Raw genomic sequence first — 60948 nt, forward strand, 5'->3', positions numbered from 1 at the left:
AGGGAGGGATGGAGGGAGGGAGGGATGGATGGATGAATGGATGGATGGATGGATGGATGGATGGATGGATGGATGGATGGATGGATGGATGAATAAATAAATGGATGAATGAATAAATAAATGGATGGATAAGTTGGATGCAAATGGATGCATTTATTGATGTATGAATAACTGATCGGATGGATGAATAAATGGATGGCAATGAATGTATGGATGGGAATGAATGTATGGATGGGAATGGATGGATGGGAATGGATGGATGGAGTTACGCTCCTTTTCCATTATGTTTATATACCCAGGAGGTCGTCCTTACGCTGGCATGAATGGACTAGAAGTTGTAGAAATGATCAAAAATGGTAAACGATTATCCAAGCCTCCACATGTCTACAGCAAACTGTAAGTAACACTATCCCAAGCAAATTACCTGAATCATTTGAGTCATTCACCATTTTCATGCAGGTATTCCCTAATGCTTCAATGCTGGTCAAAGAATCCAAACCATCGTCCAGACTTTACATCTTTATGTAAACAAATTACACTCTTAGCCAAAGATCACCAGGTAAATATTTGCTAGTTTCTTATTTTTTGTAAAGATGTATAGATAAAGCACAGTCCAACTCAAGTAATGTACTCTTGTAATCTATAAAAAGCTAGGGAATGCATGTGAATTTGTATATCGCAAGAATTCAATCCAATCCTTTTTTAGCTCTAGTGGTCTTCCTGTGGTACGAATAGCAGGCAATTTCAAAACACTTTGTACCTTTGTACTTTACAGAGATATTTGAACTTAAAGGAATACGATCATCGACTGTATGTCAACGTCTCTTCTTTGGAGGAAAATAGCAAGAATATAATTTGCTTTCTTTAGAGGAAACAACCTTAGCTGAGAGACATTTCCAATGAATTTGGGAAACCACATGTCAAAGTCATCGAACGAAGCGCGCGAAATTCAATCAAATTGTAGTGTTGTAAATTGAGTTTTTGGAAATGTTTGGAAAAAAAATACTGTACAGTAACAAATAGAAATATAGATGAAATCTTATGATTTAGAATAAGATAATGTGAAATAAAGTGTAACTTCTCGAATATGTCTTTATAATACTTGTTATACTTGTGGAAGAACTTGTGGAATATTATTGAATCGAATACTGTATTTCATTTGAGACAAAGAGGCTGGGCTTGCAATATATTAAAACTAGTATATTTTACAATTAATTGACAGAATATAGATGGTAGAATCTTTGTTGAATTAGAATGAAGAGACTTACCTGTAGTAAATCTACTTGACTGTAGTTTTCTTGTTCGTCTTTGAGTTCGGCTTGCAAGTCATTAGCATATGATGTGGGCAGACGCGGCAATAAGCCTGAAGCGAGATGACGTTTTACCCCCGACTCTATACCATAATAGTTTTTAAAAGTCTTTCATATTAAAATTTTTTTGATTCCTTAGAGAATACAGGAACAAAAGTCATAATTAAAGAACAAAAGCAGTGTGAAAAGGATTATGGTCTAGAGACGGGGGTAAAACGTCATCTCGCTTCAGGCTTATTGCTGGCTTTCACTCAGCTGACAAAAGTTTTTGAATCTCATTATCTGCTCCAAATGATGGTCGACACTGACCACCATGTGCTGTCAACCAGAAAGAATCCTATTGAAAACTTGTGAGTCAGCTGATAAACATTCTGCACGAGACTGGAAATGAAGTGTAGTGAAAGCCAGCAATACATTTTAATGTATTTAAAGTGCAAAAACGATTACTGGGTTTCACATGACGTCATTTCCTATGTCGTATGCGGAATGTTCATCAGGTGAATTTATAGACCCCTTGCAGCACTTTGGAATGTAACTCAATCTGGAGGAAAAATAGCCTGCGTAGCCAGGCGTTCCTGAAGAAGGCGGGAGCCGGCTCCAGTCCTCTTCAGGAACGCCTGGCTACGCAGGCTAGAGGAAAAACAATAGGTTTCCTATTCTCAGAAGATTGAAATTCTTTTGTTTTGTCCCCCAGATCGAGTAGCTTTGACATCACATGCAAGGGGTCTATAGTTATATATTTTCACTATGAGAATTCGCCCACAAAGCCCTAGGCACGAAGGGATAAGATATGGGAAAAAATCGGTCCGAGGCTTCGCGAGTAGTATAGGGAATGGGGGTTCCAGCGCAATCTCAACACGGGGCAAGACCCGTGTCAAAAATCCACCTACGGACGACCCCCACTCCAAGTGTGGTTGAGGGCAACAGCGCACTTAAATATGTTAGTCTATATATGGAGTGCGAAGAATGTAAGAGAACTTTTAAGAAAGAAGCGGATTTGAAAAAGCATTTGAAAATGAAGACGAAGTGTATGAGCAGTTATGATTGTGGATGTGGTAAGAAGTTTGAGACTAAGGTTAAATTGTTTTGGCATTGTCAGGACTGTGAGTACGACTACGACGACCTAAAAAGTGCTTGGTATTAGGTATAAAATATTTCCTATTATATAGATGGAATCCCAAAGCAACTTCAGCACGGTGTCAATACCCGGTAACGGTGAGATTGACGTTAGACAGTTTTGGCGTCAGTCAGAAAGGAAGGTTAAAAGGACTCTCCGAAAAGGTATAGAAGAATTAGGAGCCCTGAAAGCGAGTATAATGGTAGAAGTAAGTTTGTCAAAAGACGAGGTAATGACGACAGCAATGTTGCGATCAAAGTCGTTAGTGATATTAGAATCCACGAATCTGGATAGGTCACTCAGTGAAGCCTTAGAAGCAATAATGGAGTCGCTGTCTAACTACACGAAAGAAGGATCGGGTTGGACAGTAGAGGAGGTTGAAGGAATAGAGATAAGTATGGCCAGGTACGTACCCATACGAGGGGGGAGTTACGTACCGCTACCAACGTGGGTAGAAAGGAAGAAGGCTATTGTAAACGTGAAGAATGAAGACAATCGATGCTTTATGTGGGCAATCAGGTCTGCACTGTATCCAGCAGAGAAGGATCCCTGTAGGACAAGTAAGTATCCCACAGACGATTTAGAGTGGGATGGTGTGGAATTTCCCATGCAGTTGATAGACATCCCCATATTTGAGGAAATAAACGATCTAGCAATTAACGTTTACGGAGTCAGAGAGCAGACGATAGTACCGTTAGTTCTGTCAAAAAGTAAAGGAGAGCGCGTACATTTATTCTACCACGGCGGACACTACTCATGGGTTAAACACATTAGCAGACTATTCTACAGACATACTAAGCACAAAGGCAAAAAGTACTTCTGTGACTGCTGCTTGCTGTCATTTACATCCTTAAATGCCCTAAAGAAACACGATGAGATCTGCCGCGGAGTCGAAGAAGTGGCGCAACGGATCCAGATACCCACCAACAAAGAGCTTTCATACGCAGACCATCAAAAGCAGATGCAAGTGCCTTACGTGATATATGCAGACTTCGAAGCGTTGATAACTAAGGAAGAGCAGAAAAGTGGTGCCACGAATAAGGTAGGATTACACGAGATCTGCTCCTTTGGTTACATAGTAGTCAGATCAGACGGTAAAGCAAACCCTCCTGTGATTTACCGAGGTAAGAACGCAGCTAATGAGTTTCTAGAAGCATTGCGAGAAGAGGAGGGGGAGATTAGAGAACAATTAAGACGTCCAAAGAAGATGGAATTTACCAAAGAGAACCAGGAGGCTTTTAACAAGGCAAAAAAATGCCACATTTGCCAACATACGCTTCTTCAGTTTGGAAGACGAGCCAAGAAAGCGTGGGATGAAGATGGAAAGTATCTAGGAGAAGCTCATTTTAAATGCGGGAAGTATGCTAAGAAAGGTGAGAAGCCGGGAAAGCCCTCCACGCACTGCATTCACTGCCACAAAGCATTTGTTGAGGATTTCTATGTGGATAAGGTTAGGGATCACTGCCACATCACTGGTAAATACAGAGGAGCGGCTCATTGGAAATGCAATATAAACTTCAAAGTAAATCCAGACATGGAGATTCCGGTGTTCTTTCACAACCTCCGCGGTTACGACTCCCATTTGCTACTACAAGGAACAGACGGCTCCGACGTCAAATGCATACCCAACAACAAAGAGCGCTACATGTCCGTAACTGTGGGCAAGCTGAAGTTCTTAGACTCGCAGCAGTTCATGGCGGACTCCTTAGCAAACTTAGTAAGGTATAACACGGAGTTCCCCATTTCCAGTCAATACGGCGCGGAAAGGAAAGGAGTCTACCCATACGAATACATGGATTCCTGGGAGCGATTCGAAGAACCCCTACCACCCAAAGAGAGATTCTACAGCACCCTAAACGAGTCCGGTATAAAGGACGAGGAGTACCAGCATGCGTTAGATGTGTGGGAAAAGTACTCCTGTGAGAACATGGGGGACTACCACGACATCTACCTAAGGTCTGACGTAGTGCTGCTTGCAGATGTTTTCCAAAGCTTCAGAAAGATGGCTATGGAATATTACGGATTGGATCCCGCTAATTTCTACACGGCTCCTGGGCTCAGCTGGAGTGCTTTGTTAAAGAAGACAAACGCGCAACTGGATCTCCTAACGGAATACGACATGTACCGCTTTATGGAAGACGGTATTCGTGGCGGCGTATGCGGACCCAGCCGACGTTACGCCCGCGCAAACAACCCCTTAGTAGAGCACGACCCAGAGAAACCAACCACATACATTTACTACCTGGATGCGAATAACCTTTATGGTTGGGCAATGTCACAATACCTACCTGTACGCGACTTCGAATGGGACAACATAAAGCCCATAGAGTTTTACCTAAACGTAGGTAAAGAAGACGACAAGGGTTACGTCTTAGAAGTGGATCTGGAGTACCCAGAGCGCCTGCACGACGAACACAATGAGTTCCCCTTAGCACCAGAAGCGATAGAGATACCATTTAAGCAGCTAAGTCCGCTGCAAAAGCAAATGTGCCCTGGTTACAAACCGTACAGGAAACTAACTATGAACCTGATGGATAAGAAGAAGTATGTGGTACATTACCGCAACCTGCAGTTCTACGTGCGACACGGAATGCGCGTAGAGAAGATCCACAGAGTCCTAAAATTCACGCAGGAACCCTGGATGCGCCCCTACATTGACTTTAACACGCAAAAGCGTACCGCAGCGAAAAATGACTTCGAGAAAAACCTCTTCAAACTGATGAACAACAGCGTGTTCGGAAAGACAATGGAGAACATCCGCAAGCGCGTAAGCGTAAAAATAGTCAGCACCAAAGAGGAAGCAGAAGCATACGTGTCACAGCCAGGCTTCGTTAGATACGTAGAAATGCTGAACTTCTACGTGATTCACATGAAAAGGGCAAACCTCTTACTAAACAAGCCCGTTTACACAGGCTTTACGGTGCTGGATCTATCGAAGCTGCTTATGTATGAGTTCTACTACGATAAGCTTAAGCCAAAGTACGGAGACCGCTGTCGCCTCCTGTACACAGACACCGACTCCCTAATTCTAGAAGTGCAAACGGAAGACGTTTACAAAGACTGCCTCCCCGATATAGACGAGTACGACACCAGCGGTTACCCGAAGGAGCACTTCCTTTACTCTGCGAAGAATAAGAAGGTAATTGGGAAGATGAAAGACGAAATGTTAGGAAAACCCATAGTAGAGTACGTGGGTCTGAAACCAAAGATGTACAGCGTGCTAAAGTTAGACGGCGTAGAAAAGAAAGCTAAAGGCGTAAAAAAGTACGTGGTTAAGAAGGACATTACGCACGAGTCCTACCTCAACGTATTACGAACACGCAAGGAACAGCGGCATAAGATGAACAGCCTGCGCAGCTATGGTCATCAGATACATAACGTCACGCAGGAGAAGGTGTCGCTGTCTGCATTTGACGGTAAGCGATGGATGTGTGATGACGGAGTGCATACGATAGCATTCGGACATCACACGATAAGCAGTTCTTCCATGACGAACCCACGTGTGGGGCCATCGTGAAGATAATACAAGATGGGCTGACCCTTCTTAGCTATTACGCTTCGGATCTGGTAAGTTTCCAAAGACCAATTAGGATCCGTAGCTCTTTTGGATCCTCCTTCTAATTCACCCGGTCCGTAGAGATATCGGACTGTGACATTACCTAATTTTTTTTCATGGGGGAAGACCGCCCTCGAACTTCTGACGAAGGACTTGTGTTCCACGTGTTTCTTTTTTATGGCATCCCTGGGTTTCATTCCCGTAGCCCTGGCCGCCTCGTTGTTCAAAGCCGCGACGACCTGGGGGAGCCTCTGAGTCCATTCCCTGTTGCGTTTGGAGGGATCTTCCAGCTCTTTCCAATACTGGTACCCAAAGAGGCGCTCGGCCAAGGTCTTGTTGAATCTTTCGACGATGCTCTGACCCCTGTGGTACTCTGCTTCGGCTCTCCTAATCTTAGTGCTGTGGTCTTTCATGGTCTTAGTAACCACGCCCATGAACTCTGTCCCCGCATCCACTTGCAGCAGCTTAGGCCATTTCAAGACGCGCTTATAAATCCTACCTAGGGCTTCTGCGACTTCCCCAGAATCCTTGCTGGTTATGGGTTCGGCGTCCTTGTATCTGCTTGCGATATCAACTACGGCCAAAGCGTACCTATAGGTCTTTCTTCTCACCTTGTCGTGCGGTAAGAAAAGCAAATCCGCCTGATGAACTTCATTGGGGGTATTTACGGTAAAGCTGGGCCTGGGAATGTACTTGGGCACGGGAAGATAAATCTGCCAGATGGTTTGCTTTTTCAACCAGTTCTTAGCCGTTTCATCTGATACCCTGGCCGCGGTCGCGAGTTTCTTAATAGCCGACGCTCCTTTCCAATAGCCTTCGGGTCCGTAGTAAATCCTTTTGAGTTTATCCTCCAGGCGGCCCATTATATGAATTCCAAAACAAGATTGATCTTTCGTCCGTTAAAATCCACCGTCTTTCCGTCCACCTTAATGGTGATGTTTATGCTTTCTACCAAATTAGACAAGTCATAGCTCAAAGAAATGGGAGTGTATTCTTCTTAGTCAAATGGATTACCTTTGGGTAGAAACTTGGACATAAGAGAAGACTTTTCTCCATTGTCGTAACTATGGACCAAGTCGCAATAGACTTCGTAAGAGGATGCGACTTTCCATTTCACAGGTATGGCTGTGTTGGTAATCGTCTTGCCTGAGGCACATAATAAAGATCCCAATGGGTCAGACTTTCCAAAAGTCATCGAATAATTTGACATATTATGTTTGAAGGTCATTTCGTGCGGCAATCCTGTGGTGAGCGTATAACCGTGTTTTGCTAATTCCTTAGCAAGGGTGATTGGTGTGTAATGTCCATCGGGCAGCAATACGCCTTGATAATTGCCGCCGCCTTTATGCTCAGTGATCAAGGCATTGACTAAATTATACCAAGAATTGTACAAAGAGCAACTAACCAGCCTAACCTTATGGGCTTTGATGGGGGGATTCAGATAAGTGGTAAAGTCATTCTTGTCGCTTTCCAAAAAGACGATCATTATATTCTAGGCGCCAAAGGCGCCACTAGAGGCTAAGCGCAGCTTAGACTAAGTACGCCAAAGCTACGCCTCCTGCCAGCCCTGCGACTCCTACAAAGACCAGCTCACTATTTTTTTGTTTCTTAGAAGGCTGATAGTAATTCTTAAACTGAGGCTTTCTTAACCTAAAGTCGGGGTGTGCTTGCGCATAGAGCTTAAAGGCGTAGTCTGTATTTTCAAAGTTCTTATCCGCCTGCATTTTGTCTTGGTAGTTCTTGTCCAACCAATCCCTGTAAGCTTGTCTTTTTTCATTCCAAGCTGCCACGTCCCGCTGATATTTCTCCAGCGCTAAATCATGCCTTTTCCTCTCAGCGGCCAAATCTCCGCTTTTGTCGCCTCTGACTAATCTATCCAAATACTGACCACCATAATTAGCTCCAGTGAATGCTAAAGCTGCAACGATTCCGCCTACGACCACGCTAGCCATTATATATTAGAAAATCACAGGGATTTTCGCGAGTTATGTCGTTGGCAGGTACTTTTCCTTCCGTAGGTAATCCTTTACCATGATAGCTCCGCCTACGGCAGCGGTCATCTTGGCAAAGTTAGCGAAGCTCTTGCTTGGGTCTTCAGTAAAGTCTTCTTTGAGCACTTTCTTACCAACCCAACCAATACCCGCAACAATGGAAGTAATAATAGCTGCTTCTTCAACAGTTTTTAACAACGCGGTCGACATTATATTACAGAGCGAGAAGGTTATTATTCCATTTCAGGGATCTTACTTTTTCTAACAGCCGGTTCCACGGGTGCGTGCACGGGCGCGTGATATGTTGGCGGTTCTACTTTTGGCTTCGTAGCCCGCCATTGTAAGTAAAGGCTGCCTGCTGCTATAGCAACTCCTAACGCGCCAATGACGTACCCAGGATTAATGAAGGATTCCTCTTCTTTTTCCTCCACCTTTTCTTCTTTTTTGGCTTTGTTCTTTTTATTCATCTCCGCGAGCTTCTTACCGGCAGCGACTCTGCCTGGAGATTTAGCCTTGGTAATCTTGGTATCTTCTACGGGAGCCTTTTCTGGTTGTTCTTCGGTGCCACTCATCTTATATTAAGGGACTTGAAGGACTTGACAAGTAACTTGGTTACGACTTGAGAACGACTTAATAATGACCTGACTAAGTACTTACGAATGACTTGACTAAGTACTTACGAATGACCTGACTAAGTACTTACGAATGACTTAACTAGGTACTTGAGGCGACTTGATCAGGTACCTCAGCAAGTGCCGCCTGGAAGACCTTTTCGACTTCTCTATCCTTCTTGAAGTCCTTCCAAGATGTTCCGAAGGAACCTAGTACCTCCTTCAAGTCGACATGCTGAGCTACGTGAAGTGCCGCAGAGGCGACTGCCATTAACTTACCGCACTTCAAAGACAACCACCCGCAGGTTATCTTAAGTTCTTGGGCGATGACATAGTCATCGCTTATGTCCTTCCGTAGTTGCTCCACGTCGTCTATGGGCAGTGCAAGTCCAAGCAATTTAGTCGCAAGTCGGATGGCGGAGTCTGCTACGGCGTCCGTGGTCTTACTTGCAAGGGCAGCCTCGTACCTCTTATGGAACTTCTTAACTTCCTCTTCTGACAACTTATTAACTTGCTCATGGGTAAGTTCCTTGCCTATCATTTCTTTACACTTCCCCGAAGACACAAGGATGTTAAGTTGTTCCTTGAGGTTACTTTCGTCTAACTGTGTGGGGACTTCATCTAAGAGCTGCTCAATGTCCATATACATTAGGAATCAAAGACTTTAAAGATCGCAGATCTTTATGGAATACGGAAACCTCAAAGAGAAGATCATTTTGGAATGTTGGTGCGTCTTTAAGTGGCGCATGTATTCGTGTAACTGTTCCTTGGATATCTCACCGCCGTAGTCGCTTAAGATGGTTTCCAGGTCAGACTTACTTGGAGTATAAAATACGACAAGTGAACCTATGTTTTCCCTGAAGGGTTTAGAGACACTGGTAAGCTGCTGGGAAAGCAACCAAACGCTGATATTGTCGTGTCTGCCGCTAAAGGCAAGCTTCACCAACTCCGAAGTGCGTCTTTTTACGTCGTCCCCACAGGCAATGTCATCCAATATGAGGAGCGTCTGCGTATCTTTAGGGAATTGCTTATGCCAAAACTTCAAATGGCTGGATAACTCATTAGGGTCTAAGATATCTACGAAGAAGTCGTCATCTTTCACTCCTATACCTTCCCAGGTGCGGTTATTCACGTAGGTGGGGCATAATAGCACTATGTAGTCGAAGCGGTATCTAAAGGGTCCTAATAGCTGCTCTACCACGAATTGGGTCTTTCCGCAGCCGGTGGGTCCTACTATCAGAGCATTGCAGGGAATATGGTTCGGATCCATTATATATACGATGGACCCAGTGGACGCAGTAAGAAGGATCGCCGGCGACGCAAAAGATAAAAGAGACACCATAGAAATGCAAAGGGAGGAGATAGACCGGTTAAAAGAGCGCGTGCAGGAATTGTACGATGAAATGTGCGGTCTGAAGCGCGCGGAAAGGTTTGGCGCGCTTTTGACGATGGCCGGTTGGGCAAAAGAAAGCGTGCAGGACTTTATTAAGTATCCCTTATAATTATTATATAATGAAGTGTAAGGATTGCGACAGGGAGTTCAGTAGCAAACAGGCTTTGCAGTATCACCAAAAAAAGAAGGTATGTTTTAAAGAGGTGGATAACGTCACCACCTGTGGCACTTGCAGCCGACAGTTTAGCAGTAAACAGGCGCTGCGATATCACGTGGAAGGAAGGGTGTGTTTGAAGTCTAAGGAAAGACGCTGTGCTGATTGCAATCGGCTCTTTAGCACGCCCCAAATGTTGCAATACCACCAAGAAAATAGGGTGTGTTTAAAGGATGTGTGTGCGCGCTGCGATGAAGGTCTCACGGACGCATGGCATCAACATAGATGTCGTGGTAATTATGATTTGGACGTCGTATGCGAGGAGCATGGTGATATCGCTGCGAGATGTTGCCCAGTGGAAACCATAAGGAAGTTAACTCTTCGTAAGAAAGAAATCGATAAGACGTTCGTGGAGTTCGACCGCGCCGAAGGTACGCGCTGGGAGAACGCAGAGTATTGGAGTGCGCCCTGTGACGCGTGTGGCGGCTTAAGGAAAGGAGATGATCATATCTGGCAGTGCTTGTGCCCGCAGCATTGTCCCCGCGGTTTTAAGGAGTACTTGGATCGTTTTGATGATTGGCATGCTCAAAACATGGAGGTAAGGAAAAGGCGTCCTTAGTTTGCGCAAAGAGTCTCAAAATGCACTCTTATATTTATTAATATTCTTTGATTGTTTATTAAGAAGAAAAGAAGATACATTAATAAATATAAGGACCCCTTTTGGAGAAGGTATGCAGAACTCAATAAGAAAAGAAGAAACATTAATAAAAATAAGGACCCCCTTTTAAAGGTATATGCTAGCCTACGCAGCTGCCTTTCTGGGAGGCATTCTAATTACCCTTTCAATATATGGACTGTATTACTTGCGAACTACCTGCCGACTGCATTACCCCTCGTAAGCCGCCGATACCCAAACCGCGTAAAAAATACACCTGCCTTCATTGCGACAGGGTATTCTCCGAAGGATCCTTTGTGGGGCATTGGTGCTCCGCGGATCCTAAAGCGCAGCGGACTTTAGCAGACGCACTTAACTACAAAGAGGAGATGGAGTGACTCTTCTTTCAATGTCAAACTTCCATCGGCCATTTACCTTACCATAGCTGCGTAAGTGGGTGAATTCCTCGCCCTGAATTACGTACCGCACGCAATCCGGCGCCCAAAGGGAATATTCCTTGCCTTCTAAGTCTTTGAGGACTAACCGTAAACGGTCGATGTCTTCGAAGACGACGTAATTTTTTATTTCGTATGCTTTACCGTGGGCAAGATCACGCCAGTGAGTCAAGCTGAGCTTCATTATACCTATGGAATATCTTTAAATGCGTTTTCAAAGTGGCGTAGGACTTAAACCGCTTCACGCAGCCCCTACAGGGAATACGAATGCCATCCGCGTAACCTATTAAGGCACGACAGATAACGTCGTAATCGTTGCTAACCATCGTTAGGTAACCATTTACGTCAAGCTGCGAGATTTTCTTAGATTGCTTCGCGGATAAGACGCCGTTTCCTTTTGGGGTTTTCAACTCGATACACAACCCGCGGTATTCCTTATGCGCATTTAGGATTAAGAGGTCGGGTTGACCGGCTTGGTAGCCTTTTCGCCAGCAGGTTATTCGCTTGCTGTCTGAATCTTGAAGCTCGCCAAGACCCGGCGCTATGATGAAATCGGGGTAAAACCTACGTATGTAGTCGACTACCTTCGCGTGTAGGTCGGCTTCATTTTCGATCTTAAATACTAACTTGTTTGGACCGTCGAAGCGCTTGTCCATCGCATACTTACCCGCTTTCCTTAGCGCGGGTAGGACTTCTTCAAAGACCCAATCACGAAACTCCACAGCTTTGGGTAGTTTGGAGCTAAATATCAGTTCGTACAGACCAGGTTCGGATATAAACACGGCATTTGGTTGCGTAGTAAAGGAGCGGTGATTCGCAGCCCCTTGTAGATCAGCCCATTTTTTCTGGTATTTCTCAGATACATGTGCTCTAATCGCATCTCTGGGGCGCTCATAGCCCAACGCCAAAGCCACTTCCTTTGCTTTGAAGTATAAAGTTTCGCCTTGCACTATGCATTGCAGTTTGGTGTCGTTGTTTTCAAATACGCGAAGCATCGTATATCTAAGAAATATTTTAACACTAATACGCAACGCTCTTTAGCTGATTCATTTCTACGCTCAGTTGCGCGTCAGAGACGACGAAGACGTAGCAGTTTATTTTATCACCGTCGCCCGCGGAGGCATTCTTGGTGCGTTTGATCTCCAATGTTATACCATCCTGCGTATTTACTAGACGTAAACCCTGGCCATGTAGGTCTTCGTCGTTAATGGTGCGCATGTCAATCCATAACGCGTACTTATCCTTAAAGAATTCCTCGGGGCTAATTTGGTCGCCAAACTTGCGCATGGCCTCTCTGTACACGTCTGCGGGCTTTATCCCCTGGGAGTAGACCTTGTTTGGGACTCCGTTGATATTCACGCCGACGTTAGTAATGTTGGGGTTATGAAAGGCCTCGCTGTCGCGCTTACCGGCCTCGTAGGGTTTGGCAAACACCAACATTAACCCCGTGAGACTTCTTCGGGGGAGGTTAATGCTTTGGTTGATAACCTCATCCGTCTTATCCAAGAAGCTAAACGTCTTATACATTACTACGTGGTCGTATAAGAATGCCTTTCCGGCGCTATATTCCATGCCAGCGCTACGGGCCAGCTCTTCGCTGTACACCGTTTCGTACTGTAATTCTAGATTAGTGATAGAGTATGGGGTTGTCGTGGTAAGTGCACTGCTTAGCCCACCAATGATGTTATTAGCATCTACTAAAGTTACTTCAAACTGCAGTTCGGCAAGCTGTCTTGGGTAATACACACCGTGATTCGTGATTACTTCAAAGTCCAGTGGTATGACATACTTACTACCACAGGCTGTCTTTATTCGCTTTGCGTCTGCTACTGCGGTTTCTCCACTGCCGTCAGTAGGTTGCGTTTTCGTAGGTGTGCGGACCTTACGTAGAATGACACTACCAATTCCTTGTTCTATCCTTTGCGCGCGGTCAAAGGCTGTCAACCATAGATCCTTATAGGTGGTATACAGATCGTACCTATTTAAGTCCAGCAAGGATTCCCCGGCGAACTTTACGCGCATCTTAGAAACGATGTTGCGGCCCACGTTGTTAACGATAACCCTTTCATCTGTGGGGCTTGACTGCACCGCTAGGTCAAACCTCAAAGCCAAGGTGCCAGGAACTAAGACTAGGTTATCCGTTAGGCGGGGCACGCCTACGTACAAGGTTTCCCCTGGCTTTGCGCTGCTGGGGGTAAAGGTGACCCGGTGAAAGGTGCGTTCTGCCTTCAGCCCGCCAACCTGCTTAGGTAATACGTTGGGATTTAACTTTGAGCTTATCATATATAATGGAAGTAGAAGGAACAGACCCCGACTTCGATCCCACCACTGAGGAAGGTCAGGCTGACATTAACGACGGTGATGAAGAACCGCTGCTTCCCACCCAACAAGTCGACGATTCCCTAAGGGATAGGATTGCAAAGGTCCTAAGACATCCCAAAGCACGCGAGTACACGTTTCCGCGTGAGCACATAGAGCTTCAAAACATGGGCGAGCCGGAAGCAGCCGCGCGGGAAACCGTAGAGTGGGCAACGCAAGAGCTAGAGCTGCGCTACGACAACTTTGATGCTGACGACGTAAAGCTCACGGAAAAGGGAAACAAAGTCCTCATAAGCGTCCAAGACCTAAGATTTCCTGACAAAGACCGCTGGACAAAACCGCAAAACCTCTTTGATGAGGAGGGCAACGTTAGGGGTGACGTCTTGAGATTAAGAGGCTTTCAGCGTGCTACTAGAAGCCTGTTAGAAAGGCTGCACAACTTAACCGAAAGGACCAACGCGGAAAAACGTGCCGCGGATCTGCAAAGGGAGTTAAGGGAAAAAGATGTAGAATATGCAAAGCAAGGTCAGCTACTTGCCGATGCTGAAAAAAAGTCCGCCCATCAAGATGAAAGAATAAAAGAAATAGGAAATCAGGTGGATCAGGCCCTGCGCGAATTAGACAAAGCACGGGAGGACTTAGGAGAAGCCCAAAGCTCTGGCGCCTCAGTGGAAGCGCTGCGGGAAACGTTGGAAGAAAGGGAGGAGGAATACATGAAGCAAAACCAGCGGCTTGCCGACGCGCATAGGAGGGAAGTCGAATTTAAAAATCAAGAAATAAGGGAGCTGGTAGACCAAAGAACCCAAATTCGACGTGAAAGAAATCAAACTCAAAGGGCTCTTAACCTCGCCCTGCAAGAGTTAGACTTAATTAAAGACGATACCGATAACCTGCAAACCACCATAGCCGGCTCTTTAGTGGAACGGCGACGGTTAATGGCTGAAATTAACACCAAGGAAGAACAAATCCGGCAAAGAGATCAGGCCATCGAAGACCTGGAGGGGCAAATAGAGCGGCAGCAAGAAGTAATCGAGGACCAAACTCGTACCGAAGAGGAAAGGGAAGCAGCTCAAAGGGAAGTAGAAACCCTTCAGGAAAGAGTCGCGGAATTACAGGCGCAAAAGGACTACCTGGAAAAAGAGCTGGGGCTTACCACCAAGGAAAAAATAAAAAGAGCTCTGGTGAAGTATGGTATTCCGCTGGCATTTGCGGTTGCTATTTTGAGCGTAGTAGGAGTCATCCTATCCACGCTTAAGGCTACAGGCGCGGGAGTAAAGAAATTAGGCAATGGACTAACGGACTTGGGAAAAAAGATGGCAGCCGGTCTTCCTGGGCTGCTGGGTAGCGTTCTTGGCCTGGCACTTAGGGCCGGCGGAGAACTGCTAAAGTTTGTGGGGAATAACATTTGGATATTAGTCGTAGCTATTGGAGTGGTACTCCTGAAGAAGATGAAGGGTTGATCTTATCCTTGTGTATTACTGGTGGCTTATCGTCGTCGGGCATCCGAGGCGTCCTCGACTGGGGATAAGTAAAGATAGTATTCACACCGCCCTGATAATGCGGAACTAGCGGCAGCACACTCATGGTGCTAATGGGCTTATGATTCCAAACAGCATTCGTTGGAGGATCTTTTGACGGGGCGGCATTTATCCGAAGGTAGGCAACGTCGTTGGGAAGAACCTGAAGCTTCGCATATTGACAATTGGCTATCATGTGAAAAGTTACCGGCGTTAAGTCTTCTGTGCTTAACGGTGGGGGCTCCGACGAGAAATGAGCTGGGTTCCTATTATTATCTTTTTTTCTGTAGGGTAGTAATGGGTGGTTATCCTCATCGACAATCCTAAACCCGACATTACACGAATACCCCGTCGAAATGCTAATGGTACACATGATCAATCCCAGGCCCCCAACCTTCACCCACAGCCCGGTGTCATGCCAATGCTGTTCTAAGTAGTCCTTCTCCTCCAAAAAATGTAGAAACCAATCTTCCTTCGCGTGTGGGTTCATATATTTAAAGACTAATCACCGTAAGAGTGCTAATGGTCTTATGATTATAAATAGTATCCCTTTGATTTTCTATGCTATTTACCGTAACCTTTCCCGTATCGTCTACTCTTATCTGCAGCTTTACCTTCCCATGGCAATCGGCGACCATATGAAAAGTCCAAACCGATAGATTTTCGGCGCTGGCTGGGTTGGGCTCTACGGAGAAATGCGCAGGCTCCCTGTTGTTTGTCTTATTTCTCATAGGCTGCAGTATACCCTTGTCATCCAGGAACCTAAAGCCCACGTTGGCGTGACTACTCGTGCCAATGCAAATACTACAAAGGATTAACTTTTTCCCTGAGTAGTTCAAATTCACGGACATGCCCGTGACATCAACCCAAGATGCCTGGGTATATTTTTTCTCACCTGTGTAAGTCGTATAGACACAATCTACTCCAGCTACGTAGGGGTTGTTCATCGCCATATATAATAGCTCAGACCAATGCTTGCGGTAGCCAAGCCGGCTTTTAATAAGTCATGGTCATATTCCTCACGTATCGCAGGCAGGACCTTCTTTGATGGTTTCTTAACTACGGGTAGCTTCGTTTCGTGTACCTTTTTTGGCTTCTCCACGAAGTGAGGAATGTTCCTAAGAGTGTCAGAGTTCACGTCATTCACCCCAAACTTCATATCCTTAGTAGCTCGTTGAAGTTTGTTGTTGTATCCTACTACAGAACCAGTATTTATAGATAAATTACTGGGCATTAACCAACAACCCGGGGCTACTGCGTAGTCCAGTCGGGCCTTAGAATTTTGTATAGCTAGTTGGTAACGCTGTACGCCCTTGCTAATGTCGCCCTCCAAGATCGAACTTTCGAATAAGATCAAGGCTTCGGCTCGCGTCTCTTCTGCGGCGCCGGTATTCCCCACTATGCTTGATCGGGTATTTACTTGGGCTCCAAGGATAGAATACACGTAAGCTTCTATGCTGCGGTTCAAACGGGCAAGGCCGGCTTTGGTTAGTCCTTTACCTTCTGGGGGTATGAAATTAAAGTATTGCTTCGTTTGCTCGTCGTTGGTAATCTTGATAATCAGTGGATTGGCCCCGGCATACTTACCACCCTCGTCTTTGAACAAAGGTCCATCGCGAACTTGCTTGGTATCTTTAACTGGACCCTCCAACCACCACCACTCATTCTTCAAACGATAGTGGGTTTCTGGGTGGGAAGCCATGGTCCATTGTAAATTCAACGCGTGGACTTCCTTATCACTTAGCACATGCCCGCCAATCCCCCAATAAGCCCAAATGTGCCCCAAACCATTGTTAGCACCCGCGGTACACCTGAAATCCTTCCCTACAACACCAAACTCCTTACAAAGCCTATCATACGCGGGAACGTTGTATTTATTATCTCTTGGATAAAACGTGGCATCTCCCGGCAGCGCAATAACACCCATCTCATGCAGTATTCGCCTCACCGTAAAGTGAAAGTGAAACATAAATATCGAATTCTTCATCAAGTTTGCGCTCACACCGCAGCCGCCAGTGGCACACCAAACCGCAAAGTTCAACTGCTGCGGCCAATAACGCATATTAGGACCACTTAACCATTCATGAGATTCCTTAGCGGTGGTATGAACAATGGGAACTTCTTTGAAGATATCTCGCACCTTTAACGGAAAGGAATGGTTGTTAGAGATCCGCATGTTCAACGTTAGGCCCAAGCTTGGGTGTTTATCGAATGACACCGCGGGTATCGGATAAGTACTGGTACCCAGCAATAATTCCTTTGACCAACCGGGTTCAACATGCGTTGTCGCTGGCGTTGGCTTATGCATTGGCGAATGCTTCAGTTGATCGTCTATTTGATTAACCAGCGTAGGCTTCAAATCCTCGTTGCTGTACATCCTGGAGCCGTTGAAGTAAATCCCATCAGGCCTCCTTTCGAACTTACTAGGGTCTGCATGTGGAAACATCTTCCTAAATGCTCTCCAATTCCAGTAATCTCGATTATCGTGATGTGGCTGCTCCTCAATATCATTCCCAAAAGCGTCGTACATTAGTATATATAATGGATGTTATACCATCAGCACCTAAGTTGTACCCAGATGTTCCCTATACTACACCTAACGAACTAAACGCCGAAAACTTTCGATTGAATAAAGCAAATTTAATCCTGGCTTACTTGGAAGGGCAAACAAAACACTATGAAAAAGTCCGAAAAAAGTACGTCAGAGCCCGGAGTACGCTACATAAGATTGCGATAACTTCAGGGTCCATATCTGTTGTGTTAACGGGCTCCGGCGTTGCTACTTCGCTTACTGGACCGGGAATAATCGTTGGAGTTCCTTTGGCCGGCGTTGGGGCAGCCTGTGGTATTATCTCGGCTGTTGCTACGGGTATTATGAAAAAGCTATCCACGAAAATATCCAAGCATGACACGACAATAGCTCTGTCTAGGGCTAAAGTAAATACTATTACCGACCTTGTCTCAAAGGCTTTGCGTGACAGAAAGATAGACGACGTAGAATTCTCGCTTATTCTGACCGAAGAAGACAAATACGAGAAACTAAAGTCGGACATAAGGAACAAAAAAACAGTCGTAAAAGATCTTTCCGAGGAATCTCGCAAAAAGATCTACCAGGAGGCAAAAGAAGAGCTTCAAAGAAAGCTTGCTCAGTAAACATCTGCTTTGAAAAAAGCAAAACAGGATTCTATTTACATATTGAACGCCGGCTGTCTGGTTCATATGCAAATTAGTTTCACAAAATATTACACAAAATATTACGCAGCCTGCATCGTTTTCACAAAATATTACACAAATGTGAAAAAACTTGTGTAAAATCATCTTCTCGGAAGCAAAACAGGATTCTATTTACATATTGAACGCCGGCTGTCTGGTTCATATGCAAATTAGTTTCACAAAATATTACACAGCCTGCATCGTTTTCACAAAATATTACACAAATGTGAAAAAACTTGTGTAAAATCATCTTCTCGGAATCCATTCTAACAGCGGGTGACTGGGGTCTATTTTATAAAATATTTCGTAAATTACGTCAGGATAATAAGGAATATCCTTATTCAGCCGACAAAACATCCACTCGGCTTTTGTCATATCAGAAACCTCAGGAATAGACTTACCGGTAATTTCAGACAAAAGATAGGGAATAGCTTTGTAATATTTCCCTAGCTTTAATTTTTTCAACGTTTTTCGTAGACTTTGTGGGGTTGGCTCTTCTAAATGGTCTATGATTTTCTTCTTTACTTCGTCGCTTAAATATACCGGATGTAAACCTTGGATATGACTCATCCAGTCCCTGAAGTATTTTATTCTCTTATATGGCGTTTTCTTACGACCTCCATTGGCGTAATACTGCTCTCTGGTAGCATTTGGTACGGCATTACGAATATTCTTACCACACTCGTAACACTGTGCTGACGTGTCGTCTTCTATTTGCATTTTCTTACCACAACACCAAAAGGGTTCTGGCTTAGGTACGATAACTTTAGGTCTTAGACAAATTATGCAAAAGTCGTTAACGAACTTCTTACATTCTTCGCACTCCATATATAGACTAACATATTTAAGTGCGCTGTTGCCCTCAACCACACTTGGAGTGGGGGTCGTCCGTAGGTGGATTTTTGACACGGGTCTTGCCCCGTGTTGAGATTGCGCTGGAACCCCCATTCCCTATACTACTTTCGCGAGCGACTAGCTTCGATGGTTTTTATGTGACTATGGTCATTCATCGCTGCGGGGAGAGGGGGTGGGAGTTTTTCCCTTGCTTCTCGTTTCCCGCAAAGGAGCTAAAATGTGCGAGTCCAGAGAGAACGGGAACGTTTATATAAGAAGCACAGGGTAAGAGAATGCATGCCACGAGAACCCCAGACTCATGCAAATAAGCGTTGATGTGAAAAATCTCGTTTTTTGGGCTTTTGTGCTCGAACATAGCCTTGGTAAAAAGTTGCTTTAAAAATGGATAGCGTGCATTGAATAGCTGAACGGAGGTCAATGGTGTGGATGTGTTAGGTATTGGACTAAGGTTCTGTAAAGGAATTTCGTCGTGATGTGTAATTGACTGAACTAGAAGCGAATTAGTGGCACATTTTGGGTTCAAGCGAGCTTTGGTGTACTCCACTAAGATACTCGCTCAATATTGATGCAAATGGCTTGAAACTTCACAGAGACCCAAAAGAAAACATAAGACGCAAGGTATAAGACCTTTATTTGTATGAATTTTTGAATTTTGTTTATTACTGTAATTTGACGATAAATAAACACTAATAGCCAGCTTGGGCTATCTGTGGGCCTTCCAGTTCTTTCTGTATTTACACTATACTACCATTACTTAAAAATTCCAGTTCTTTCTGTATTTACACTATACTACCATTACTTAAAAACCTTTTTTACACTCGCATTACTTTGACTCCGAAACACTCAGACACTCGTATGTCCATTAAAAGGTCAAATTTTAAAAATTAATTGCCCCAGAAGTCTTATACTTTACATTTTTCAATGGTCAGTAATGCAGCGTCATTAAACTACCCACAATGCACCCGATATACTTACATGCTTATATACCTTGGAAGGTCAGAGTTTATGCATATGTATATTACATATTTTCACTTTTTTATAAAAAAAAGGAATATATTATATCTATTTTATAATATCTAATAGATATCACAAAAGATACATACAGAATCTTTTAGACCTAAAAAGTGAAAACATACATACTGAATATATTTTTTCTTACTTCAAAACGTTGTGTCTTGCATCAAAGTACTAAGACTTTGATGCAAAAGAAGTGTTTTAGCTAACTTTTATAATATCTAATAGATATCACAAAAGATATATACAGAATCTTTTAGACCTAAAAAGTGAAAACATACATACTGAATATATTTTTTCTTACTTCAAAACATTGTGTCTTGCATCAAAGTACTAAGACTTTGATGCAAAAGAAGGTTTTAGCTAACTTTCCATCTACATAAAATCATAATTTAGGACGTTTTTTACATTGCGCTCAAATCATATTTTCGAGTTCTTTATGGATAAAACGCCTCGAAAAATATTATTTTGTGAGATATGCATTAATAATAGGTACAGATTTATTTATATTTTTACATTTTTGCATCTCATAAGCCGAAATTAACGAAATATGGTTACCAATTTGAATAATTGTTGTGGACTGACTAACCTTGTGTTCAAGTGGAAACATAAAAGCATTTTCACATGTATGAGAGGCTAGTTAGTCGCTAGTCAGTGCAGAACAATAGTTATTCAAATTGGTCACCATATTTCGATTGAGTGTATTAGGTATATACTTATTTCAATAAAGGTAGTCACCAAAAACCTACAAAGCAATGATCGCTTAGAATCAGGGGAAGCACAATTTCATATTAAACAAGTAAAGCTTTTGATACAAACTGGAGCTTGATGATACTCGAAGGAGATGAAGATGTAACGCGGTAAACTGTGTTGAAACATGTAAAATGTATCTACCCATAATCCTTGCCGGTCTCAGCTGTGTAGCTTTTCAGTTGACCAACTTTTTTGAAATAAGTATATGCATAGAAGAAATATAAAACGCGCGCACATGTCTCTGTGCTGTGAATATAATCACGCTTGGAGCTGTAGAGTACGAGAGAAGCAAGCTTAGGAACACGAGACGTAGCGGACGCATGCGCAGGCTGGGATAAAAAGACCCTTTTAAAGTTATCTTGGGTGCGAGGCTAACAGAAAAATACAAAAGAAAAGATACAAACTCATCTTTTAATCTCGCATCCAAGATAATTTTGAAAGTGGTTTATTATTATTACATGAAATATACGCATTATAAATATTTTTTAAAAAATGTTATTGCTGACGCATGCGCGGTTCAGTCTAGATAATGTTCGTTCGACTGACGTAACCATCTCGTACCCAGAGCCTGCGTTTCTTCTGTCCTGCGGCGAAGAACGAGGGCTCTGGCATAATCCACTTTTTGGCGCATGCGCAGCTTTTCGGAAATGAAATGTAATCAATGAAAATCAAGCTTTAAAACAGAGTTCTGCGTTTTCTTCCGATCAAAATAAAGTCTTTGAACGCAAGCGCTCTTATATCGGAAGTCCAAGAAATCCCGGTTTCAAAAAATGGATATATGCCAGAGCCCTTGTACTTCGCCGCAGGCCAGAAGAAACGCAGGCTCTGGGTACGAGATTGCTGACGTAATGAATGGACTACTTCGACGATTGCAAGACATCATGGGGCTTCCAAGAGGCAAATAAAGCTTTGTTACAGTAATGACGTCCACTGAAATTAACAGTTCACCACAAGAGAATATAACAAAAGATGAATTAAGACGACACATAGATCACCTTGACCCATAAAAGAAAGACAACCACACGAAACTCTAGATATCTTTTGTCATCTTTGTTTTGTTTTGCCACCTGACAAGATGGCCACTGTATCGTCGAAGTAGTCCATTGATTAAACGTCTACTCCTTACTCCACATTTCGCATATCACCTGATGCACGGTTAACATTGGCCGTTAGTCACTACATCCATTGATATTTCATCTCGTGGCTTATTTTCATTTTCTTCGTCATTATTGCAAGGCAGTTTATTATGCCTCTTTTTCGATTTGCGACGATAGATAAGCAAACCCAGCAAGACCGCGGAAGTAAAGAAGAAGAAAACAAGTAAAACTGATAAAATTATCACGACGGTACGACAATTGTCATCCCCGTTTGAATCTATAAGACGAAGGAAGCAAAAAATATCACATTCAATTAATACGACTAAGGAACTTGTGCACCAAAGTCTAGCACCGCAAATAACAAAAAGATTGGCAAAAAAAACTTCTGCCACATATATATACAGTAAATCACAAGAAAGTTGACCGAAACAAAATATACAATATTCAGATTTAACTACCAAGTGACCAACAAGTTTTTTGGCCCTTAACAGCTTATTAACACTTCAAAAACTCTTTCTGTTTCCTCTTCACTGGATAAAACATTTTATCCCAGACTTTTTAATGCAATAATTACTTGACAGTTAAATCTGAATATTTTAATTTATATATATATATCGTTTCGGTCAACATTATAGACATATATAGAGAGAATAAGAGAAAAATATCAAATGCCCTTGGCGGGAATCGAACCCACGTCTTCGGTATTCTAGTCCGATGTGTTAACCACTACACCACAAGGCAACAACCACGCTGGTAACGCAGCCGGAATATGAAATGTAGGGTACTCGTGAGGATCCCAGAGCGATATTTCATTACTCACGCCGAACGCATAATTTATTCCTACTATACTAGACATATTATATATATATATATCGAGAGAGAGAGAGAGAGAGAGAGAGAGAGAGAGAGAGAGAGAGAGAGAGAGAGAGAGAGAGAGAGAGAGCATACACATAACTGTCACGTGACTTTCGACGAACATCGAACATTGGAAGTTTTAGAGTAATAAGTGATATATACCTGAATTGGGAGGTTTTTCAGTTGAACATTCTGGACGTTCTGTATTCTTTGTTACAGTAGGCTTTCCAGTAGGCTTTCCAGTACCATTGTTGGTAGCTAAAAGATACAGGATGATTTAACTGATTCATACTTTACGAAGAATTCGAACATCATTACCCTACTTCATGTAAGAGATACTTTAAAAATAATATTTCTGCATTTAGATTATTACAATCGAGATTAGTACATGGGCAGCCAGACTTTGTTGTTGCTGCTATTGTTGCTGTTGTTATTGACATCTTACTACTTTTACAAATATTCAAACAGCATATTAGCACTAACCTGGGTTTAAATTTGTTGAATTATTGGATGAAAATCAAAGTTTTGGATGGTTTAGAGTGCAAACACTCTATCCATGAAACTCTACTACATAACTAGCACTAACTTGTACTAGCTAGCATTCATTCCACCACTAGATTCAATCAGTCATTCGTACGTAACATCTATCTATTCGGCATTCATTCAACCATTAATTCTATCACCCATTGGTACGTCCATCCATCTATTCACTCATCCATTCATTCATCCGTTCTTTCGTTCGTTCATTTATCTGTTTCGCATCCATCTATTCATTCATACACTCCTCTGTTCACTAATCTATTAATATCCATCTGTTTTATTTATTCATTAATCATTAATATCATTAATCATTAATCATTCATAAGCGAGTTCCCATGGAACACAAACCTTGACAATAATGGTAATCTATCCTTTTTCGATGATGGTCATTTTCACGTCCATCGGGGTACCTTACTTCGCAGCCAGCTATACTTTGGTTCAACTCCGGCCAAGGAGGGTCCATCTTGAAAAGCATATTATTACCATCCAGAAATGAACCATTCATTCTTGAAGCACAATTTTTCTTGTGGATATCATCAATACCTTCAGTAGCACATTCAGTTTTGTTTTTCTTCATATCATGTTCTTGTATCATTTTCTTATCGATGTACAAACGAACAGCATTTGCTTTGTTAATATCGCTAATATTACAAGGGATGGTCAAAGATTCACAATTGAAGGCAGGATCCCGGAATAGCTGGAACTGTAGTGGCTAGGAATAAATAAATGTCAAAAAGTGTCAGCCATTCCCATTTTTCATCGGATAATGTTGTAAAATTTTAGTTTTTGGTAATTCTGTGTTTTAGTATATTTATTCCGGATTCCGAATTTCGGCTTATCGACCAACTCCAGACAGCAATATTTGCAGTTAATAAAAAGTTTAATGACGTTATTACCAAAGATTTGTGCATATTAATGTAAACAGCAATTTTTTAAAATTTTTTCGGTAATTTCGTTACTATTATGATATAAATGCAATAATGGCCGCTATCTCATTATCATAAATTTTAAAATTCATATTTTCATACACACACACACACACCCACCCATACACCCACACACCTACACACCTACACACACACACACATACATATATACAACTTTATTTGTTTCAGCAGGTCTAAAAACTGGCAGCTATATAGCTGATGTGGACTTGCATATCTAACTAACTATTTAACTAACTATTTAAGATAAATAAAAAAATCTAATAATTAATCTATAATAGAATTATAAAATATTCAATTTCAAAGTGATATTCTACAAATATGACAATATCCTATGAAAAAGATATATATATATATATTAATAATAAAGAATAAATAAATGAGTAAATAAATACATAGAATTAAGTTAGTGAGAATATATTTCGAAAATTATGATTGATTTTATAATCAATAATATATATAACTATTATCTTCATTGTGATTAAAACAAGTTCCCTTAGAAAAAGTTACCTGGCCAATTATTTTCTTATTATTCTTTAAAACCTTTTTAAAAGTATTCAGATCTTTAATGTTTCTAGTACTCCTGTCCAGGCTATTCCATATGATTGGGCCTCGAAAGTCAAGACTATTTCTGCCCAGTTCATAGTTCTTAAATCTAATTTGTAATAAAACACCCTTTCTTTCAGTTGTAGTTGAAATTTTGTGACAATCTATGATCAGACTCTTTGATCCTAAAGACCTCTGTTGCTATTTTACGTTTATATAGATATCCTAGATTCTGCCACTTAGATAATTTCAGGATTTCCCAATCCATTACCTTAGTAGATATCTTATGGATGATTCTCGCAGACTTAATATGAAGATCTTCTAATCTTTTGAACATTGCAAGGGAACAATTTTCCCAAACCCCAATCCCATATGTAACACATGGTATTACTGTTTTAAAATATATATCCTCTAATAACTGGGATGGCAAATATCTTGTATTTCTTAAGGCACAAATTTGCTTGTTATATGATGTACAGACATTATCAATATGATCTCTCCATGTTAATCTGTCATCTATAGTTACACCTAGACATTTTGTTTTGTTCTTATATCCAATTATTGTAGTTCCAAATATGACGGGTAATAGGGGTCCAGTAAATCTGTTCCTTTTTATTATCATTGCATCAGATTTTCCAGAATGGACAGAAAGTTTGTTCATAGCAGTCCACTGATACACTTCCTCAGAGACAGCATTGAGATGACTGACTATATCATCGACACTATCTCCAACAACAAAGATAGTTGTGTCGTCTGCATACAGATGCATCTCTCCTTTTATGACAGCGTCACAAAAGTCATTTACATAATATATGGAGAATAGCTGAGGTCCCAAAAGTGACCCTTGTGGAACTCCATAGGTAATACAGCACACATATCAGACTGCACACCATCTATTTCAGTAAATTGACTTCTTCCGTTTATGTAATTACTTATCCAGATAAGGAGATCTCCACTGATACCACAGCTTTGCATCTTGTAAGACAGAATGTTATGGTCAATTCAGAATCAAATACTTTTCTGAAGTCAATAAAAATGGCACCAATGACTTTGTCAGTATCAATAAGCTTTTTCCAGGTTTCAGAAATATACAGTAGCAATGAGTCTGAAGACAAACCCTTCTTATATCCCCACTGGTTTTTTATGTAGTATTAGTTGTAAATGAGGATCAACTGATTCACAAATTACAGATTCTGTTATCTTACTGGGTAAACTCAACATGGACAGTGGTCTGTAATTTCCACAGTCTTGTTTATCTCCTCCCTTAAATACTGTTTTCACTTTGCCAGTTTTCCATTTTGTTGGGTATTTACAAGGTATTTACCATCTCTGTAGCTCTGAATACTTATAAGGAGGGACAACCAGTAGCATATCTCATTGGCAAACATTCTTAATTCTTTAGATGTTATACATTCATTAAACTTTACGTTAAAATTCTAGCTTAGAATAATTTAAACAGATCTCTAGAGTTGCAAATTTTAAGGTAGAAATATCAAATACTTTAGTTTTTCAAAGTTATGAGAATTTTAAAATGTGAAAAAACACCAGAACAAAGCTAGTCAGTCCTCAGTTGACTGAACACATAACTATACTACTGAACATAGAACTACTACAAGACACTCATTAAGTTACAACAATTGAAGTTTATATTATTCAATATTTACGCTGAAAATCAACAATTATACACAAAATCCCTATACATTTTCAGTACTATGTTTGTTTGGCTGCAGTAATTCGAAGATATAGTCAAATAGATATATTTCTCTCTATTCAGGAAGTCAATATGGATAAAAGCGCTTAAAAAAACATAAATATAATAAATACAAATATATTATAAAAATATAGTGAAGACTATGAAGAAGAACTGATAAATATGCATGGTCATCGATTGACTAGATGCACACTCGAAGCACATTCACTCATTCTACCTTGTTACCATGCTGAGAGATCCCATGAGATAGCAAGCGCATGCGTGCCAATCAGTGCAATGATCACGCCGATCAGTTTGGTTGTGTACGTGCTTTACAAGAGAAAAACTACACAATTTTACAATGTCTGAATCGAAGCTGAGACGCAGAATATTAGTCTATCAGCATCAGAACTTATACCTAACCTATTAGAACAAAATACCAAGAGATATGGGATGTCCAAGTAGTACTAAAGTATCTGGGGACACTGCATCCAGTTGAGACATTAACTTTGAAACAGCTTACTTACAAGCTTGTTATGTACGTTGTTGTTACTTATCACTGGCCAAAGGCTAGGGGCCAGACTATATCCTATTCATATGTTAGATGTTAAAAACGTGTTTGAGTCTCAGAACAAAATTACTTTTTGTTATTTCAGACCATGTAAAACAAAGCAAACCTGGGTTATCTAACCCTCAAGTTGTCTTAGAACCTTATGATAAGCCTTCTATTTGTGTTGTGACCACATTGAAAGAATACCTTAAAAGGACTGAAGCACTTAGAGGTAGTACCAATTCTAGGCTGTTTATAAGCTATGCAAGGGCCTTATAATAATATTAGTAGAGACACTATAACTATAGGTGGGTATGAAAAGTAATGTCTTTGGCTGGGATCAACATATCCACCTATTCTTCCCACAGCACTAGAGCAGCCTCTACGTCAGCAGCCAGTAGGGCTTCTGTAAACCTAGATGAGATCTTGAAAACTGTAGGATGGTCATCTGAATGTTGTTTTGCTCGATACTATATAAAAAGCCAATAATTAAGGCTTCTAACCTATGCAAAATCATTGTTGTCAGATATATACAGTAAGTTTTAATGTACAGTGCATCTTATTAACAATAAATTTTGCTTTATTGGGCTTCATGTCCGTGTTGCTTTGAAATCTCATGGGATCTCTCAGCATGGTAACGAGGTAGAATTTGAAAATTAAACGAGACTTACCTGGAAGTTGAAGTTTGATTGTAATTCTACCAAGTTACAGAATACTGAGAGATTACATGCCCATAACCCTAGCCCACCCATAATATAGTAACCTACAAGGTAACACGTACATTCAGTCTTCTAAAACTGATTGGCACGCATGTGCTTGCTATCTCATGTAATCTCTCAGCATTCTGTAACTTGGTAGAATTACAATCAAACTTCAACTTCCAGGTAAGTCTCGTTTAATTTTCAAATTATCAAGTGAAATAATTTTCAAATTATCAAGTGAAATATTTTGTAATACTCTTATAAAAATAGCTAAGTAACAGTGTACACTAAGCATTAAGTTAAGTAACAAATATTCTATCATGTCTAACTTGGAGATATTAGCATGTACTTGCTATCTTGTAATTCAAGTAGAAATAAAGTTATTGTATTGTATTGTATGTCGTGACTATTTGATTATAATCGACAAGAGCTCGAGCGGTAAAGTCCACGGTTCTTTGTGACAACGATACAATTAACGGGTCATTTTAAAACGTGCAAATTGTAATATAGCATCGCTTACCTTCGTTTGTATGAAAAGATAACAACCCACAGAGGAAACTGATGAGATACACATTGGATTTTAGTGACATTTTAGGGGCTTCTTCTTCAACACGACTTTTTCATTCATTTATAAACTACAAGTGGAAGTTGAGAATGATTTGACCTGAATATACTAAAGTATAAACAAGCTATTCTCACAGATCAGTAGAATATCTATCAGCAGGTTCTAATACCTTACATTTTCCGCTACATTTTCCATGCTTAAGTATTCTCGAGTCTATAAAACTTAGCCTGCCGGCCGGCACGTAGTTTCCCTCGCATCCGTTCTTAGTGTCGGTCGTCACGCAGAACGGCTCTGGAATGGTAGAGAATCTCTGATTGGCTGATTGCTCTACTAATCTTAGCTACTTTCTCATTGGTTGATTATTCAAACTTTCATTTTATTCAAAATATTGACACGATCGATATATAGTCTTCACGATATAGATATTATATAACGAAATATTTTGTTAAAGCTGGCGGTGATTGAAATTAACAATAGAAATGCATCTCTTACGATAAAGTGGCTTTAGATCGAAACAGATTGATTGCATTTTATAGAGAGAAGTATCCTTGGTAAGTTATAAAATGTTGTTATTGAAATCGAACTTTTCGGTTACCATGTTGCTGAAATCATGAAAACCACCCATAAGTGGTCTTCAAAAAGTACTTCAACTTAAAGTAATGATAGCAATTAAATAAACTCCACAAATCGGTTTATTTTTTCAAGTAAATTTACACACTCGATGTGGATAGCTTTCACCTTTGCCGGGACCGCATAAGTATTTTATTTCAAGACCATCTCAAAACACCCTAAATACTCCCAAAACAACTCGGAAAGCTTTATTAGTTATAAAACTTTTTTGGGGGGGGGGGGGGGGGGGGGGATTTAATTTTTTTAGATTTTATATGAAAAGCAATTTTCTCACTACTGATTTCCTACCTCTTCTGTGATTTCTTTGAAAAGGGATTAAGTTATTCCACAGGAAACCCGCTGTAAGTTACAAAGACCTGATAAACATATAGGCTGGAGTTAGGCTGGGAAACCTGTGACGAGAGACTGTGGAAGAGTGATCCCAAGATTTTTGGGCCCAGAAGCCATTTCGGCATCGTACCGTTACAATCTCCAAGCGTGGGGAGTGCAGCGGCCGAGCGAGAGACCGTGGACTCCGATTTTCGATATGAGGGGGCTCTGGGCACGAAAATGGGGAAAGATGGACTATGAAAAGTGGTCTAAAGAAGCTCAGTTGGAGCCTGTAGAGCCTGTTCGTAGTCTACAGTTAGAATGGATTTCTATAGTATGTAAAAAGTGACGAGATAGAAAGCAAGACTTTAGATCCGGAAGTGTTGCTTACCAACAGCACGCACATATATATAGTAACAACGTACCGTAACGTTGTATGAATACTTAGATAGCGATTCAGGGGCATAGCGAGAGGGACTACCGCCCCCTCAAAAAGTTTGAGTAAAAAGCAGTAAATTCTCTTTTTCCTTCTTGTTGGGCTACCTGTGGATTTGGCCGGAATTTTCGCTGTAGCGGTTACAACAGTTAAAGTAGTACGAGTATTTACATCTCCACCAAATCAACCTTAAAGCATTGACAGTTAGTCTTAGAATACCCTATCGGTTCAAAGTTCGTTTTTCATGGAAAGTGAAGGGAAGGGGGGTGGGGTGTGGTGTTGGGTTGGGCCAGGGGGATACGCCGAAATGCATCAGAAGTCCGGGATCCGAACTAAGAATATTTTTGGGGGAAAACGCCCAACGTTATAGGAAAAGGAACAAGAGAATATGAACTATCTTAGTTCATATTCTCTTGAAGGAACCTATCAAAAGAGTTCCCGAGAGCCTCTTTATCAGACTTATTTTTACCTCCGCAGCTTTAAAGCAATACGGTGCCTGGCTTTTTTTCATGCTCATTATCCTTCTATCTAAATTATGTATATGTATTATTATTATTATTATTATTATTATTATTATTATTATTATTATGGCAAGTTTTATTTGTCTGTATATATCATGTTTACATTGACCAGCGGACTAAGTCTAGGCTGGTTAAGTTCATCATTTTTTACAATCCTTTCTTCAGCTTATGCATATTCATAGAACTTCTTGACTATATTAACGTTCTTGCTTAAAATCCATTTCTGACATCGTTCTATAAGAAAGTTCACTTCCCTGTCTGTATTTGTAATTGTTCTTAGTTCTTTTCTTAGCTGTTCGTGATGTCCTGCGAGAAAGTCAAACACTATGTTAATCTGATTTACCCTTGCGCTTTTGCACTCTTTTTTGATGCCTGCACGTAGTTCCGTGTATTTTTCTTGTTTTTAAACAGTTCTCTCCGCAATCTTACCAACTTGACAAACTGTGCCTTCAAATAGTGTCCAAGCATTAGTTTCTTTATCTTCTACAACTATGTCGGGTTTATTGGCACTATTTTCTGGAGCTTTCTCAAGTTGAAAGGGTACATTCCAGTATATTTTTGCCTTTTCATTTTGAAGTACTGCTGATGGTAGATTTTGTTGGTGCCATGGCTTTCCATTGTCGCTTTCCTGAAGTTGTACTTTTCCAGCAAACAGTGGTATATCGGTCTCAGCATTCTGTCGTGTCTGGCTGTGTAAAGGCTTTGGGCGATCTTTGAGCAGCCACTCAGTACATGTGTTGTTGATTCTGTAGCCATATGGCACATTCTGCATTTGGTGTCTGTGATGGTCATCTGTGCTTTGCTTTGTTGGTATGTCTTTGTTGGCTGTAGACAATATCGAGAATGTTTTTCCATTTCTTCAGGATCTGGTCGGCTGTTGGTGAAATTTGTTTGTCTTGGAGTTGTTGGTTGGTGTAGGCTCCAAGCCATGTCTGCTGTTTTGTTTCTTTTATATACTTCTCCGTGATATTTGATCGCAGCAGCTCTTTTATTGATTTTGGTGAAGGCGAAGTTATTGTTTTGGTCTGGTTGGCAGGTGTAGGGTCTTTATTTGTAGGTATTTTAGTGCCTGTATAATCAAAGTCACACGTGATGTTATATTCTGCTGCGTACTTGGTGAGGTTATCGTTTTGGTCTGGTTGGCAGGTGTAGGGTCTTTACTTGTAGGTATGTTAGTGCCTGTATCATCAAACTCACACGTGATGTTATATTCTGCTGCGTACTTGGTGGCCTGTTTGAAAATTGACCTCCTACCTTGCGCGATTCTATTCATTTCAAGCGTTCTTGCATGCTTGGTCCTCTTGTCTTTGCTTCGTTAATATAGTTTGCCATTTTGATTGTTGTAAATTTGAAAGTGTCCTCAACGCTTTTCATGCCGCTTCCTCCTAGTTCTTCTGGGTAGAGTAGTTTAATGGATTCGTGATGGTGCATTCCTCCTTCTTTTCTGACTATCTCTCTTGTGCGTCGTTGTATGTCCTTCAGTTGGTTTATATTCCAGTCGCTTGTCCACATGTGGTACTGAAGACCAGATAGGGCAAAGGTCTTGGTCGCGTGTACTTTTCTTGGCAGGGATATGTTACTTGACCATATTACGGATAAGCGTTTCTGGTATTCCTTACTTGCTTCATTATAGACTTGTTCCTCTAGTTGCGTCGAGTTCTCATATTTACCGAGAAATTTGTAATAATCGTTAGTGTCTAGCACTTTGAGCTCTTCATTGTCAGATATTTTTACACTTTCTTCATTTATTTCTATTTTACCTCGTAAGATGTTGACTGTTGCGCACTTGTCCAAACCCCAGAAAAGTCCGATGTCTTCAAACATATTTTTTGTTGTCTTTGTTATTAATAGCGCCCTTTGAGCTGACTTGTGGTATGTCTTTAGATTTAGATTTAGATTTAGATGATGATGATAATGATGGTGAAGATGATGATGATGATTATTATTATTTATTAGTTATTGGTATTCTGCTGAAAAATGCTTTTGTTTAAGCTGTTACACGGGACGTTTCGCAACGACGATTTTTCGCGATACGACTCGTCGATTTTTAATACATGTTACACGAGTCAACGTTTTGCCCAACGTTCGTTCGAAAATCAACATCATGTTAAACGGGACGATTTATAGCGATTTCAAAAGCCGCCATTTTGTTTGTTGACATCGCCTCGCTTCTACGAGAGTATTGAACTGCATTTTGGGTATGCGTTGCGCGAAAAATCGTTGATGAAGCTGTTACACTTGCAAAAGATGTTTTTGTTTAAGAGCAACCACTCTGTGGGACGAGATGCCAGAAAGTCTAGCAGAAACATTCATGGGTGATTTTCATCGGTTGATTCTGATAATGACAGGTACGATACGCACGACGTGATACGGTCCGTATCAGGTTGTCAACATCAATGATATGCAAAGTGCGCACGGAATATTCGATATAATAGATCATTACATTAAAGATCCTGTCTCTTTCTTCTTTCTTTCTTTCTTCCTTCCTTCCCTCCTTCCTTCCTTCCTTTCTTTCTTTTCCTCTGCTCAACCTCCACTCGTTTCTGCCAATAACTGCTGCGTGACTTGAAAAGGGAAGATCAGTAACTTGTGGTTTCCAATGGTCCACCCCGTTAGGTGTTCTATACCCATTTCACATTTCAGTTTCTAGAATATTTCCACTTCGTATACAACCAACAATCCTTGCATAACTGAATCTTTTAGTGTTCGAGCACTAAAGTATAGTGTTATGAGAGAAAAAAATGAATGTTTTTACAGACTAATTAAGCAAGACATCAGTTTTCTAATTACCACTGCTTATCTCAAGGAAACAAGATAAAAATTATCAATCTCTAGTCCATTAGCTATATAAGAATATCGCTTTAATATTTCAACTCAGCTACCATCACGCACAAGTTTAGGTACAGCTTTTAACACTTTTTTCACGGCCGGGAATTTAAAAAAAGTAATTAGTCCTTAGTTAGTTAGAGGTTTCATTATCATGTCTACTTACATCCATCTTAAAATCACCGGTGATTTCCGTAATCTGATTGGCTCCCAGCAGTGCGATTTAATCACGAATCGCAACATTTTGAGTTTTAAATCGCACTCTTTTGATTAGCCAATGAAATTGAAGAAAAATAGAATTTGAAAAAACAGTATAGATATCAGAAAAGAAAAGTGAAAAACAGGCATCAGAAAGAAATTATAGGAAATTTTTTTTTTTGACTATAGTAAAGTTTAATCTTAAATGTATTATTATAGCAGGAGATTTCAATGGATTTAGCGCGGTTGTGCAATTTTGTAATAACTCGTTTGATTTCAGACAAAATTGCACTCACTCAGTTCAATTACCATTTTCAATTCAAGGTAAGTATTTTTTTCTATTGATAAGTTACGTTAATTTATTAAAAGAATAACATTTTCTACGCATTTGGGATTTTTGATTTAATCTTAAGATTAAGAGCATTTTTTCTTACTTTCCTTAGTTTTCACTCGACTATTAAAATAAAGTCCGTCGTATATATGTTTAGTAACATGAATTCGTTGCATTATCGTTTCAACTCCTTCTTACAAGTATGCGATGACATTTCCATCAGACATGAAGTCACAGTTTTACTCAATTTGTGATTTATAGATATTTTAAACAACTACCTTTTAGTATAATCTTTTCATTTTCCAAAACTAGTTTCGGTGATATCAAATCCTGCCTCTGATTTTATGGATATTCAAATTTTCTCGTCTTCTTTTAAAGCTTTTTTTCCCCACAAAATTGTTTATACAAAAACACGAATGCTAGCTAGAAGTTAGCAGAACTTTCGACAACTGAATTAAAGGACTTTCAATTCATTCATCTATCCTAATACGAATGAAAAACTTAGCTTCTTGATATTATTTATAGATTTACCTTTGACATTTCCCAATGCAAAGATTAGTAGAATGAAACTTATCACATGAAGAAATAAGTTTGCTTCCATGTTGAAGTGATTTCTGGAATTTTGGATCATATAATTAATTCATGGCCTCAGTGAAATTACGCTCGGAACTGACATCTGCCGCATGGTCACGTGACGAAAATAAATTTTGCATAGAATTTAGTAAAATGTGCTGAAAATCTTATTTTCTTAAAGTTCATAGAAAATTGAAAAAATGCCAAACATTTTTGAGCTTAAAATGTTTAAATTCAAGAAGGAGCACAAAACCAACATGGTAATATCGTTAATGAAAATGTTATATTTCTTTCAGTCTATGATAAGGAAGGTGGTGGGTTCGATTCCTATCTGGAACTCAGGAAAGTTTTTTCTGAATTTCCTGTCTCCTCACACATTTCCTTCATACTCATTCTTTTATTCTGTATTCTGTTATACAAAAAATACTTCTCTTCCTTGGCGCTGTCCGGTATCCTTGGATAATGGATTGCTAAATTAACAACCAGGTCCCATTATTCCCAAGGTCTTGAATATGCGGACCGAGGTCGGGTAATAATTCTGGCCCTCCATCGCTAAAGGATAGGTTGTATACATCCGTCGCCATGCATTATAAGTTAAGTATTAAGCTAACTTTAGATAAAATTATATTTATTTAATCCACTGGTTTTTCCTGAGATTCCATGTCAAGTTTGATCATCAGAAAATTGCGTTTAAAGTTGGCTTGCATACCTTGCAAGATTAGACAGATTACAGTTAACTGATGCCGTTAGTTTTAACATAGAGCCATTGCGACAATGTCGACAATTCTATTCGGCTAATTTACTTAGAGTCTTGTTAACCGCTTTCAAGGTTGCTTACCAGATTATCGTAAACGTTTTTAGTGAGTTAGGGGTTCAGAAATAATTCACTCGACTATTAAAATAAAGTCCGTCGTATATATGTTTAGTATCATGAATTCCTTGCATTATCGTTTCAACTCCTTCTTACAAGTATGCGATGACATTTCCATCAGACATGTAGTCACAGTTTTACTTGTTTTGTGATTTATAGATTTTTTAAACAACTACACTGATTTTAGTATATATTCATTTCCAAAACTAGTTTCGGTGATATCAAATTCTGTCTCTGATTTTAAGGTTACTCAAATTTTCTTGTCTTTTTTTAAAGCTTTTTGTTTTACAAAATTGTTTATAAGAAAAACGAATGCTAGCTAGAAGTTAGCAGAACTTTCGACAACTGAATTAAAGGACTTTCAGTTCATTCATCTATCCTAATACGAATGAAAAACTTAGCTTCTTGATATTTTTTATAGATTTACCTTTGACATTTCCCAATGCAAAGATTAGTAGAATGAAACTTATCACATGAAGAAATAAGTTTGCTTCCATGTTGAAGTGATTTCTGGAATTTTGGATCATATAATTTATTCATGGCCTCAGTGAAATTATGGTCGGAACTGACATCTGCCGCATGGTCGCGTGACAAAAATAAATTTTGCATAAAATTTAGTAAAATGTGTTGAAAATCTTATTTTCTTGAAGTTGATAGGAATTGAAAAAAATCCAAACATTTTTGAGCTCAAAATTGTAAGATTTAATAACCTATACAATAATTGGTGACTTTTATTTGCATATCTAATCATTTTCTCCTATTTGGGATTGCAGCACAATATCAGTAAAGACATGCATATTTTATTATTGTTTTTCATCTTACAGGTACGCTTCCAAACCAAATATCTAGATACAAGACTCCTCTTCCAGATTTCAGTTATGTAGGCACTCAAGATAGATGGTCGCCATAACTAATAGCATATAGATTTCGAATTTTGAGTTTTGGATTCTAACCAGATAAAAAAAAATTAAAGCAATCCAGTTACTTTGTGTTCTAATATGCTATTCTTCCAATATGTCAGTTAGTCACCTACGCAGCCGCTATGAATAATAATAATTATATATATATATATATTATATAGCGTCAATATCGCTATTGATGGGTTGCAAGCATTCCCAACAGAGTTAAAAGACAAAAACATGGCGGCCATTGTGGTATCGTTAACAATCAGAATGGATGCTAATGAGAAATCATTTGTTAAATGGTACCAACATGGCCGCGATGACGTAACGTGCAATCGAAGAATTTAAGTGTCGTCACGCAACGCTTGCTCCCCTATGCTACTTAGCGTTGCGTGACGACACTAATAGCGGCTGCGTAAGAGACTATATGTTAATGAGTGTGATGTCAAAGAAGGCATTACTAAATATACAGAAATTCAATTTTTTGGAGCAGTAATTAAAAATCCTGCATAAAACATCATTGTCTTACTCATGGTTTATAGAAAGGTTGATTCAAATTTGTTTTCTCATAGTAATAAGTGTTTGAGTTTAAAAATAATTAGAAAAGTATAAACCTTGATATCTCCATGCATCACTCAAATCATTTGAAAATATTTTACCATTCACTTAACCTTGGAGAAGGTGGGTCGGCTTGCCTCCAGTTTTTCCTCCTTACCTCATATTTTTAGATGACCTTGAATGTTGAGACTAGGTCATAGGTTTCCAGTTTTCAAATATGGAAGTACCCCGCATCAGAATGCATGCACAAGAAGCTGAGTGAAGCTTTTGTAGGCCAGAAATGTTTTTTTTTTTTCTTTCTTGGTCTGTCTATAAGGAAGGCAATAATTGAGAGGCTTATAGTTGGGTTGCTTGCTGAGTATGATCCAAACAGAGCTGAGGCAGTAGGGCGTACTGGTCATCTTCATTGATTTCATGAAAAAAATTCGTCCCGGATGGGGAAGTCTGTCTTGCTACTGAAGAACTTAAGCATGATTAAAATCAATGTAGTGATGTGTTCTAGAGTACTATTTCTAATAACATATTATAATGGGTTGTCTTTTTTTTGTTCTTTGGGTATTTCTTAACTCCTTTGGCCTCCACACACAAATCCTAAATCTCAAGCAAAAGAGTACTTGAAACTGAGGTATTAGAATGGATATATATACATGTAAATAAATAGTAGAAGAATCTTGTATTAGGTTAACCATGTATGTAAATATTCCAGCTTTAAAAAAAAAAGAATAGATCTAAGTTGTAACACTTATCATGTAACACTAAGCCACCATCTTCATTCCCACAAGTAGAAAAGCCTTTCTGCCCATTTAACTCCTGGAGTACTTTCAAAAATGCAAGGATTATTAATGCAGGGGGGAAATCTACCGTTCCAACAAACATGGCTGTGCCACAGAGGAGGATCCACTAGTATCCCAAGTTCCTTTGCACGCTTATTATTGTTTTCTTTGACTTTCACTAGTTGATATGAATCTTTTTGTAAAAATACTTCTACCACTAATATTACTAATACCAAGGTGTTAGTATTTGATGAAGACATGTTCAACTAATTTGACAAATAAAAGCAGCCAGCTGTAGGGTCTGTACTGAACCTGAAAGTACTCAAAAAGTATTCCATTATTTTGACAAGTACCTTTAAATTTCTTGAAGAATTTATAAATAGACATTGCTAAAGGCATGACTCTACTCTCTACACTCTACTTAAGTACAATTTTATCTGTTTAAATAAAAATATATTATATCTTATTTTATCTGTTTAAATAACAATATATTATATCTCATATTTCTCACTCACAATGCATTCTGGGATACTAGTGGATCCTCCTCTAGCTGCTACACAAGTTTTTTTTTTGTGGTGCAATATTTGCATTCCACTGGGAAAACTGCTGAAAAGGAGATTGTTTGATTGCTATTTATCTGAGTTGTGCAGTTTTTTCCATACTAATCGCATTATGCCCCAATAGAGTGCATATAATTCTTCTTCGTACATGTGGTCAATCTCTTACTTAGTAATTACAGACAGACAGACAGACAGAGGAAACTTACTTGTCCCAGATATTAGCATGTTTCTTCATCCTCTCATCATAAACAAGTCCTGCTCTGATGGAATACAACAAAGTGAACACAATAGAAAGTATATAATATATCTTTCTTTATAGTGGTTGTTTGCAAAAATATTCTAACCTTTTCTTGACTTGAGCAGGTTTTTCGTCACCAGTTTGACTAATATCCTGCAAAAAATACATTGATTAATAAAAAAGTATCTATTAATGAAAATTAAACTTTATATTTACTAAGTTGTTCAAAATTAGTAATTTTAAGGTTGAGGCGAAAAAATGGGTCAAGTTAGCAGCTTGTTATTACTTGGACTGGATAGATTAAATCTGTTAATTTCAGTGTATACCTTATCAGTACCAAGCATGTACAGAACGCACATATAAATAGTCTTCATGGTTGATACTTACAAGTTTTTCGAGCTTCGCTTCAAGTCCACTGCTGTCACAAGTACCACTCATTGTGAAACTAGTACTTTTGAAAACAGAAAGCAAAAAAAAAGGCATATATATAAGGGCACACTGCTATTTCACAGACTGAATTGGACTTTAGTGCATAAATAGCATTTTTGGTGGGGCAAGATGGGAATCCCGAAAAAAACATGATACATAATAGGGGATTTCAGGTAACGTTCTTAAAATATATAAATCAACCCTTACTGGACAAAAGTAAGCTTATATACCAGTAATAAACCTTTCCAGAATTCCCTTGGATGACCTGATATGAGACAATGGTTTGAAGTTGAGACTGAACTTGATTCTTTTATTTTTCAAGTTCAACATTGAGTTGAAACCATTGTTTCATGATCAGTCTAGCGAATTCGGGAAAGGTCTATATATGGACCAACCTTTTGATAAACAGAAAGCAAAAAAGGCATATGTTTTCTTGTGCTCTACGTCAGGGGACAGCTATTTCACAGATTGAATTTAAAAGATTGGGGGATCCAGAAAAAACTTGATAGGTTATAGGGAATTTCAGGTAATTGTTTATGAAATATGTAAATCAACTGGACAAGTATATACCAGTAATTTATGGGCCAATTCGTACATTAGAATATTGAGATCTTACATGTAATTTTTTACAAATATTGAACAATATCTGGCAGCTTAACAGACAACACAGGATACAAATCACTTCAAAATAAAGTATTTCTGGTCATTGTACATTTTTAAATAATCTTATTCCAGCAAGAATGTGAGCTTACAACACGCAAGCAATGCGGGTCATGAAAACTTTTAGTTTTTGGTTCGATAAACGTGAGAAAATATCTTAAACCAATTCTAAATTAATGGACCAATGCCTTGGGTTATGAAGCTTTAACACTGATATTTAAATAACACAGTATTAGATTCACCTAAGAAGATTTATTAATATTAACCGAAGGATTTTTTTAAATGTTCTTTTTTGAATGTTATCTTTAGATTGGTACTTGACTAAATGCTTGGCTGGTTGAATCAATACAAGAAGACCTTGAACGATATTTAATTTAAAACTTGTAGAAAGAATAATGAATAAATATCATGTCTAGCAAAGCTTACCTGTTTTGAAGCTGTTTTGAGAGTTAAAAAATCAAATATGTAGCGAGTTAGTAAATCTGGACAGAAAAAGACGAACCCGTCTCAACCCATGAGACCTGCCACCACAGGATACCCACAACACCAATAGATATCACGTGACTGTTCGTTTGGGTCAAAGGTTATGCTTTTTCAAGTCTTTTTTGTTTTTGTTTTTTGTCGTTGTCTTTATTTTATTTACTCTTTTTACCGGCTTTTGCCCCTTTCTTTGGTTGTTGCCCCCTGTTAAGTTGTTGTTTTGCTTAAAAAAGAAGAGGGGAGAAAAGGCCATGCAAGAAAATTGGAAACAAATTAGACAGATAAATATAATACAGTAAAGACATTTTGAGAAAAAAATTTTAATGGATTTTCAAGATCGACAGCTACGTTACAAAATCTCTCTTTTTTCTTGATGCCGGCAATTAAAGTGAGGCCGGGCAACTCCGCGAAACCCCACCCCTCAACTCCGCGAGTAGGGGTGTTCGGCGGTCGATTTTGAAAAAGACCCCTAAAAGGTATGCATAATTTAAAATCGTGTTGATTTCAACCCCTAATCATATCCTTTTTGTAATCACTACCAAATCCTGCAATCTGATTGGTTCAAAGGAGTGTGATTAATTTCCAAATCGCATCCTTAGGAGCGACTTTCTTTTTGAAAGAACCAATCACAGAACAGAATTCTTATATTCAGCCAATCAGAGAAGAGAATGATTAGCATTATTTATGAATATTTAATGATTTGCTGATAAATCGTTTATTTTATACCAGGAAAAACCTGATTGATTTACTTCTTCTTCTACATTAAATTGATTATTCTGCACACTTTATTGTGTCTTTTTCTTGTGTATGATTACAAAAAGGATATGATTAAGTGGTAATCGAACTTCGTGTCCTGCAATTTTGGACCAAAATCATACTTAACAAATTGCACTCCCGCTACGCGGTCTTGCAATTTCGTAATCACTCGTATGATTTTGGTTTCTTTAATATCTTGTTTCTTCTGTTCATGTTTGTTCAATGAAGAAAAATAAATAATAGATTATCCTAAACGGTACGGAGTTATGTTACGTAATTGACTTTTCAGCCGGAACCCCTAGGAGATTATTAACACACGAAATATTTTCTACCCGAAAAAGAGCTCTCTAAATCAATTAAAAAAACATTTACCTAATTATAATTTTTTAAAAGCATTCTCATAAAATATCGATATTTATTATATAATTACAAATGAAATATCTAATTTTCTCTATTTCGAAAAATTGATATCTTCACACGTGAAAATAAGATGTTATTTCCACGTGTGAAAATAACACCATTGCGATGACTATTCAAAAATTCACGGAAAGAATTGCCTGAAAAAGCCAAAACATACTTCATTGATAATCATATAATAAACAGAATATTACATAGAAGATAATATAGGTAAGTTGTAGTGCTTGGGAACGAGGTTATTCCGGGCGAAAGCCCTTGGAATTAAATTCGGAAAAATTAATTTCCGACCTCGCTGGGAATCGAACTACCGATGCTCTACCAGCTGAGCTAGAGGTCAGACTGAGAGCAGGCCGGGGTGAAATAGATGTTAGGTCGCGGTAATTATGATGCAAAGATGAGAGTATGTGGACCGCGTGGCACTAATGAAATAGTAGAAGATAATATAGGTAAGTTGTAGTGCTTGGGAACGAGGTTATTCCGGGCGAAAGCCCTTGGAATTAAATTCGGAAAAATTAATTTCCGACCTCGCTGGGAATCGAACCCACGACCTTCGGAATTGTACTACCGATGCTCTACCAGCTGAGCTAGAGGTCAGACTGAGAGCAGGCCGGGGTGAAATAGATGTTAGGTCGCGGTATTATATTATCTTCTACTATTTCATTAGTGCCACGCGGTCCACATACTCTCAGAATATTACATAGGTGTGCGGAGATACGAAATTTATCTTCTCGTGTTGAAAATCTGTCACTCGTTCGCTACGCTCACTTGTGAGAGATCTTTTCAACACTCGAAGATAATAGTCCAGTAGCAGAGTCCGGAAAATAGGGGTTTCGTTCAACTCACAGGTTAGAAAAGGTTTGACACCAGATTTTAATAGCAAAAGACCTCTTGAATAACCCAGAGCAGTTTTTAATGTTGAAATGTGGTATAGGTTCCGAATTAGGGGGTGTTTTTGTCATGCAATATCGGATATCAGCATGAAATCGAGGCTGGTCATATAATCAGCTTTGCCTTCTCTTTTTAATTGCAAAAATTGTTCAAAATAGGAAATAAAGTAAAGCAACGATGAAGTAGAGTCATGAAAGACACTATTTGTGGTAGGGGATGTCACGTGACCAAACACGTGACCTGTCTTGAGACAAAATTTGGCAAGGAAATAGAGAATTTTCAAGTTTTTAAGCATTATTAAAGTTACAGTTTAATTTCAACAGGGTTTTTTTACTGTGTCTGACTCTCTTAGCTAATAAACATCATTTCAGATACTGAAAATACCCCTTTTAATGTAAAACGGTGCCACGGCTTGGCTTTTATGAGAGTAATAGTGCCAACATGAAAACGAGGCTAATTGAATGGTTGGCGCTTTCTCCTCTATTTCTTAGTAAACTTTGACCAAAACAGTCTTTCAAGTTAGTCCTCAAAGACATGAAGTTGTAAAATTTATATCCACTATATTAATAACGATCACGTGGCTGAAGATCACGTGAAGTTAGTCTGAAACATTAAATCCATTGAAATATTACAAACACATTCAAAGTACAGATTGTTGAGGTTCAATCAGATTCATCTGAGGCACTTTCATCTGAGTCACTATCATCTGAATCACTTTCTTCTGAGTCACTATCATCTGAATCACTTTCATCTGAGTCACTTTTATCTGAATCACTTTCATCTGAGTCGCTGCTATATTGGCAAAATAGACCATTAGGATTTTTGCATGCCGACTCATCTGCCATGCAATCGGAGGCCTCTGTGCAAGCAAGACCAGTGTTGTTGCAAGAACAATTGGTGAGACATTCTGATTTTTTGCAGTGACAGGTGGTTAGTGCCAGCAGACATTTTGGTGCAGGCTCCTTTGTCATTAAAACTGGTTGTAGGACGCCACCTTCCATTTTCCACCCATGACCCTCTGGCTGAGGGAGACTCTGCATAGCAGTTAGACTGCGTCTCCAGACACATGCCTGATAGTTTGCACGCTGTATGTGTTGTTGCAAACTGTCTGAGGTCGGGGGAAGCTGCTCGTTCTTTTGCTTTTTCTGGCAGAAAATTAAATATCTCCTCTCATCTGCAATGCTTGGAGCCTTTTTCGAACATGGGTATAGGTCACAGATAAATGCCTCGCACTTTCCAGCAGTTGTCTCGTCAAGTATTGGGTCTTGTCCTAGTAGACTTAGGCTTTCCTGGTGAGCATTGCTTTGTTTCAGCATTTCAAAGCCTTCTTTTTCCCAACACCAACAAGAGCACTGTTGGAGTCACAGCCAGTAAGAGCATGAAGGGCTGGAAGTGCTTTACAGATGTCTGAGCCCAATGCTTGGTAGAGATCGTGCACTGGAATGAAACGTGTCTTATCTTTGACACCCGTCCTAAACCACAATTCCTCACAGCTTAGACGTCTGAAATGTGCAACTCCAATGACGAGCACATCAGTGTCGGGTGATTGTATGACAACCCTCCGTTCTGCTTGGGAAACATACTTGGCGTGCAGTAGTAACCGCGTGTCTGCCTCCTCGTGGTCTGATTTCAGATCTGTAATTTCTCTACAACAGCCTCTGGTGATCTGCACACACCTCTTTCCATCCTTGAATCCTCCTCCGATTACCATTTTCTTGTTGAAAGGTAACATCTCTTGCCCAAGCTTGCACAAAGAGTGAGTTAAGAAGTCACAGAGATTGATCTTGTTCTGTTGGTTGGTGATGTACTTTCCCCATTGCTTGGGTACGGGAGTGGAAGGGCCGCCTATCTGTACCTCAAGGGCAGTTGATGCTCCTCTCTTTGAGCGTTCTCCGGCTTTTATCGAAACTTCCAAGTATTGGTCAAAAACAATATGGACCTCTGTGCAGTTGCAGCTGTGAAGGTAAAGTGGTGCTGTAAAGATGCTGAAGTACTTTTGTGACAGATCACCAAATGTACTTGCTCCACCAGACTTGGCCATTTGCACTAATGCCATCCCATCAATGATATAAGTGGTCTGTAGGACTGATGGAGGAAGTCTTGGACGGATATTGATTTCTTTTTCCAAGATAGTCATCAGGACACTCTTAGTTGTCTTCCTCAAACTTCCATCATTATATGCAAGTGCGCACGGAATTGGTGAAAGCTCGTAGCAAAGGACCTCTTTCAAATTTATCTTACGGGCATTGGCAGCTATAAGTAGTCTTCCAAATAGGTCCCTGTCGGCGCTCACTGTGACTAATTTTTCATTAGTAGCTTTGACTTGCACTTTCTTAGATATGGAGCTGAAGGTCCTCACTTTAAGGCTTGGAACAGGGTCCCAAAAACTTATTGTGTTGGTGTTAATTCGTTCCTCAATGAAAGATTCCATTTGTTCTCTCCCTTTTTCAGTGCTACTGACAAGGATTTCTGCTACATCCGTGGACAAAACAACACCAGTGGCAAAGTTCACAAGAGCATCTGTATCTTCAAACGGGTTAGTCATTAAGCCTGAGTCGAAACAGCTTATCAGTTTCCTGACATCATCCTCATCCCTCTTTACTCGTTTGGGTGTTGCTTCCTTGTGTGTGCCTTGCTCGGTATTTTGGACTCCATACATGTTCTTTAGAGCTGTGGTCACTGACGCACGCTCATGAATAGACAAAAACCACCTTTCAAGTGCCGCTGGACTTTGGGATATTCCAACAATTCCTCCCAAAGACTTTGAATCAGCATTTATGGACTGTTCTAGAGCCATATCAGTCCATACTTGTGAAAATGGTTGACCGGAGCGACTAATAGAATGACCACCTGTAGAAAACTCCTGGTGGATGCTTTGTCTTGAGTTGATGCATGTCAGCAAGGTAAACGGGCAACCAGCGGGCATAGTTCGGTCTGTCCATTGCAAAGAAGTGAGGTGTCAAAGTTACGACAGTGGAAAGATGTAGCTCCCAGTTCCCAATCCTTTCTGCTTTGATAAATTGTAGAAGTGCGTTAACCGTAGAACCATACTGCTCCCAAAAGGAAAACATCCTGGATTTGGCTTTAGCTTCTGATATGAAGGCTTTAAACAAAGATGTTAGATTGGTCAGATCTGCTTCTAGGTCTTGAATCGTTTGGGATATGTTACCCTTGTTCTTTACGACATTGACTCCATCAGTAATCTTCTTTAGGGCGTCTTCTTCCTCAATGTGTCTGTCGACATGGGAGTTGTTATACCACTGAACAAATGCTCTCCACATCAGACGGAAGAAAGCCTCCATTAGCAACTTGTGGGCTCTGACTCCACGATTGTAGGACTTGCCCTTCATGATAACAGCAGTTGTTGTTCCAGCAGCATATACCCCAGATTCTATAAGGAGATCGTCAAGTCCTGAGTTAAGGTACTTTTTTCCGATCAATGATAAGAAATTCAGCGCAATGTGAAAACCTCCCATGCGAATAACAACATCAGAAAATTCATCAGGAAACCTCCATTGAATTTGTTTTGCCTTTATGTAGATAAGAAGATCAAAGGTGATGACAGTGTCTTCTTGGCCCAAGCTTGCGCTTATCATCTGGGCATGTTTGAGAACTGTGTATATAGTACTAAATTCAGTTGAGGCACCATCTATCATCGGGCAGTAGCCAATGTTAGTTTCTCCTGGCATGTCTGGGAATAGAATTGAATTAAAACCACTCCATCCTGGAACAGGCTGCTCTTCTGTTACTTCTCCATTTGATGGGTTTAGTCTTAGTAGTTTCCAGATACCTTCGGTGCGACTTGCTTCTCTGAAGGCCGTGTTCTCTCCTTTATACCATTCCTGATCGACCTCATTAATGTACGCTGTAACAGCAGGGCGCTTGCCATGTGCAGAACAATCTTGCAGTTCGTAAACGTTTAAACATGTCTGCAGGGATCTCCTTCTATTGGTGTGATCTACAAGGGGGTTCGGCGGTGGAACTGGACCGTTTTTCGTTGATAAACCACCATGGTGGTAGCGTGTGTAGTTTTCTTGCCGTCTAGAGTTTCCTCATTCAGGTCATTGTTGTCAGCGGCGAGTTGTACAAAAGGGCCTGGTGATATATTGGAAGGAATCACTGTACCATGTTTTTCTGCTTTGGGTAGCACTTCTAATGCAATGCTTGTGTCTACTGCTCGGACCTCATCGTAGGAGCAGCAATGGCCCATCCGGTTCAAAAGTGCTATGAGTTGTTTTGATGAGGTTAAGTGGTAAACACACATAGCCAGACTTCGCGTGCTTTGGCAGCTTTACACGACTGTTTGTGCAGCAATGGATGATGTCTTGTGCAATACTCAAAACTTGTCGTTCTTCTACCATGTTGGTACGCGTGCTTGATCTGCCTTTCCAGTCACCCTTGCCTTCAGACGTAATGAGCAGCCGTATTAGCCAATAAAGACAGTCAGGTATCTAGTGTTTGGTTGACTCTAAACTTATATCTTTCGTGTCAAGAGGCCTTGTGGTAATACCCTTACATTTTTTTATTTCGTATCTGATATAGCTTGCCACACGAAGAATATCTTCTTTCTTAACTTCGCCTGGTTCTTCTTCTTTTGGTTCAGCCTGTTGGAATCGTGCCCAGGCATTCAGTACATCTTGTACCTTTATTTCGCTAGAGTAGACAATTTCTGGTTTATTTCGTTCATTTGGCTGATGGAACACGATGCTATCAGCAAAGTGTTTTTGTAAGCGCACTTTAAGACGTTGCTTGGTGTAGCGGTCTGCGTTTAGACCATTATTCTTAAGGAATCCTTTATACTTATCAAGTAGCGATGCCATGTCGTATGCTTTACCTTGATTTATACCTATTCCAATATCTTTCACCATCTCCTGGAATGCAGTTTCATAAAGCGAATCACCTTTACTATCTTGATACTTTAAGGATTTCTTTCTGATATACAAAGCAAAGCAGTTCTTATGGTACTTCGCTTCGGCTGCTATAAGGTCGTAATTAATACTTCGGAGAGTGTGCAGCATGTCCACATCTTCTTTAATTTCTGCTGCTTTCCTTATACTATCACATGCCTCAAATGTGCAGACATTTAGCATTTTTTTTTCTTTTTTATATGTTTTGTTTTTACATATAAAACATTTTGACCAATCTCTAGGGGCTCTTACCGAACGAGTAAATCTATTTTCCTCCTCCTTCTTTACTTGGCTGTTCTCATTGTCAGTTGTGATTGCTGTTACCCTTTGTTTCTTTGGTACGGGGGGAAGAGGGAGGGGAAATCTATCATCTTGGTTAGCCATCACTGATATAAAATATAAATTCAAAGATTAGTTAACTGAAAAATTCAACAAAGCAGCAAGACATTTGCACACATCGCCAGATATACAAGTACTGAAGCATATCATTTCATGTGAAGCTTGATATGACTTTTAATTATATCTTTCAAAACATTTTATTTAGTCTTTATGATAAATAAGTAGCTTTTAGTAGCATTCCCAAAATACTATCTGTTTACATTATACTATACACAGAACAATAAGGAATCATGAAATCATTGATAAGAAAAGGAATAAAGGTACTTACAGAGGGTCACTTACAGACACAACAGAGATCATACCATGGAGTAGGTCGCCATTTTGGATTCTGGTAGCCTCGATCTGGAGAAGCATGAGCACGAGGCTGAACAGCCTCACTTCCATGATTTTAAGGGATTGCATTAAATTCAATAGTCAATTTTTTTCACTTCAAAAATCCAACGATTAATTAATTATAATTTCAGGATGAGGTTCGATTAGTATTCTGACTGACGCACAGAAGTATGTATGCTTGAACTTATTTTATCTTCACTTTTATAAGTCACTTCACGTGATCTTCAGCCACGTGATCGTTATTAATATAGTGGATATAAATTTTACAACTTCATGTCTTTGAGGACTAACTTGAAAGACTGTTTTGGTCAAAGTTTACTAAGAAATAGAGGAGAAAGCGCCAACCATTCAATTAGCCTCGTTTTCATGTTGGCACTATTACTCTCATAAAAGCCAAGCCGTGGCACCGTTTTACATTAAAAGGGGTATTTTCAGTATCTGAAATGATGTTTATTAGCTAAGAGAGTCAGACACAGTAAAAAAACCCTGTTGAAATTAAACTGTAACTTTAATAATGCTTAAAAACTTGAAAATTCTCTATTTCCTTGCCAAATTTTGTCTCAAGACAGGTCACGTGTTTGGTCACGTGACATCCCCTACCACAAATAGTGTCTTTCATGACTCTACTTCATCGTTGCTTTACTTTATTTCCTATTTTGAACAATTTTTGCAATTAAAAAGAGAAGGCAAAGCTGATTATATGACCAGCCTCGATTTCATGCTGATATCCGATATTGCATGACAAAAACACCCCCTAATTCGGAACCTATACCACATTTCAACATTAAAAACTGCTCTGGGTTATTCAAGAGGTCTTTTGCTATTAAAATCTGGTGTCAAACCTTTTCTAACCTGTGAGTTGAACGAAACCCCTATTTTCCGGACTCTGCTACTGGACTATAAATTTCGTATCTCCGCGCGCCCATGTAATATCCTCTATGTATTTTTTTAACGAGCTCGAATGTGAAGACTTATCAAAGTTAGAGTGGCAAGCAATTCTTAGGGTGCATGTGACGTCATAGCCATCAATTTGGTTGACTTTAACCAACAAAAGATTTGGTCTTGGTGTCGTTTTGTCATGTCAACCAATAACAGTGCAAATCGAAAAACAGTGGGCATCTAGAAATATTTCATAAATGTTTAATCGGCCAATCAGAAGCGTTATTGTTATCCTTCCGTTATGTTGTTGTTTGAAAGTCAATTCTGATTGGCCAAAGGAGATCCATATAACATTCCTAGAATATTTCTAGGTGCCCACAGTGTTTCGATTTGCACTGTAACGTGGCGATCTTCATCATTCACGTCATCCTCATTGGTCGGGATCGGGTTGTTGTTTTGTCGAAAACAACACATTCGTTTCCACCAGCACACAATTCCAACCACTATAGCAACAAAAAGGACACACCCAATAACGATGCCAGCTTTTGCTTTACCCGTCAAACCTTTTTCATTTAAAAACAAAGAAGAAAAATATGTCTGAGCTAAAAAAAATCCAATAAAGTCTGTGAACAGGTCCTAAAGGGAAGAGCGTGGGATAAAGAAAAGACATACTTTTGATCAATTAAAACTATCGACAAACTATGGGCCGCTTGATTAGAGCATTTGTTGATTATAAATATTGAAACCCTCTAGCGATTGTTTCTGTCGCGACGAAGAAGGTTTTGTTTCCGGGTTTGATCTGTGAGTTAGCCATGCCCTGACTTAGATCAGCCCAAAGGTTGTTTCCGGGTTCAATCTGTGAGTTAGCCGTGCCCTGACTTAGATCAGCCCAGAGGTTGTTGCAGGGTTCGATCTGTCAGTTTGCCGTGCCCTGACTTAGATCAGCCCAGAGGTTGTTTTAGGGTTTGATCTTTGAGTTAGCCACGCCCTGACTTAGATCAATCCAGAGGGTGTTTCAGGGTTTAATCTGTGAGGAGTTAGCCTACCCTGACTTAGATCAGCCCAGAGATTTTTATTTTTATTTTTTATTTTTGCGCGATAAAATATGAAAGTTTTTTTTCAATATCATGTCAGCACAACAGATGGATCGATTCTGAATTCGACAAACGAGGTGCAGGTGGTCTACCTTGGGTATCAAAAAACACCGAATAAAACATGATGAACAAAAGATGTTTGTACCCAAGCTATACCACAATGCACCTAGTTCGCTATCTCGATATTCTTTTTTTAAAATAAAAGATTCATGTAAAGCTGACCAAACCACAGATAACTGTGAGACCCTGTGATATTCGCCATTTGTTTTGGGCTTGCTCAGTAATCAAACAACAATCATAATTAACCTTTCTCTGTGTTTTTGATCAGCCAAAAGTTTTTTTTCTTTTCAATATCATGTCAGCACAACTGAATCTTTTATGAATTCGTCAAATGATGTGCATTTGTGGTCTAGCTTCGGTACCATGTACCAACACCACTATATAAGGCATGATGAACAAGAGATGTTTGTACCTAAGCTATAGACCACAATGCACCATGTTCACTACAGTAAAAACCCGCGTATAAGAACCTAGGTTTTTTCAAGTTAGCCTAAACAGGTTCTTATGTAAATGGTATTTAGTGTTAAATTAGGCTAACTAGGTTCTTAATTAGGTTCTTAACTTTTGTTCAAGAAATGAAATAAAGTTTCATTTTAAGTTGGATGTTTTTATTCAGTGAGGACATGTTCTTTACAGTAACCATGTACAGTTATAGTGTTTATAGCATTATTGTGTACAGACTGTTATAAACATATTTTTGAAGGATTGATTCTATTTTTTTTTTCTTTTTTAAAAATAAGAACCTGTTTTAGGATTTTAGCCTAAAATGGTTCTTATGTGAAGGGTGCTTAAAAATGAAATTTTAGCCTAACTGGTTCTTAAATTTTAGGTTCTTATACGCGGGTTTTTACTGTATTTCTGTGGTATTTATCATTTGTTTCCAACTGACAATAGAATAATAAATATTATTAACCTTGTTTTGTTGGGGTCGTCGTTTCTTTTGTTGGGGTCATCGTCGCTGTAGTTGCTGTAGCTGCTGTAGTTGCTGTAGTTGCTGTAGTTGCTGTAGCTGCTGTAGTTGCTGTAGCTGCTGTAGCTGCAGTAGTTGCCATAGTTTCTGAAACCAATAAAGAAATTATCTTTAATTGGGATAAGTGAACCTCAACAACGATGACAGCAACAAAAACAACAACAACAACAGCAACAACAATATTTAAAAAAACAAAAACAAGAACAAGAACAACAAGAACAATCAAAATCTTAAGATGACGCGAGCACTAGCTTTTGAATTTCAGTCAAAATGGTCACAATCATTCACGTAGAAGAGTTTCACACACACAATTAACGGGACATTCGAAACTGTGAAGACGGTGTACTTGCCCTTTTGCTTATATAGGAAAATAATGATCCCCAATTCATCGTCATAGTTAACAATGACAATGACAATGATGATGACAATGACAAAAACGATAATGATAACGATAACAATGATGATGATTATGATGATGATGATATAATAATAATAATAATAATAATTGTGGTCCTAAATCATTACAAAATCTCATAGAGTTCGCATGTTTATAAAAATCGCAGTAAATTCTCCCTCCGTAAAAATCAACACGTGAGTTAAGTGCTGTATATTATGAATAGTGTATGTGGATCTTGCGCGAACCTCACGGAAGAGCCCCGTACGTAATGTACGTACAGGAGTGATGGTTGTAAAATATATGCATGGTCATGCAGAGCAATTGTTTACAAACCTCGAAGTTTAATCGTTCGAACAGGTCCTGGACTAAGACTGTCGGTAGTCGAATATTTGTATTCATACGCACAGTAAGTCTCACAATTATTGAGTGTTGGTGGAGGATTCATGATAACGAAATGGACTTGATCATCTTTGGTCAAATATGACGTCACCTGTGACAGGCATATATGATACAGCCAATGATCTTCATTGCAAACTTTGGTACCATCGTATGAAACAAATTTAGTTATAGTTGTATCAGTAGTATTTCTCAAGTGAAGAGTAACAATTAGCTTTTCTATTGGTTGCTTAGTATCATTATTTTCATTACAGGAAAGATCCAATGGTTCGTCAAAAAATCCTGTGATGATGGAACCTGTGGATTGGAGGTTATTGGGCAAATGAGATTTACAATATTTTATCTATTTATTTATTCATCAGAAAAAATCTGTTAACATTTGGTCAGCTGCGATTTCAAGCTCACGCCCCCTCATGTGAGCCCATACAAATTATGTCTCAAAAACACGGTTTTTGGATCTTTTCTCAAAATAATGACTATCTAGGCAAAAAACAGAAGTGGATTCAGTTAATTCAACTATTCACGGACTGTATTATATGGTTTAGATTGAATTCTATTGAAAAAACCACCGTACTTTTTGAGTTGAATGTACGCTATTGGACGTATTTTACAAGAGAAAATGCATGACATAACCGGGGTCGAGCTAGAAAATCGTCTCTCCTTGATATAAAACAGAGCCTGTTAAAAAAACAGAAGTGGATTTGAAAACCCCGGGCTTTCCTGAACATTTTGGTATATAATTCATAGTGAATTTTTTAAAATTTAGAACCGTAATCATTGCTGATTTTATAAGCTCATACTATCTGTTGGGCTATACATTCGCCTCTTATGGTTTTTAGGTTTCGTAGCCTCGAAAACACGTGCTAACTACTAGTTAGCGAAAGAACAGAAGATTTACGGGTCATTTAGGATGTTTTGTCAGGCAGTTTACTTGTGCTATATAGCTTTACTTATAAGAACAACCTTTTGCTTTGGAAAGAGAGGAAAAAGACCGAAAAGAGCAAATATTCCAAATTGCATGGGCAATTTTTTCCAATGTAGATCTTTTCCAGTGCTAACAATATCAAATGACCTGGTAAGATCGACTTTATGGTAAACTAGACGCTCTGAGAGCGCTACTCGGGCTACAATAGGAGTAACTGATACAGACTGTTTTTTGGGACTTCTTTAAAAAAACGGAAGCAAAGCCTGCATGTGGCTACTGTTATTTTTTCAGACCAAACGGCATCACAGGAAGCCCATATACAAGCTTTGAGAGTTGGTCCGGCAATGTATGTCTGACATTGGTCAAATATTTGTAAACATATCAAACAATTGTTGTCATTCGCGGGCTTCCTGTGGTGACAAACCACGCTCCCCTCCCCTACACAATTTCCAGTCTTTTTTCGGCCAAAACCAAGATGGCTGACTAGTTAGTGATGTTTTCACTCGATTTACTGTAAATTTGAGCAGTTTTGAGCAAGACATTCGCCTATTTAGTGAAGAAAATTATATTCCAATTTCCTAATATGGTAAGTACATTCCATATATGGTAAAAGAAACGGCTCGAGCGGAACGACAACTTTTCTATGTGGAAAGTTTGATATGGTTATAACAGTTTTTCATGTGATCACGTGACTGATAACGTCATATGTCAAATGATTGGCACTGTGTGTAAGCAATGTCCGGCAATGTATGTATGTCCAAGTTTGACTGACAGTGGTCAAATATTTGTAAAGTTATTACAATTTTAATGTAGTCGCGTGGTTGATGACGTCATATGTCACATGATTGTCACCCGTGTGTAAGCAATGTCCGGCAATGTATGTCTGTCCAAGTTTGACTGACGTTGGTCAAATATTTGTAGAGTTATTACAGTTTTAATGTAGTCACGTGGTTGATGACGTCATGTGTTAAGTAGCCACAAAAATGCTTCTTCCTGTCACTTGGCATCGAAGTAATTATAAGAAAAGGCTTCTGGGTAATTTGAAACCACGTGACAGCTCTTGAACTACCTGTAGTAAACCACGTGATCGCTGGGCTACCTGTGATTTCCAAAACGTTGCACGACAGATTGGCAAATGGTAAACCTAGACTCGGGCTTACCCTGCGGGTAGCCCGAGTAATAATATGTCGACATGTTTCTCCCAACATCCCGCCTGCTCTATTTCACCGGTAGAGTCATAAAACTTAGTCTCTAAAGTTCAATGAATAACAATGAAATAAATTAAATCAAGTGAAAAAATGACAATAAAAGCGCATAACAATGAGAATCAAGAGAGAAAACGACAAAAGGCAAAAGAAAAAAAAATAAATGAAAACTTTCGCTCTAATAGAGTCTGATTGTTTGTTAAGTTAGGATATGACAGGGAAACGTTGTCTTTTACAACTAGTTTTCTTATTAAATTGTAAAAATACCTTTTTAAAATTCAATAGGCACGTGCCCTTATAGCTTTGTGTTTTCCGACAATGTTATGGAAATGCCTTGTGATTGACGTCCACCAACACCTCTCTTCGTTGCGACGGAAACAATAGCTAGAGGGCGCGTGTGATTGAGAATGGCGGTAACCGCTTTTAAGGCGTGCTTACCAGATTATCGTAAACGTTATTAGTTAGGGGTTCAGAAATAATTCACTCGACTATTCAAAGAAAGTCCGTCGTATTATGTCTAGTAACATGAATTCGTTGCATTATCGTTTCAACTCCTTCTTACAAGTATGCGATGACATTACCATCAGATATGAAGTCACAATTTTACTCATTTTGTGATTCATAGATTTTTTAAACAACTACACTGATTTTAGTATTATATATTCATTTCCAAAACTAGTTTCGGTGATATCAAATTCTGTCTCTGATTTTAAGGTTACTCAAATTTCCTCGTCTTCTTTTAAAGCTTTTTTTTCTACAAAATTGTTTATACGAAAAACGAATGCTAGCTAGAAGTTAGCAGAACTTTCGACAACTGAATTAAAGGACTTTCAATTCATTCATCTATCCTAATACGAATGAAAAACTTAGCTTCTTGATATTATTTATAGATTTACCTTTGACATTTCCCAAGGCAAAGATTAGTAGAATGAAACTTATCAGATGAAGAAATAAGTTTGCTTCCATGTTGAAGTGATTTCTGGAATTATGGATCATATAAATAATTCATGGCGTCAGTGAAGTTACGGTCGGAACTGACATCTGCCGCATGGTCACGTGACGAAAATAAATTTTGCATAGAATTTAGTAAAATGTGTTGAAAAACTTATTTTCTTAAAGTTCATAGCAAATTGAAAAAATTCCAAACATTTTTGAGCTTAAAATGTTTAAATTCAAGAAGGAGCACAAAACCAATATGGTAATATCGTTATGGTAGAGACTAGATAAACTAGTTAACCGCATCGGTGTTTGGAATCGAACAGTAGGACAATTGATTTAACTTAATACACCGTATGGTTTGTGATGAAACCATACGGTGTATTATGTTAAATCAATTCTCCTACTGATAATATCGTTAATGAAAATGTTATATTTCTTTCATTCTATGATAAGGAAGGTGGTGGGTTCGATTCCTATCTGGAACTCAGAAACGTTTTTTCTGAATTTCCTGTCTCCTCACACATTTCCTTCATACTCATTCTTTTATTCTGTATTCTGTTATACAAAAAATACTTCTCTTCCTTGGCGCTGTCCGGTATCCTTGGATAATGGATTGCTAAATTAACAACCTGGTCCCATTATTCCCAAGGTCTTGAATATGCGGACCGAGGTCGGGTAATAATTCTGGCCCTCCTTCGCTAAAGGATATATTGTATAGATCCGTCGCATTATAAGTTAAGTATTAAGCTAACTTTGGATAAAATTATATTTATTTAATCTACTGGTTTTTCCTGAGATTCCATGTCAAGTTTGATCATGATTGATAACTTTTGTTGCAAGATCTTTAGGATGTCTCAGAAAATTGCGTTTGAAGTTGGCTTGTATAGCTTGCAAGATTAGACAGATTACAGTTAACTGATGCCGTTAGTTTTAAATATGAATATGCGGACCGAGGTCGGGTAATAATTCTGGCCCTCCTTCGCTAAAGGATATATTGTATAGATCCGTCGCATTATAAGTTAAGTATTAAGCTAACTTTGGATAAAATTATATTTATTTAATCTACTGGTTTTTCCTGAGATTCCATGTCAAGTTTGATCATGATTGATAACTTTTGTTGCAAGATCTTTAGGATGTCTCAGAAAATTGCGTTTGAAGTTGGCTTGTATAGCTTGCAAGATTAGACAGATTACAGTTAACTGATGCCGTTAGTTTTAACATAGAGCCATTGCGACAATGTCGACAATTCTATTCGGCTAATTTACTTAGAGTCTTGTTAACAGCTTTCAAGGCGTGCTTATCAGATTATCGTAAACGTTATTAGTGATTTAGGGGGGTTCAGAAATAATTCACTCGTCTATTAAAATAAAGTCCGTCGTATATATGTTTAGTAACATGAATTCGTTGCATTATCGTTTCAACTCCTTCTTACAAGTATGCGATGACGTTTCCATCAGACATGAAGTCACAGTTTTACTTGTTTTGTGATTTATAGATTTTTTAAACCACTCCATTTTAGTATTATATATTCATTTCCAAAACTAGTTTCGGTGATATCAAATTTTGTCTCTGATTTTAAGGTTATTCAAATTTCCTCGTCTTCTTTTAAAGCTTTTATTTTTCTTACGAAATTGTTTATACAAAAAACGCGAATGCTAGCTAGAAGTTAGCAGAACTTTCGACAACTGAATTAAAGGACTTTCAATTCATTCATCTATCCTAATACGAATGAAAAACTTAGCTTCTTGATATTATTTATAGATTTACCTTTGACATTTCCCAATCAAAGATTAGTAGAATGAAACTTATCAGATGAAGAAATAAGTTTGCTTCCATGTTGAAGTGATTTCTGGAATCTTTGATAATATAATTAATTCATGGCGTCAGTGAAATTACCCTCGCAACTGACATCTGCCGCATGGTCACGTGACGAAAATATATTTTGCATAGAATTTAGTAAAATGTGTTTAAAATCTTATTTTCTTAAAGTTCATAGCAAATTGAAAAAGTTTCAAATATTTTTGAGCTGAAATGTTTAAATTGTAAGATTTAATAACATATACAATAATTGGTGACTTTTATTTGCATATCTAATCATTTTCTCCTATTTGGGATTGGAGCATGATATCAGGAAAGACATCGAGATGTATCGAGATTAAATAAAGTTATCTACCTACCTACCTACCTACCTACCTACCTACCTACCTACCTACCTACCTACCTACCTACCTACCTTCTAAAAAACCTTAAGGTGACGCGAGCACTAGCTTTTGAATTTCTGTCAAAATGGTCACATGCACTCATTCACGTAGAAGAGTTTCACACACACACAAGAACGCAACGGGATATCATTAAAACTTGGAAGAAGGTGTACTTGCCGTTTTGCTTATATAGGAAAATAATGATCCCTAATTCATCTTTATAGTTTTCCTTAAAACAGCCAAAGTACTTTAAGGCATAATGTAGTTTGGTGTTGTTAAGGGAGGCTGGTGTCTTTTCCAAAACGAAGACGACGCTGCTGCCGTTGACGTACGATAAATTCATGTGCTCCTGACAGACTTTACAATATCCACTATCGTTCACACAAGCAAATTCATTACTTGATTTTGTGACGTTGACCGCTTTAACATCTTTATTGTTGAATTTCAAAACGACCTTTGTCGACTTGCATTCGTTTTGCGGGATAGAACGATTAAAATATATTCTTCCACCAACGTTGCGTTTAATCCTGTCTGTTGGATCGAAAAGATCAGCTTGAATCAATTAATTGGAAACGATGTAAAATACGTATGTCAAGGACAAGGACAAGGACAAGGACAAGGACAAGGACAATGATGATGATCATCATCTTTGTCACGGGGGATTTCCTATTACTGCTGTTTTCATAATGAAATTGCAAACTCGCTAGCTGCAAGCTGCACGAAATTTGGTTTTTCGCTGCCGTCAATCAAACCTTATCAGTCGGTACCTTTTATGTTTTGACTGGCGGCAGAGAAAAACCAAATTTCAGCCTGCAGCTCGGAGACACAGAGTTCGTATGTTTATGAAAATAGCAGTAAAAATCAACATGTGAGTTAAGTGCTGTATATTGTGAATAGTGTGTGTGGATCTTGAGCGAACCTCACGGAAGAGCCCCGTACGTAATATACAGGAGTGATGGTTGTAAAATATATGCATGGTCATACACAGCAATTGTTTACAAACCTTGAAGTTTAATCGTTCGTCCTGGACTAAGGATGTTCTTATCCTTGTATTCATACGCACAGTAAGTCTCCCAATTATTGAGTATTGGTGGAGGATTCATGATAACGAAATGGACTTGATCATCTTTGGTCAAATATGACGTCACCTGTGACAGGCATATATGATACAGCCAATGATCTTCATTGCAAACTTTGGTACCATCGTATGAAACAAATTTAGTTATAGTTGTATCAGTAGTATTTCTCAAGTGAAGAGTAACAATTAGCTTTTCTATTGGTTGCTTAGTATCATTATTTTCATTACAGGAAAGATCCAATGGTTCGTCAAAAAATCCTGTGATGATGGAACCTGTGGATTGAAGTTTATTGGGCAAATGAGACTCACAATGTTTTATTTTTCACGGGCTGTTTGTAATATAGCATTTATCTGTTTAGCTGCCCGCCTGCCCGCCTGGCTAGGTCTGTACTTATTACTTAACAACCAAAACTGCTTTAGGATACAAAGAAATAAGAGCACAAAAAACCAGCAGAAAATAAAAACACGACGAATAATTCTAGTTATGAGAACATCAAGACTGAAAGCAATCGTTCATGGAAATGTTCATTTAAATGCAAGATATGTCCCTTTGTCGACAGGGCAGAAAAACGACAAGCCCGCTACTTTCACGATTTTTTTATTTAACTGAGTTTAATACTCCAAATTGGTGTCACTGCTGCTCGAAACTTGTGACGACATTTTGTCGAATTCTAAGAGTAAATCTACTTAGTATTCACGAAAATATCAGTTTTTCTGCTGATCAAAATATAACCTCTCCCAAAGTACACGGCTTTATATCTCAAATACGCATTCAATAAATTTTGGGCGCATTTGATATTTTGCTATTTGGCTCCAAAAGAACGTGTTTACAAAATACTGAGCTTAAATACGTAAAGCTGTCCTTATGGCGAAAGGCCAAAAACCGTTTTTCTGCCCTGTCGACCCCCTTGTCGACATATAAGTACTGCTAAGTGTGGATAAAATTAAATCATTTTGTCAACTGATTTATCCTGAGATTGCATATCAAATCACTATGTTTTCCAAGGTTTTGAATTTAGGTTGACATAATATTTTCGAAAACAGCTGACGATTAGATTCGGTGGCTTGTGGAACTTGCAAGGTAGACAGATTAACTAATGCAGAGGGACAAGGCCGCTTCGCAGGCTACGACAATTTAAATTAATTTTACTTAAAAGTCTTAATTGCTAACCTTTTTCAAGGTATGATTATTCGATTAGAGTAAATTTTTTTACGGGTTTATAATCAGTGGAACATTCCGGCAATTCCACTTTTCACTTAATTATTAAATGAAGGTCGTTCAATTCGGGCTCTTTTCCCAGTTTTATAATTTTTGGCAAATGATGCAATATAGAAAAGTCTACCCTTTTTCATTATACAACTCTATTTTCCGATTGTGTGAAAAGGGTACCCTTTTCCCTAAAAAATATAAAAAAATCTGTTATTTTTTTTAAATGTTAGTGAAATAGAAAACGTCTGCCTTTTTCGTCGTTTGTTAAGCTCAACACAAGGTACATCAAAGAAAAGATTACCTCCCCTTTTCTATGCACAGCTGATTTAGTTTGAAAAGATTTAAAAGGGGGTACGTTAGTTGCATTTTCCTCTGGAAGCTGCAAAGCACGAGCATTGCTACCCCTCATCGAAACAACGATGACATGGCATAGAGTTACAATAATGGGCAGCCTTTTTCGAAGTTTCATTGTCCCTTGTCCAGTCAAAGAGAATCGCCTGTGATTGGCTATCAGTTCTCAACAGCCTAGCTATAATGTTGGATAAGACATGACTGATGACATATGATTAGGCGCGTCTTATTCCTTGCACGTCCATATTGGTTCGCCTATTTTACCGCCTATTTTTCCTTTTTTTTTTTTTCTTTTTTTTTGCAACTTATTTCTACTTCTCCTTTAGATTCTTAGAGGCTCTGATACTAGTAAACCGTCACAAACCCCGGTCTATTCTGCCACGACCAGGGTCTTGTTTGTTTGTAAATTTAATTACGTCATCTTCCATTGAGCTCGACTAAAAAAGTTTCGAGTCGCTGATCAGGTAGGAAAAGAAAAACAAAACAAAATATATAACATAATATAATATACCACATAAACAATAGCATTATTATTATTATATTATGGTTAAAAAGACACCGTTTACAGCTTAAAAACTGATTGAGCTAAAGTGCTTTTTAGGCATTGTTTTGCAGGTTACATTACTAGCAAAAAAAGATATGCTTCTAGTAATAAAATTAGAAATCACCTATGATAAATGCTAGATAAATACAGCAGAGTCAAATGGAAGCTATGATATTACTTCAAATAAATAATATATGTTATTGATCATGCATAGAACATACCTGAACACCAGTCACAGCCTGGGAAGAGTAGGAGAAATAAGAAAGATATCATCAAACTGTTATTAGACATTATATATGCCGATCTTGATTCACAATACTATTTTACCCGAACACAGGTCTTGGGAGAGTAGGAGAAGAAAGGAAGATATCATCAACGTTATTAGACAATGGAGTTGGTACGTTTATTATTCATAATGAGGAAGGCGTTTCGGATCATGCCGATACATGTCATTTACAGTTCATATAGTACGTCTTGGTATATGATCGCACGGAATGCTCGATATAAATAGATCATACACAACGTGTTCAACCAGAACATTCTCAGCTCTGTTTAAGATCCTGTCTCGTGAAATAAGTTAAGTAGAATAATTTCTTTAGCAATAGTAAACTCTTTCTTTCTTGTTCTCTTCCTGTTTCTATTTCCTTTTATCTTTCATTCATTCTTTTCCTCAATCTCGAGCCCAGAGCCTTCCGGAGTTTTGGTCAGCGGGCGTGCGGGCGACAGGAAGGCGCTGAGATTCATTCATTCATCCATCCATCCATCCATCCATCCATCCATCCATCCATCCATCCATCCATCCATCCATCCATCCATTCATTCTTTCTTTCTTTCTTTCTTTCTTTTCCTCTTCTAACATTCCTGTCTCTATTTCCTTCCATTCTCTTTTTTCCTCTACTCAAAAGCGGTACCTATTCTCACTGGTCCCATTGGTCCGAATATATAACAAACCAATTAGCATATCTGATCACTTCTCTTCCAACCTGCTAGCGGCCGGACGTGTCTCCTCTGCAAAGACTTCGCAACTAGCTCGAAGAATTTCACATGGACCACGAGTAGTGTAACCAGTTTCGTACTTTTAATCGCCGTTCGTATGTTTTATTTCGTAATTCGCTGTTCCATGTGTCAGTCGTTTGCTTCCAATCCCGTTTCAGTTCTATCTAACAGCTACATTTCGTTCTTTAAACAGTCTTTTTATGTCCTCCTTTTATCGTGAAAGGGGCCCTTAGTAGTTTGAAAGCAGCTTGTATCTATTTTGGACTTTAATTTTGCTTCTCATTTTTGCTTCTCATTTTTATTACGC

The 60948-nt window shown here is 39.1% G+C and overlaps 3 protein-coding genes, 2 long non-coding RNA genes and 1 pseudogene across 12 annotated transcripts in view; 1 reads left to right on the top strand and 5 right to left on the bottom strand.

Moving 5' to 3' along the window:
* The window catches only part of LOC148906172 (uncharacterized), a 7179-nt gene extending 6630 nt beyond the window's left edge, over window positions 1-549 (bottom strand). For all 3 annotated transcript variants that reach the window (XR_016121556.1, XR_016121558.1, XR_016121557.1), the window contains exon 1: window positions 425-549. This is a non-coding gene — a long non-coding RNA (uncharacterized LOC148906172). The remainder of the gene's footprint in view (window positions 1-424) is intronic.
* Window positions 1-1086, top strand: part of LOC116309100 (uncharacterized) — a gene marked incomplete at its 5' end in the record, with an annotated part of 9204 nt that extends 8118 nt beyond the window's left edge. For all 3 annotated transcript variants that reach the window (XM_089039126.1, XM_089039127.1, XM_089039128.1), the window contains 3 exon segments: window positions 300-396; window positions 460-559; window positions 776-1086. In XM_089039126.1, the coding sequence (XP_088895252.1) occupies window positions 300-396; window positions 460-559; window positions 776-868 (290 nt within the window).
* A 19344-nt stretch (window positions 1087-20430) lies between these two features.
* On the bottom strand, window positions 20431-34437 carry LOC116290001 (uncharacterized). Of its 3 annotated transcripts, XM_031696968.2 has the most exons (5): window positions 28571-28672; window positions 28357-28471; window positions 23754-24117; window positions 23028-23123; window positions 20431-22287 (listed from the first exon to the last, which is right to left on the bottom strand). In XM_031696968.2, the coding sequence occupies exons 2-5, from the start codon at window positions 28408-28410 to the stop codon at window positions 22070-22072; spliced, it is 732 nt and encodes a 243-aa protein (XP_031552828.1). In that variant the 5' UTR covers window positions 28411-28471; window positions 28571-28672; the 3' UTR covers window positions 20431-22069. The 3 variants fall into 3 exon arrangements, with proteins under 3 accessions (XP_031552828.1, XP_088895273.1, XP_031552827.1); XM_089039147.1 differs by lacking the exons at window positions 28357-28471; window positions 28571-28672 and adding an exon at window positions 34184-34437; XM_031696967.2 differs by having other exon boundaries at window positions 28357-28672.
* A 1443-nt stretch (window positions 34438-35880) lies between these two features.
* LOC148906173 (uncharacterized) lies at window positions 35881-41696 on the bottom strand. 2 transcript variants are annotated; one of them, XR_016121553.1, is made up of 5 exons: window positions 39643-41696; window positions 38515-38578; window positions 38234-38280; window positions 38096-38149; window positions 35881-36865 (listed from the first exon to the last, which is right to left on the bottom strand). It is a non-coding gene; the product is annotated as an uncharacterized LOC148906173 (long non-coding RNA). The 2 variants fall into 2 exon arrangements; XR_016121552.1 differs by having other exon boundaries at window positions 35881-37019.
* Window positions 41697-42146: 450 nt separating this feature from the next.
* LOC148906174 (uncharacterized) lies at window positions 42147-46847 on the bottom strand (annotated as a pseudogene).
* A 1038-nt stretch (window positions 46848-47885) lies between these two features.
* Window positions 47886-60209, bottom strand: LOC116296152 (uncharacterized). Its single transcript, XM_089039139.1, has 5 exons — window positions 59867-60209; window positions 57466-57813; window positions 56640-56993; window positions 50343-50486; window positions 47886-48838 (listed from the first exon to the last, which is right to left on the bottom strand). Exons 1-5 carry the CDS (start codon window positions 59934-59936, stop codon window positions 48594-48596), a joined length of 1161 nt encoding a protein of 386 aa, XP_088895265.1. The 5' UTR covers window positions 59937-60209; the 3' UTR covers window positions 47886-48593.
* Window positions 60210-60948: the final 739 nt, after the last annotated feature.

This window comes from Actinia tenebrosa, unplaced genomic scaffold (assembly GCF_029948245.1).
Source record: "Actinia tenebrosa isolate PJP-AT-01 unplaced genomic scaffold, QUT_ActTen_1.0 PGA_scaffold6__47_contigs__length_16458017, whole genome shotgun sequence".
NCBI lineage: Eukaryota > Metazoa > Cnidaria > Anthozoa > Actiniaria > Actiniidae > Actinia > Actinia tenebrosa.

Coding starts and splice junctions, on each gene's coding strand:
- LOC116296152 (XM_089039139.1), bottom strand. CDS start 59,936: ATGTCTAATAACAGTTTGATGATATCTTTCTTATTTCTCCTACTCTTC. Junction 50,487..56,639: donor TTTCCTATATAAGCAAAACG/GCAAGTACACCT, acceptor TATTGGTTTCAG/AAACTATGGCAACTACTGCA. Junction 48,839..50,342: donor GACGACCCCAACAAAACAAG/GTTAATAATATT, acceptor TAAATGAAAAAG/GTTTGACGGGTAAAGCAAAA.
- LOC116290001 (XM_031696968.2), bottom strand. CDS start 28,410: ATGTGTATCTCATCAGTTTCCTCTGTGGGTTGTTATCTTTTCATACAA. Junction 24,118..28,356: donor ATCTTTTCATACAAACGAAG/GTAAGCGATGCT, acceptor ATTTATTCCTAG/CCACTACAGTTCCAGCTATT. Junction 23,124..23,753: donor AGATTACCATTATTGTCAAG/GTTTGTGTTCCA, acceptor TGTATCTTTTAG/CTACCAACAATGGTACTGGA.